Source organism: Sus scrofa, chromosome 15, assembly GCF_000003025.6.
Source record: "Sus scrofa isolate TJ Tabasco breed Duroc chromosome 15, Sscrofa11.1, whole genome shotgun sequence".
Classification (NCBI taxonomy): domain Eukaryota; kingdom Metazoa; phylum Chordata; class Mammalia; order Artiodactyla; family Suidae; genus Sus; species Sus scrofa.
This window is the reverse complement of record NC_010457.5, coordinates 82,204,464-82,276,552: the sequence shown is the minus strand read 5'-3', so window position 1 is coordinate 82,276,552 and position 72,089 is coordinate 82,204,464. Positions and strand designations below refer to the sequence as shown.

The following is a 72,089-nucleotide window of genomic DNA, read 5'->3' as shown; positions in this document are numbered from 1 at the left end:
GAGGACCAGGATAAGGGCTGAGAAATACAGATCTTTAATAATGGGGCGCTGAGTCCATGCTCGCTCTTTGGGGGAAATTCTGGGTAGGAATAACCCTCCAGCATCCATTGTCACCAGCTCCTGAGTGACTTGCTATAGGATGGAAACATCACCGGCCCTCAAGTCCCCAAACTGTGCCCACAAAAACAGGTCCCAGAGGCTCTGCTCCCTCCAAGGTAAGGTGCCTTAAGAAGGCTTAGGCGGAAACTGCAGGTGTGCTGAAAACTGAACAGCTGAATCCTGGGTCATTAAATCTTCATTTAACCCCGCTAATCATATACATGAGCCAAGAGCCACCTTCAGATAATCTTGCTCAACAGACATTGCTGTGGAAAAGCAATTGATCTATCGTCAGCTGTCCCAAGCCTGAGGTGCTAATTCTTTTGCCAAACACTCATCTATTGTATATCATCAATGAAACCACACTTGAGTCAATAAGAACAAATCCAAGAGCGTGTGTTGTGGGGATGCCTAACAAGGTCAGGCGAAACCTCCCCTTTAAGGTGGGTCCTTCGGTGAGGCTCTAATCACCTCCATTCCTGACGAGGCTGGGGTTCCTTCATTACCTTTTCCTGTGAATTATTAATACCAGAAACCCCGAGCCTTGAGGCAAGGGTTGGAGAAAACTCCACGCAGGGAGGAAATGAACCCCACCTATTGTCAAGTGTTCTCTTTTCTTCCGCTGGAATTTCCTCTCGTTTTTCTCCCAGCTTCTTAAGTGTTTGTGCATTTGAAATAGCTGGTGTTTGGGTCATTAGTGGCCCTTGTGCCTTTGCTTGGGTTTGTTTGTTCTTTTATAAATATATTTTGGAAGGGAAAAAAAAAAAAAAAAACAAGCCAGTTCCTGTAACTTTTTCACAGCGCATGTGCCAATTCCCAAGCAACCTGTGGGGACATGAGTTCTAAGGACAGTCTCTGCCCAATTTTTCCTTTGGTATGAGAATAAACTGGTAGGTGAAAAATTACTTCCATCAGTCAATACTTCCTGTTACCACAATGACTGGTAATCTCAGAAGGTTCAGGCTGCCAGACCCTGCTCTCACCACAAAGCACAGATGTGCCTTACTAGATTTCATCTCTGATGTTTCTTCCCAACCCTGGTGCCCCCCTAGTACGCCCCCTCCCCCTCTCCCCTCCTCCCCCCACACCCAGGAGCGCACTTGGTCTCAGGGCCTCTAACTTGCCCTCCTGTGCTCGCACCTGCTCAGTAGCCACGGACACACTCCCTTAACTATCCAGATGTCATGCAAGGCGCTCCTTCTAAATTAATGTTACCATATTCCACATTCCCCAAGGACCCATCTCAGCACTGGGCCTGCAGGAGATACTAAGGAAATCTTTGTTGGGTGATTGAAATGAGAAAGATTAAGTCAAGAGAAAATCTTGCCACGCATGTACAGTTTCTTTTTTTTTTTTTTTTTTTTTTTGGTCTTTTTGCTATTTCTTGGGCCGCTCCCGCGGCATATGGAGGTTCCCAGGCTAGGGGTTGAATCGGAGCCACAGCCACCGGCCTACGCCAGAGCCACAGCAACGCGGGATCCGAGCCGAGTCTGCAACCTACACCACAGCTCACGGCAACGCCGGATCGTTAACCCACTGAGCAAGGGCAGGGACCGAACCTGCAACGTCATGGTTCCTAGTCGATTCCTTAACCACTGCGCCACGACGGGAACTCCATGTACAGTTTCTAACACCCTAAATCCATAGACCAAAGAAGACTGGGAGAATTGGAGATTGGAAGAGAACTGTGGACACTTTTCGACCATCATTTCTGAAGTAGACATATACTAGGAGAAAACGTCCATGATTCCAGTTACTGACCCTTGGTCAGAGTGGTCTTGTGAGTCTGAGAAAGATGAGTTTGACTGGGGGAGGGGGGGAGGGAGTTTTCATGAGGCTTCCGGAACCTTGACCACATCTCAGAAAATAATCTCTTGAGGAATTAGGGATACATGAAATCAGAAACATGTGGACTATATTTCCCGTTAAATACATCTGAGGCTAGAAATTAATGGGAAGTGTTCAGCTAAAGTTATTTAGGGTTTGGCTTTACCCACAACATCTGAAAAACAGTTCAAGATGTTAGATGAACCCGAAGCGCACCCACATTCACCTTCTCCTACTGAAAATACAGTGTGTGGAGCAGCTGACGGGAGACATGTTTAGTGTCAAGCTAATGAAAGGAGAAAAAGGTATGTTGGAACCGAAAGGAGGAGAGAGCATTCAAACACACAGAACACAGAGACATGCAGCTCCCTGGGGCATGTGGTTCACTTAACAAACAAAACTTATTTGGCATTTTTTTTTTTTTTTTTTTTTTTTTTTTTTTTTTTTTAGGGCCGCACCTGCAGCATATGGAGGTTCCCAGGCTAGGGGGCGAATCAGAGCTGCAGATGCCAGCCTACACCACAGCCCCAGCAATGCAGGATCCAAGCCGCATCTGTGACCTACACCATAGCTCACAGTAACGTCGGATCCTGAGCAAGGCCAGGGATTGAACCCACATCATCATGAATACTAGTCAGGCTCGTTACTGCTGAGCCACAATGGGAACGGCCACAAATGACACTTTTTACAAGACTCTTTGGTCACCAGACTGTCCCTCAAAACTCTAAGCTGGGCAGCTTGATTATAAGTGTCTTCTAGGCCGCAAAGACAGGTTTGAAGTGTGACTAGCTTTTAGCTAGATGTTTTTTTGTTGTTGCTTATTCGTTTGTTTTTGTCTTTTTGCCATTTCTTGGGCTGCTCCTATGGCATATGGAGGTTCCCAGGCTAGGAGTCCAATAGGAGCTGTAGCCACCGGCCTACACCAGAGCCACAGCAACGCGGGATCCGAGCCGCGTCTGCAACCTACACCACAGCTCACGGCAACGCCAGATCCTTAACCCGCTGAGAAGGCCAGGGATCGAACCCGCAGCCTCATGGTTCCTAGTCGGATTCGTTAACCACTGAGCCACGACGGGAACTCCAGCACTAGATGTTTTAACAGAAAGGGTGGATCTTTATGCCTGGTACTTGAACTCCTGGAGGCCCAGGGAGAACCCAATGATCATCTCTCTAGGACAGACTCTTTCTTGGGCTGCTGGGCAGCTGTTGTCCCTGCTGGAATCCAGCAAACAGTAGAGCTGTCCCTCCACTGGCCAGACACCAAGGGACCAGTTTTCTTCAGAAGCCACAGGCTGTACCTCTCCCACCCTTCCCACTGTGCACACTCTGCCTGGATTGATGGGAACCACGACCCTGAAGGCCCCTTTTGACTAGAGAGCATCCTTTCTTTTTTCACTGGACCTCAAGACGGGAGACGGCAATAAGGTTGAGGTGTGTTATCAACACTTGTGGCATCTGGGACTCACTCTCTGTAAAGGGAAAAAAGCCTCTTTTTGCCCTATATGCAGAAAACGGGACTTTAATCAGAATAAAACACTCAGTGTAAGGCTTTGAGATGGAAAAATAGGAGCAAAAGACCCTGTCTCATAGGAAGCCCTTGGGATTGGGAGACCTTAACTAAACTAATTCTCTGAACATATTATTATCTCAGTTTCCCCACCTATGAAATTCAGGATAACAGCATCTGCTTTGCTGACTTTATACAGGGATTTTTATGTGATTAAAGGAGCTAGAAATTGATAGTGCTTTGAAAGGCATAAAATGCCCTGAAATAGTGGTCTCTAGCCCTCATACCTTTCTTCTGAGCCCAGGGTGGTCTATTTGACATTTCTACCTGAATGTCCTACTGACACCTCACACAAGTTCAAAACTGACCTCTTGAATTTATAGCAATTTCAACCTACTCCAACTCTCCCATTTCTGCACATGGCTCCACCACTCAACCAGATGTTTAAGCCAGAAACCTACAAGTTTCCCTCAATACCTCTCTCTCCCTCACTCCTACTACTGGGAGGTCAATTTATCACCAGGCCCTAGTGATTCAACTCCATTTTTCTGGAATCTGGGCCTTTCTCTAGCCTAGGTTCGCTCACTCCAACCACTCCAAGAACCAACTATTAGTCTCCTGCTTCCTCTCCACCCTGCACTCCCCCTCCCTTTCCCCCATCTCTCCCCACCCCTGCAAAAGTCCTCTCCTCACTGCAGCCAGAATGGTGTTTGAAATCTGATCATGTCACTCTCCTGCTCAAAATGCCTTGGGAGCATTTCTGTCTCCCAGGGACTTGAAGAAAAATTCAAGAGCATAGGAGTTGAGAGAAGGCTCCACTATGCTGGGACCTAAGACGGGTGACTTATCAACTGTGGGACACACGTGAAGAGCTAATATATCTCCCAACACTTCCCTTTCTACAGTAGCTCTGGCAGAACTGACAGTTGGGTCCTCCTTGCCAGGAGTCCTCATTGGACACCCCGATAAACAGGTTCCCCGCACTAAGAGCATGCATATGTGAGTGTATGTGTGTGTGTGTGTGTGCTTATTTGTGCAACTGTTGGGCCAGCCATCTGTCTACCAGCTGTAATTTCAAGAAGAGAAGAGGGGAGGGAAATCAAGTAGAATGAAATGAATAACAAGATGAATCCCCTTCCATTTGTATGTCTTACTGATAATAAGTATTTTTCATAGTCTGAAAATATCTCTCTAAATTTTGAGTATGAATGCCCTAAAAATTGCTAGATCTGGAAAAGAATCAAACTATTTTACTAAGCACCTGAAAAGTTTCTGGACAGCAAATATGTTTCACATTTGGAATACAAACAACTCTTGTAACATCTATGTGAAAGTCTTGGCTCCATGGATTGTCTAAAACAAATATTTAATTCAAAACTGACCTCCTCTACCAGCCACTATTAGTGCTGATTTGCACTCAGGACAGAAAAACTAATTTTAACATTTTCCTTTTAAAGTAGATTTAGGAAAGATAAATCCATTACCAGAAATATTCTGTAGAGTTTTACAAAGCTAAACATAAATGCTTTCTGAATTATCTCCTGTGCTAGATTATTAGTTTGGAATTGTCATGCTCTTGGCCAAGAGCCATTTCAAAACTTTCAGAGTAAAAACCAATTATAATGTAATTTTGAGAATAAGTTATAGATTATAATCAGAACAGAGCTAAAATATTTCTAAGCATTCAAAATTTGGGTTTTCCCCCAATTATCTACATTTTCATTCGAATTCAGTGTCAACCAACTATATTAAATTTTCGATGGCACCTTTTCTTAATGATCTTTGAAAATTTCATAGAGAGGATCTGATGCCAAATATAACTAACCTCAGATGCAGAGGACTTGAGTGATTTGGTAAAGTTGGATAAGCATGGTATAGGGAGAACTGTGTGGGGTGTCGTAAGTCTTAGAATCTTCTCTGTCCTCCTACCTGACGTCTCCCAGACAATCAGCTGTGTCGTCCATTTCTTAGGTGTTCAACTGCAAAATAAAAAAATGCAAAGGCAGATGGTCTCTCGAAAGTGCTTTCCAACTTCCAAAACCTGAGATTCTAGGATTTCATATACAGCATAACTTAGAAAATCTTCTTCAAGTGACTCCATTTAAAGCCAAAATGAAAAATTCAGAGGAAATAGTCAAAGCCTGCAGGCAAGGGGTGAATGAAACTTCACTTTGAAAAACAAAACTAAAACTTATTAAAGGAGGTTTAGTTTATCATATTTTTTGAAATCTACAGCTTTATTTTTTAAAGTGTAGTTGACTTGTAATATTGTGTTTGGTTCAGGTCACAGTGAAATGATTCAGTTATATACACGCTTTTTTCTTTTTGATTCTTTTCCATTATAGGTATTACAAGATATTGAGTATAGTTCCCTGTGCTATATAGTACATCCTTGCTGGGTATCTATTTTATATATAGTCGTGTCTATATGTTAATCCCAAACTCCTAATTCATCTCTTCCCCCCCCCCATCTTTCCCCTTTGGTAACCATAAGTTTATTTTCTATGTCTGTGAGTCTATACTTTACCGTATTCTAAATTGGGGGTTATTATTGCAACCATAAATTACTTTTTAGAACCAAGACGGAAACGAATAGATTTTTTCATGTAATTGTTCTACCAAAATTTCTGATAGCATAATACCACATAATGACATCCCTTTCATTAAAATAGTAAAACATTTCAGGACTTCATCATTTTCTCAAGGGCCCTCTTAATCAATTGATTTTCAAACATTTCTGATGAATTACTATTCCATCATCATTCTCCTTGCTTTTTTCCCTTTTATGTATTGCTGTTGTCTAAGTCTTTCATCCCATCTGTCAGCAGCTTTCCACATGATTCAAACAATTGTCAACATCACTTTTACCAACTTCACGAAAACCTGCATCTTTTGCAAGATTTGTAACTTCACTTTGCAGTAGATTTATATTATTTTTTCAGAGCAATTAGCAAGTCTAGCATTAAGTAGAGGAGGGATTTTTAAGTGGGGATTCATTTTATAAATGAAGGTTTCGCCTTAGGGTTACCTTTGCTCCTGGGCACATTTTATGATAGGACTCAGGTAATAAGACAGCCTTTTATTTGTGGTTCTGAAATCAAATTCTCTTATTATCTATACAACCCCATCTTATACAAAAACAAATGATGTTTCCCTGATTCCTAAGAAAGTTCCTATGGGAAAATACTATATTTTAGCAATATAAAACTAACATTATTGGAATTCTCATTTGAATAATGAATAAATAAAAGACTTGACAAAATCATGCGGTATCACCTCCAGAACCACCTTTTGTTGTGACAGCTTATAGAAGAATTGTGATAACTGCCTTCACAGGATATTCCCCAGTGAGAAAGATTTCTTTTTAAAAATATTCTTGGCGGCAGAATCCATGATATCTTTATGTGAAAGGCCATTTATCAGGCACTAAGGCAGTAGATCACCTCACAAGGATTCTCAGCTTGAGGTCATTTGATTCTGAAAAAATGTGGTCTCACTGGGACCTGTGTCCATATTATGGAAAAAAGAAATGGATTGACCTATTGACGCTGGAAGGTAACTCTTAGAATATCTAGTGAAAACAAATCCTTTTACAGAAGGTGTCTGACCAGCCATTCTGATGATTTTGCTTTCCCTGTCCTGCTTTTTTTTCTGTATTTTGCCTGCCAATGTGTAATTTCGCTCCAAGATGGAGCCTTAATGTCCACAATTTAACAGTGCTAAGCTTGGGTTTCTGAGCCAGGATTCCCCCTCAACCCTTTACCCCAAACTGTCACTTCCAAGCAGAGAGTCTAAGACAGTGGGTTGCATACGGTGGGAAGGCAAACCCAGGAAACGGGAGTACAACACTGAGGACAATAAAACAGGAGAGAAACGTGTGCCATCCAGTTGGTCAGCACTCAGCCCCACCAGGACTTTGGGAGCAACAGTGAGACTGGGAGCAACTCAGAAGCACCTGCCTGTAGCTTCTCCAGCAACTATTCCCATCCCTCACAGGAAATGCAAGTTCCCACCTTTCCAGGTTGCATGGGATAGTGGGTTTCTACAGCCATCTCTCTCATTCTTTATGTCGGAAGGCTGGGAAGCCAGAGGTCCGTGGTGTACCTGAGGTGAGGCGCAGTCAAAATTGGCCGGCGTGAGGCTAATTACACAAGCAGCAGCCAGGTAAAGGTGGGCCAAGAGCAGGAGGCGATGCAGGTGAAACCATTGAGGAGAAGGCTGACAAGTGGACTCTAAGCAGGGTGCCCAGCAGTCATGTCAATTCTAAATGCTGCTGGGGATGCCAACAAGATTGGTATCTTTTTGGTACTTGCATATGGTGACACATGGGCACAGGTAATAGACCCTCACCCCTTTGCTCCATTTTCCAGATTTTTTTCTCAAATGCCATTTTCATCATATTTGCTACCTCTGCCGGTTCAGGAGTTGGGATGAGTTCCTGGAAGCACATCACTTCCAAAGCACCCTCAGCTGGACTTCAGGGGGCCCCATCAATCTCTGGTCTAGTCTCTGATTCTTATTTAAGATCCTAGTAGAGGGTATGGCTCAGAGTAGGCACTCTATAAATAGCAACTTTTAATTTTTATTTCATGACTGCTTTAGCCAACTCTTCATTTCTTTTGCCTATACTGTTTTTTTCTTTTTGTTTACTTAAACCCTGCATTACTCTAAAAACTGCCTCAGGTATTAATGCTTATCTTCTAAACTTAAATCCCAGCACTGCTTTTGTACATCTATGTCCCTATACAAGGAAAGCCTAATCTGGGGCTATTCCTTGGGGAGCTAGATGTTCAAGGTCAAACCCAGTTTAGGAATGTATTCACCTATGACACATATTTATTGAGAACTTCTTGTGTGTCAAGCATCGGTTAAAAAACAAATAAACAAAACACACTCGTACCCTCCAGGAGCTCACAGACCAGTGTGGGGAAGGAAAGCATCAGTACAAAGACAGTTCTAACACAGAGGGATGGAGATAAGCACAGGGAAAAAGAGCCAACTCAGATTTGGATGAAGAGGGGAGCTAATGGAGGCCTTACTGGGTGGTACTTGGAAGGAAGTAGCGAGGGCCCCAAGAGAGCAACTTGGGCAAAGCCCTTCGTGCACCAGAGGATACAGTGTAGGCAGATCATGAGGAACCTTGTGTAATATGCTGAGTAGCTGGCATTTGCTCTGGAAAAGCCAGAGACCCATTCAAAAGATCCATTTCTCACCACCACCATCTCTTGCCTGGATGGTTGCAATGGCCTCCTAACTGTTCTCAGCCTCTACTCCTGCCCCACCACAATCTTTTCTCCACACCCCATCCAGAGTGCTCCTGTTAACTGCAACTCAGATCATGTTGCTCCTCGGCTCAAAAGCCCCCCAATCCCACCCCACCCCCCACCTCCAGCTGGGGCTGTTTTGTCCTCCTCGCTGTTCCAGGACAGAAATCTGTTCCTTCCCACTCTTCCCCTTGTGCATGTCCACGTAGCTTGCCACCTTCACTTCATTCAAATCTATGCACAGATGTCCCCTCAGCAGTGAGCCCTCCCCCAAACAAGCTACATATAAAATAGCAAACTCCCTCTCCCCTGCCTCTGGTTTTCCCTATCTCCTTACTCTCCTCTGTCTCCCTTCTTAGCATTTATCACTCTCTGGCATATACATTTTTGTTCTTATTTTATATACACACAATACACTTAAATATTAACCTACTTATGTTGTTTATTGTCCCCTCCTCCACCCCCTACTCCTCACACACATGCTAGAATGTGAGCTCCCAGAGGCGGGAACTTTGCTTTGATCGCGGCTGTACCCTCAATGCCAAGGTTAAAAATAGCACTTCGGTAAGGATTTGTTAGATGGATGAATGAATGATTTGAACAGTTTTAAACAGGAGGGTAACAAGATCCGGGTAATGTTCAGATGGCAGCTTAGTAGAGAACAGAAAAGACTAAGACCAAGGGGGCCAGAAAGGGTGAGGGTCTGAGCTTGTGTCAGAGAGAGGTGAATGGAAGAGGGATCCAGGGTGAGAAGTAAGTGGAGCAGAAGCCTACAAGTCTTGGTTCTGATTGGCTGAAGCGAGGGAGTGGGCGGAGTCGGGAGGATCCTTGGCTGGCGGGCGGCAGGGAAGCTGAGGGGCGTTACTCACTGAGATGGACAGGACAAGGGATGGGCGCGTAGAGGGCAAAGGGAGCGCAGAGGAAGGAGAGGGGTTGACAAAATGCTCACCTGATGGCCTCCACATGCCATGTAAGAGGAAAGATGACACCAACAAAGATATTTGCTGAACCCGAGGGGAGAGCCATTGACTTAAGGAAGAAATACTGTGAAGACTAAGAGAAAGGTCATGAGGGAAACGAGAAAGACACCAAAGGCAGCCTGGAGCGAGAAGTCACACAGGAGCAGCGTGCACCAGGGTGTGAATCCAGGCCGGCACTTACCAGCTCACCTCCATGAAGTGCTTTAACCTCTCTGAGTCTCAGTTTGCTCTTTAGGAAAAGGGATGAACATGTTCCCCCATGTCCAGATACCATGCACCTTAAATAAGATTAACAAGCCTGAAAGTGGTACAGAATTGGGGCCTTGATGGATCCAGAATCTTTGCAATTTGGAGAGCACTCTTTAAGGACTAGAATTCAAAATAAGAGTGAATGTGTACTCAGAATGAGAAATCACTACAGATTACATACTTTTAAACTGCCAAATGCTACATGTATCACAAAACCTAGGAAAAAAATCACACAATATTTTAATTAATTTATTGCCTGGCATACTTCTATAATGTTTTTCTGGCTGCACAATTTTGATCACTTCTTCATAAATGACTTTGTAATATTTTTATAGAGAGGATAAAAAGATGATTCAGTCTTTGTTCTAGCTTAGTTGAACTAAATTTGTTTTGTTTGTTTTTCATCTTTTTTAGGGCCACACCCACAGGGCAGATGGAGGTTCCCAGGCTAAGAGTTGAATCAGAGCTGTAGCCACCAGTCTACACCACAGCCACAGCAATGAGGGATCCGAGCAGCATCTGCAACCTACACCACAGTTCACGGCAATGCTGGATCCTCAACCCACTGAGCAAGGCCATGGCTCAAACCAGCATCCTCATGGATACTAGTCAGATTTGTTTCCTCTGAGCCAAACAGGAACTCCAAATTTGTTATTGATGATTGAGTGCAATAAGCAATATACACAGACATATCTCTGTTTATAATATGGCTGTAAGTTTGTATCCTACAAATATAAGAATTGTGAGTAGTTCTATTTCACACATTCCTATCAAAAAAATAAAAAAATTAAGTATGGTGGGTGTCTTGGTCCATTCTAGCTACTATAACAAAAACACCATATACCAAGTGGCTTAAAAAACAAAAATTTATTTCTCACAGTTCTGGAGACTGGGAAGTCCAAGATCAAGGCTCTGGCAGATTCAGTGTCAGGTGAGAGCTCACTTCCTCACAGATGACTGTCTTCTCAAGGTAACCTCACATGGCAGGAGGGGCAAGGTGCCCTCTGGGGTTTCTTTAATGATGGCACTAGTTGCATTCATGAGGGGTCCACTCTCACGACCTAATCACCTCTCAAAGGCCTTCCCCCCAATACCACTGCCTTGAGCTTAAGATCTTCAACATGTGAATTTGGGGAGGGGAATAAACACTCATTCTGCAGCAGTGATAGATGGTTCATTATTGAATCTATTTCTGAGAGAAAAGAACTTCCATTTTCACAGGTCATTGGTGGGACTAGCTTCTAGCTCTGCACATTTCAAACCTCACACCTCCTTCACCAGTCACTTATTTCTAATGCCAGCCCCTGGAAAGCATATCGATGCTGGGAGATGATTTCTGGGCTCTGCTTCTTGTGTCCTGATGCTGAGTGAGCCAACACAGTGGGCAGGAGAAGTGTCCTGGGGGCATTGTTTCTATACTGGGTTGGTTAACAGTAACCTGCTGGACGTGGAAGTGACTGATAAGCCACCTAAATACAGTTCAGGAAACCCAAACTGAATGCCATCCCAACCCAATTTCCCTCAACTGGATCTCCAGAATACTGGTGGCCATTCCAAACACACCTGTCACCAACTAGGGGAAGTATGAAGAGGGGAAGTTGGAGTGCTCCTAACCAATTGCATTTATTTTTGAATTTTTTTTCCAATTGCATTTAAATATTGAAATATATTTCCAAATTTTACAAAACATGTAGCCATGTGAATATATTATCTGAGTTTTACCCAGGGTCTTGGAAGGGACCTATACAAATACAGAACCTCGTTTAAGTTTAAGGTTCATTAGCATCATGGTAAACTGAGTCTAGCTGGAATAATCATGGTTCATTATTGGTTCATCATCATGGTCCTTTGCTTCCTCCCCCATAAGCTCTTCTAGGCCAGTGCCTCCTAGGATTCCTATGCCCAGCACCCAGTACGCAGCTGCACTTACACGATATACTCAACCAATGCTAAACAAACACTACATTACATTTACCAAACTCAGCTTGACTTAACCACATTTTGGATGGGTTTTGAAGTTGGTCCAATTTTTTTCAATAGAAAAATAACCTTGATATGTATAATACTCTGACAGGATTTCTTAAAATGTAGTCTATAATAACCATACTTCTAAGAATAAAAGAGCTAGAGGTTGGCTTTTGAAACCAGATAAATTACATAGGAACAATGCTCTCATAATAAATTCAACCAACACTTCATTTACATCAATACTGTACAGATGGACACAAGAAAATTTATTATGTATCTTGGCCCCAATCCACACTCTTTACTAAAGTGTATTGGATTGGGATTATTTTTTCCTCCATCCAGAAAAAAAGAAACGAATAAAGACAAAAAGCCTCCCCACAGTAATTTATTATATTTACTTTTTAAACAATTATTTTTTCTCAAAAGATAAAATATGTTTCCATCGTTTTTCCTACCTAGAGAACAGAAGTAGAAGGAGTCTTTTCCAGGGGCTTGAACACTCTTTGTTCTGAGCAAGATTCTAATAAATGCACACAATTTATAAGTGATAGTTTGAGGACTATCTCACAGAATTTAAAGCAATCCAGGATTTAATAGCAATCAACAGAATCAAGGCAAAGTGAAACTATTACAGCTGAACACACTGGAAAAGTGGAGTTTGAATTGATGCGGCATATTATTCATCTTGACAAGTGCAAACTCACACTGAAGATAGCAGGAGTAGAGACGGGGACTGCAAGGAAAGGTAATACAAATGTATTATTAACACAGAAACAAATCTGACTTTAAACCTGGCATGTCTCCTGGTTAGCAAGAATAATAATAAGGCCTTGAATTCTCATTGTACTTTGCATCCAAAGTAATCAAAGAAGTTCCAAATTTTCATGGGAGGTATGACAGTCTGTCTACATCAGTTCTATCTTTCAACGGAAATCTACCGCCAAATTGAATGTGTGCATACTGGGGATGGCTGCAGATGGGCAACATCAAAGTGCACTCAGACACTGAGAAATATGGAAAGTAGAATTGCAGTGCTCCCACCCCAAGCCAACCTGCAATTAATCAGATCGACCCAATTCATACAGTTCCTTGAGGCACTGAGGACACTGGCATTGCCGGAACTCCAGCAAGTCTCTGAGCTTCTACTGCGGACTAGTGGGGACATCCCTGACAGAACACCCCAGAAAATTGCCTGTGATTGCTGGGGTCCAGTGGACTTTCACCAAGTAGAATTGAGAGTGCAAAGATACAGTTGTGCGTGGTGCATGCTGAGCCCTGGAACATGTACAGAGTCCGCCTACCAAGCACTCATGCAAGCACCATGTGTTGCATTGGTCTCACTTACTCTCATAGTAATCTTATGAGGCAAGTCTTATCATTATCCCCATTTTACTTATAAGGAAACTGAAGCACAAAGAGGTTGGGAAATTTGGGATGATCATAAGCAGGTGATGCAACACAACGCAGAAAAGGAAGAAACTGAATTTAGTGGACATGAAATCCATCCTTTACAAACATGTGGGGGTTTTGGTTTGCTTGTTAGATCCTCACACTGTCTCAAGATTTGCAGATACAGTCACACATCCTGGGTTCTGATTTCCCACACAGCTCATCTTCTGTCTCTTCACTTTGTCCCAGTGATGTGAGAAAATTAGAAATACACATGCTAACCTAATGCCTAAAATGGAACCCCCAAAAAGATAGAGAATGAGGTTGGAATGCATCCACCAGAGAAACGCCTCCTGGCAGGGAATTACCCGTTGTGTCTGCTCTACACAGGAACATCCGTAGCCCAATAAAGAGTTAAAGTCACACTTGTGGCTGCCACAGGTAGCCATTATTCTAATACCACTGCTTCTCCTGAATTAGTGTCAAGTATGTAAACCCAAATTTATATTAGCATAAATATTGAGGAATGTTTAACGCTGTGCTGTATTCTTGATTTATAGGAGGACAAAACAAAACAGATAAATCATTTTCCTTAAGTGCCATGGCAATACATCTTTAAATAACCAGCCCCTCAACTCCAAAGGCACTAGTTTCTCCTTTACCCACATTTGTAATTCTCATTAGTATCCAATGAGGGCTGTATCCACCAGGGAGAAATAAATCTGAATGGATACTTTGCACTCCAGATTTTCCAGAGAACAAAGCAGATCTCTTGACTTAATCATGGTCAAGTAGTGCCACTAAGGCAAGGAATATCAGAACATCAGAAATTCAGAATTAAACATTCATTAACATTGAGCTACATTAAATTCAGCAGTGGTGGAGATATTAAATGAATTCATTCTGTGCAGAAATGTTGCAGACTATGAGGAAAGAAAGACTATTTAAATGAAAGCCCATCTTTCTTGTCTGTCCTAGAAGTCTGATATTCAGATCCACCAGGAGTACATTGTTCTTTAAGAATTAAAAAGGAGAAGTAATTATCAATAATGTAGTCAACTTGTGTATGTCAGACAGATAAAGTCAAGCCACTTTTAAAAAATCAATGAGATACAGAATATGAATCTGTATTCTAATGGACAGGAACAAATAAAGAAGAGAAGCAGGCATAACCACAGTACTAGGCTCAAGGTTTTCAAGTCAGGTCCAAAATGTTCCTGCAAGATGCTTCTTAGCATCAAATATAAGGGTGGAAAAGGCTAAAAAGCCAGGTGCCAAAGTGGGTAAGCTTTTTACCAGCTAGGAGCCTTTTGTTAAATAAATATTCAGGAATTTCCTGAACAAGACATTAAACTTTGATAGCTTAAAACTGGCTGTGGTGGGAGTACTAACACAATGGAAATCAGCAATGCTGCAAAACAGACTTCCCACCCACCCACCTATACCTCCCAGCCTTCAGCCCTGTCCCCAGGGCCATTTTACAGCACACCACTGGGCAACTCCTAGGATGTGTCCAAAGATCTCTCAAGCCTGATTCCAAAGCCATAGACTTCTGCTCTCACACACTAATATGGAGTCAAAATAGTGCATTCGTTGTCAATTCGGTGAATAGGAGACTTCCCACTTGGTTTTAAAATGCATTGGGCAATGAAGATGCTGCCCAGTAAAAAAGATTCGGTAAAGAACTCTTGTCTGGTAAGAAGGACCCTGGCCTGGGAATCAGAAAAGTCATTTGACTCCCAGCTCAACCACTCACCAGCTGGGCAATTCACTACACTTTTCTGAGCGTTCCTTTCCTTCCTTGTCTGCATAATGGGAATAATAATACTTTCCCTGCCTATTTCACAAGATTGGGGGGGGGGGCGCGGGAGACAATGCGCATGAGACCATATTCTAAACTGGGAGGCACTGAAAAAAGATCAGGAAATCCACAAAATTAGCTGCATACTATATCTTGTCTTATTTTCTACCCCTTCCTCATAATTTACCCTCCATCATCAAAGACGACTCTATTCTTTGTGTGCTGGACCTGTGCTGTGATTCCCTAACTATCCTGTTAGTCTTGTGGGCAGGGATCACATCACCAGTCATCATCATCAATGATGTTACATCATCAATGCCTAGTACAGCCATACACACATGGCAGTCCCCCAAACTCACTTCTCAAGGGCCTCTTACTACCAGGAATGAATAACCAAGAGCTCTGCAGAACCACACAGAAATTAAAATTTCCACGGATTTTATTTATTTTATATCATTTTAGTCTCAGCATCTTTTTGGATTCCTCTGATTAAAAGTTTCCTTGGATTTGATCTTTGAACCATCTACAGACAGCTTCTATCTCAAATGACTCCTCTAAATTCACTGTTTCTTGAATTTCCCATGGCCCAAAATGCACCGATGCTTCCCAGTGTACCCTGAATATAGGTCTTATTCTAGTAAGCAGCAGAATAAAGATGCTACAGGTAATCAGGTTGATATTGATCTTGATACACTAATCCCTAGTCACTTTAGTTCCTGCAGTATTTCTTTGCACTTTTCATATTTTTATTTAAATTTTTACAACCCACAAAAAGGATCCTCTATGTTCTCCCTGTAGAATGGCACTGAGTAGTGAAGAACAAGTGTAGGATTTTGGACTCAACAGATCAAGGTTCAGAATCCCAACTTTACAGGTTAATAGTTTTGATGCTGGCAAGACGTTACCAGAATTCAGGTTCTTGTTCACACAGCCAAAGAATGAACTTTGCAAGCACACAGGCAGCAGGCAAGCAAAGTCTTTATTACAGGAAAGCAAATAGCTCCCAGTTATTATTCTGCTGCTGGGAGAGGGGAGAAGAGCCCCCCTCTTTATTGTCCTATAGGGGTTTTTTTCCCCTTAAAGATGGGGGTTACCAACATGGGGTCCAGAAAGATGTGGTTTTCTCCCATTGGCCTTGCCCAGTTACTGATATCAGTCCTTGTCCATTAGGAGTCTTAGGGGTGGAAATGTCCTGTAAGTCTCATGGTTTCTTTGCCCTTCTCTTCCCATAGACTGAGTCACAGGGGATTAGAGACTAATGTCCATCTGGGCGTAGGTACACTCCCCATAGTAAACAAGGCCTGTGGGGATGTTACTCCCTGGAGCCCTTAAGCCACAAATGTTAATCAATAGCCCTTTCAAAGAATGCATCAAAGCCCATGCTCCTACACTGACTACCTGAGTTATTACTCTGCCTCGGTTTTATGACCCAGTACAATTATTTCACCTCTTCGACCTTCAGATTTCTACTCTATGAAATGGGAACAATAAATTAGGTGAGATAAGGAATGTAAAAGAACCTAGCACAGTGCCAAGCGCAACACTCTCCCACACTCACCTCCCTCTCCTACCCCCCGAGATGCTTTGAACCCGTACTGCAAACACTCAGAATACTCTAAGAAGAGACACAGTCTCATCTGCTTTTTAGCTTTCAGTTGGCAAGTGAGAACTAAGCTTTAACTGGCTGGATTAATTGAGGTGAAGCATTGTCTGGTGCTGTTTGTGAACAGTTTAGAAACACTGCCTCTGACTGATCAAGTTTGAATTTGATCTTCCCAGTTGGGTTTTCTTCCTTCCTTCTTTCCTTCCTTCCAACCTTCCTTCCTTCCTTTCTTCTTCTTTTTTTATTTTTTTGGTTACTCATTAGGTCTACAAATATTTCTTGCATGCCTACAGGAGACAGGTATAGGTTTTGTGGGGCCCAAATTTGTAGGAGTTGAGAGATCCTCTTACGAAAAAAGAATATATAAGACTGCAAATACAAAGAGTCAAGTACAAAAGCAAATCTTTTTAGAATGCAAAGAGAAGGGACCCTGAAGCTTAAGCTTTATTTACTTGACAGTAAAACTGAGTCTGAAACCCACCGCATGCCCGGCACTGTGTGAGGCTCTGGGGACACAGAGATGAATGCAATAGACAGAGTCCCTCACGTAGACCCAGCCGTCGTAATTTTCCACCAAGGCAGAGACTTTTCTTGCCTCCTCGGAGAGCTACCTGGTCCATGCCCTTCTCACAATTCAGTGTCCTTGAACACCAGCCCCCTTTCCTGTTTCTTCCCTGCATTGCACGAGAAAGAACTCAGGTTCTTCTATACCCAGGGGCTATCTGATCTCTCAGAAGACCCCCAGCTTCCCGTGGCTGTCGGTGGAGAGATTCCCAGAAAATTCTGCAGAATTTGAAGCCTCATTTACATCTGAAGGCCTGGGGTCCAAAAAGTGAAGCAATGTTCTCAAGGTAGAAAGACAGTTGTCACTGCCCAGGAGTAAAGCCAGGAGCCTGCTTTGGGCTTCAGCAGCACTTCGGTTTTGCCACATTGTCTCTCCCAGATTTGCTGTCCACGTGGGGAATAAGAAAAGGCAAAGAAACTTTATCCTTTGCTGGAGAGGAATTTCACTAAGCCAGTCCTCAATTCAGATTGCGGATAGTTGGTTTTCTTTGTTACCTTCTTGGCACAATAACTAATCAGCCTTTAAACTTCTGCAGTTGTCATTTGGGGTTGTGATGGTCATTTATGTCAGCTCTATCTAAAAAATACACTGAGGTCTAGGAAAGAGTTGCATCTTTATAGGTATTAGAAATAAATAAAAACTAGAACATAGCACCTGTGTTCTTTTTATTTTCAACTTTATTTTCTCTTTCTCGCTGAAGAACATGGTCCTGTGCATCTAAAGAGCTGGATTCGGTCTTACCAAATAATCATCCTTTTCTGGTCTGGGTTTAGGAGTTTGGCTGTGTGTAACTGCTGAATCTTTTATCTTAAAGTGACAAGGATTAGCCACTAGATACTCCTTGAAATATTCATCAATGTCCAACGCATGCAGAATATTGTTAAACATTTAGGACGATATAATCTTGCCTTTTCTTGAATTCCATCTTTTGATTAAATGGCACTGGTATTCAAGCAATAGAAACAATGATCCCTGAAAAAAGCATATACATAAGATAGGTATCGATTCTATTTTAGAGTTGTAGCAACCCACAACACTGCTGTGAAATGATCAAATTTAGTTTAGGAAGCCTTAAAGAATGAAGGCTGGGGAATTTATTGTACAATCACGTATTGCATCTTTGCAACAGCAGAGAAAAAGCATGTAGCAATTGCAGCTGAAAACATCAATGTAAATGTTATTATGCCTTCTCGGTTCTCAGTCATATTGGCTGCTGACATCTCTCAGTGTCGCTTGATTGTCAGCAGCAGAGACGGTCTGGTGTCTATTGGCTGGCCAGTGTCACCTGACCCCGCTGCCTGCACCCACGTAAATCACCCAGTGAACTGTTGTGTGAAATCATTCCTGCACCCTTTGGTGAATTTGTAGTGTGACAGCTCACACCAGAAATAGATCGGACGTCTCCAGGTCACACCTGCACTTCTGACAATCTATCCAGGAATCTGAGGTTCCTCTGTACCTCAGGACTCACATTCTTATTGTCTCTGATTCACACACCGGGTTACATGGCCTTTGCTCCGGCGCAGGCACATCATCTGCATCTTTCTTCAGGGAGCCTCTCTTTACATTTGCGCTATGTCTCTTCCCGAGCTTTCATGATGAACATTCTACAGCAGTGAGGACTGCCTGTCCGGTTGTTATTTACCCAGATCTGATAAAGAGCTTAGCAATGCTCTTCAGTCTTTGTGTTTGGATAATTTATGTGGTGAAGATGTAACAACATCAGAATTGGACCGACATTGAGACATCTTCTTACCTGCAAGAGAAAGATATTACAAACTGCATCCCCAAATCTCAATGTGAACAGCATTTTGCTTCACAGATTTCTTATTTTCTCAGTATATAATAACCTTTTCATATACTGATAGTGAGGGTGAAAAATAGTATAACCTTTACCAGGGACAATTTGGCACGATCCTAGAGGAAATAGTTGCGATGTATACCAAAATGCAGTTATACCAATGTTGAACCAGAGATGTTATAATAACAAAATAGCGACTTATAATTCTATGTATTTATAATAGTTATGTTATAGATATTTATACATTTTAATATGATAAAATTAAAATAATGGATAAAGGATAGATATGAAAATAACCTAGACGTCTGTTTAAACATGAACTACTCTGCTATAATTATTGAAATTTTTTGAGATTATGTTTATAAGTTTAACATACCTAGGTAAGCAAAATACCAAGCACAGAAAACAATGATTTTTGCTACCACCAATTTAAAATATATTTAGGGTAACAAACAAACACAAAAATAAATCAGGGTAAAAAAAGTCAAATGCTTGTGACACAAATATTGGAAAAAAAGTATTCGAAGAGCTTTTATCAATTGATTTAAGAAGATGGAGAAGACGAAGAAGATGCCAATAGAAAAACAGACAGGGAGCATAAACAGAAAATTCTTAGAAATCCAGGGGCCAATAGACAAATGAAAAGGTGCCCAGCTTCACCAATAATCAATGGAAAGCAAATGAATGCCATAATTAGATATTTTTCAGCAATTAGACTGGGGGAAAGACCAATAATATTCACTCGTGGCAAAGAAGTAAGGAAACTGGTAGTGAGAGTACAGATCCATACAGCACTTTTTGAGTGCATTTGGAAACATCTCAATAATACATATATGTATTATAACAGTATAATTATGCTTGCATTTATTATGTGCTTAGTGTGTGCTTGGGCTAAGGGCTTGTACAGTTATGTATATTAACTATTTCATCCTCACAACAGTCCGACAAGCAGTGCTGTGCACTCTGCCTTTCCAGAAGGCATGGTCTGCAGACTCCCGTGCTAAGGAGCCTCCCAGAGCTGGCAAAGCAGGCTCCCTTACTATGAGGCAGGACGTCAACTGTCCCCAGCTACACACGAGAAAACTAAGCCCTGGAGAGGTTATGTAACTTTCCTATGGTCAGCAGACAACAATCTCAAAAAGGGGCGGGGGGAGAAAAGAAAAGGAACAAAGCAAAAGCCTTGATTTGTAGTATTTGCCAATGTCTGTGGTGTAAATGCTTCCGCCATGACAAATTTCAAGCTACCAACATGAGGTCATGGAACTCAGAACCGGGAAGAGATGTGTGGTAAGTGCCAGCCTTAGAAAAAACAAGAGAGAAAGACATCCAGTGAACTCCATACCCAAAATCACCTCCGCACTGGAAATCACTGTCAGGTTCAAATGAATTCACACACTTTACACATATTCTTCTGCTTCCACTTATAATGCCAAAGGTCAGTCTATGCTTTTCATTCATGCAAATATGACGTGTTCTAACCATTGTAATTCTTAGAAAAATACAATGCACAACTGCACACCAGAAAAACAACCACCCAGCAAGGGGAAAAAAATTCAATAGCATTAGGATTGCTCAACAAACCCACAAAAGCCAGGAAATTCAAAGTGAAGTTTTACACTCCCTGCTTAACTCCACACTATTGTGAAAGAGAAATAAAAGGCACAATGGCGTGTGTTAGGGGTGCAATGTCAGCAGTAACAGCACTTCCAGGCTTTTATTGACTTGTGTCATAACCTTAGCGTTCTATAAACAGGGATTTGGCTTAACACCTGGGACCTTTAAAAGAGAAATATCTTCTGGAAGCCTAGACTAGGGAAACCCAACGAGGGTTCCCAGTCTCTTCGGTATACACAGTAAATCATTACAGAGAGAGGAAACAGATAAAATTGTTGTTAAGATTACAGCCTTTCTGGCCTCTCGGGGAAATAAATAATTACAACAAAGAAATCCTATTTACTTATGAGACCAGAAGAGACTCCTGAGTAATCTGGTCTACCAGCTAATTATTAGACATCCTCGTGCAAAGCTGTGCATTTAGGGAATAAAAATCTTGCTCAGTGATACTTAAACATGTTAACAGTTTAATGTCTCTTTTCGTACCATTTGCCAGATACAGCAAGCTTCGCTTTGACTGTTCATTGTCTGAATAAATTGAAATTCCAGCCAATTCAAGGAGGACAGAAATATTTTGAGAGGTTTCAAAATAAGCACAATCTCATTGCCAGGTATGCAACCTGGACCTGTTTTTTTTTTAACCTTAGTCTTAAAAAAGGAAAAAGTTTATTAAGGAAGTTTAAAAAATGAGTCTCAATTCATTTCCAAGATGATGGAGCCAAGAAGTTCCTTCCTCTGAGGAAGCCCCAAGCCTCAGGTGGGGGATGTAGAAAAACCTAAGGCTTCACCCCACCCACCCTGAAGGAAAGCCACCTATGCTTAAAATCATGATGCAAGCCTGAGACTCTTTGGGGACCCTTAAGATTTGGCTGCTATATCTAAAGTCAAGCCAAGGGGTAATTTTAGGATCAAAGATTCTAGCAACAGAGAATAAAGTTCAGTGGAATAAACTATTTTCCTATCTTTGAAATCTGCACGTTAGTAAACTTCACTACTCAAAACTGCTCTTAAGTGATTAAATAATAAGCTACTCTAAGGCAAGTTCTTGCTGTGATCATTGGCTCTCAAAAGATATGTCATGAACAGAATAACAGTTACTAATTAAATTAAAGGGATTTTATTCTATTTTGAGGCTACTTTTTAAAAAATCAGATAATGGGTGTGGAATGGTATCAAAGCTTTGGGGCATCTTTGAAAAAGATCATACATATTTCCTTCTTGTAATTTATTAATAGATGAATAACGTAGTAGATTTTATGTTAAACCATACATGTATTTCTGGAGTAAACATCAACCCACTCCCATGCCATTGGCCAGAACTTAGTAACATAACCATATAAAATGTAAAGGGGAGTTCCCATCATGGCACAGTGGTAAACAAATCCAACTAGGAACCATGAGGTTGTGAGTTCAATCCCTGGCCTTGCTCAGTGGGTTAAGGATCCAGTGTTTCCGTGAGCTGTGGTGTAGGTCACAGACGCGGCTCGGATCCTTCGTTGCTGTGGCTCTGGCGTAGGCCGGTGGCTACAGCTCCAATTTGACCCCTAACCTGGGAACCTCCATATGCTGCAGGAGCAGCCCTAGAAAAGGCAAAAAGACAAAAAATAAAAATAAATAAATAAAATGAAAAGGAGGCAGAGAAAGGTAGATATTTCACGTACTGAAAAAGAAAGGGAAATGGGTTTGGTGAATAGCTACCAGCCTCTGCCAACTCTGACCTATAAGAACACAGGTTGCCACGGGAGGGGTTCCCAAATGAAAGGGACAGTTGCTTCCCTTCTTCTCCATTACATCCACAACTGAAAATAACCAAGAAATAGCAATAATCCAGAGTGAGTGAGTGGGGCTTAGTCAAACTTTCTTACTTCATAGAATAAGATTATTCTTAGGCTGACATCTCAAGACTCTGTAATAGTATCAAGAAAGAAGGTCTATGCTTTTAATTCCTCTACAAACTGGGTAGGTATAAAGCATTACTTAGATGTATTATTATTGTTAGTTTTGTAATTGTAAAATGGTACCGATTTTTGCACATTTTTATGTCTGATAAATCAAGTATATAACCAGTACAGAAACCAAATGATGCCTTTTATTTTGAAATTGGAAAAAAGAGGCAAAGGTAAAGTAGCAAAACACTTAGCTGAAAAAGTGAGTAACCTATTTTTTAGACTTTGTAAAATTGCTACCATGAACTCAATGGATATTGGGTCCAAAGGTAAGTTCCATCTGGACGGGACTATGGTAGGATGGGATCTGGTGACTCTGCTCTGCCCAGGAACAATCGTGTGTTTGTCTTCTTCGGACAACAGAGGCTACTCAGTCAAGGAAAAAGGTCTTTCAATATAGAATGGTTGGTAACTTGCCTTGCCTTTCATGCATCAGCCTTAATCAGGTTGATCCACTAGATCTTACAGAGAGACATGACAAGGTCTAGTGACCCTGTACAAGGTAAGACTGAAACCGTTGATTGTTACAGTCCCTAAACCATGGATACACTTCCAGCCAATTTATTTAGATCAAAACATATGACTGTGATATGGCTCAGGATTGCCAAAAAAAAAGTCAAGGTCATCTTATATTTTTGAATGAAGTATTTAAAGATTTTTGCATTTTTTAGAAGGCTGAAGGAAAGAAATATTCAAAAGTATGAAAAATATGAATGGCAAGTGAGTCACAAAGATGACTCTCAGCCAAGCATTTAGAGGCCTTCTTTGCCACTAAATCCCTCTCAAACTTTTCCTTCTCTTCTCAGTGTCCAAGGAAATCACCATAATGTCTGGACTCTCCCTGGTAGCTCCTCAACAACACTCCTAGTAGAGTTAGGAACTAAATAAGAATTGGGGTGTAGAGACCTTAACCCTTACGGCCAAAGTTGCCCACCCCGACAGTGAGGGAGCAGGTGCCGATCTCAAGCATTCTGACAGACCCCACAGCCATCCTCACCCAAACACAAGTGCCATCAGGCACTTGACCCTGGGATAGACCCCACCAAAAAGAGGCTCACGGGCTCATCATCTTCCCACCCTTAGTACAAATCCTAAGGCTCAGGCAGTCTTTCATTTCCTCCAGGACAACAATGGAATCTTTGTCTTATGAAGACCCTGGAAATCCTACGCTTCTTACATGAGCTCTTCAGATTCTAGGATTCCACCACTTCTCACCACTTTTACTGCCACCTCCCACCACCTGAATCACTGCAGTGACTTCCTAACTGATTCCCCCTGCCCTGCTCCCTCCCTTCTCTCCCCTACCATCTATTCTTAGCCAGACAGATTCATTTAAAACCAAAGCCAGATTGTGGCACCTCAATGCTCAAAGCTCTCCAGGTTAGCTAGCCATCAAACCCAAACCACACTGAGAACCACTTCACACCCACAAGGATGGCTATAAGCAAAAAAAAAAAAAAAAAAAAAAAAAAAAAAAAAAAAAAACAAAACAAAACAAAACAAAACAAAAAAAACAGACAATAATACATGTAGGTCAGGATGTGGAGAAATCAGAGCCTTCATACACTGCTGGTAGGAAGGTAAAATGGTGCAGCCACTTGGGAAGACCATCTGGCAGTTCCTCAAAAGGTAAAACATAAGACTCAGCAACTTCAGGCCTAAGTGAGAAATACAGAAGAAACATTTCCACACCAAGACTGGCCCATGAATTTTCCTAGCAGCATTATTCATCATGTCTAAAAAGTAGAAACAACACAAATGTGTTCAACTAATGAATGGATAAATAAAAGTGATCTACACATACCATGGACCATTATTCAGCAGTAAAAAATAATGAATCCCTGGCCTCGCTCAGTGGGTTAAGGATCTGGCGTTGCCATGAGCTGTGGTGTATGTCACAGATGTGGCTCGGATCCCACACTGCTGTGGCTGCGGTGTAGGCTGGCAGCTGCAGCTCCAATTCGACCCCTAGCCTGGGAACTTGCATATGCCTCGGGTGCGACCCTAAGAAGAAAAAAAAAGTCATGAGGTACTGATTCAGACTACAACACTGATGAACCTTAAAAACATGATCAATAAAAGACGTTAGGCACAAAAGATCACATTTTATGTGATTCCATTTATACGAAATGTCCAGCACAGGCAAATCCACAGATGAATGAAGTAGATTAGTGGACATCTAGTGCAGAGGGGTTAAGGGGACGAGGAATGGCTGCTGGTGGCTATGGGATTTCTCGATGGGGAGACAAACATGTTCTAAACTCGATTATGGTGATAGTGCCACAACTCCAACATGCTAAAAGCCACTGAATTACATACTTTAAGTGGATGAACTCTATGATATGTGAATTATATCTCAATAATGCTGTTATTTCTTGAAACTCTCCAGGGCCAAGCACAGAACCTGGCACAGAATGGGTGCTTAATACATACTAGTTGAATGAATGGATTGAATGAATGAATGAATGAGAGTTTTTCATTTGTCAGTTAAATTAATACTATGGAGTGAGCAAGCAGAGTGCAGACAAGGAACTTAGGTCTTGCCTCAATAAACCATTCCTTGAGAGGCCTTCACTGAACCTCAGAATCTGGTCACTCCCCTTGGTCCAGGCTCCTCCAGTGCCTGCTCTTCTTCCTTGTCCCATTCATGTCACACGAATTACCTGTTCTGCATGAGGACAGAGGATGTAGCTGCATCCCAACACCCCCTGCACAGATATTGATGCCCAGTGAACACTTGGGAATCTTAGTGCCTGTATGTAAAATCAGACAATATTTATTTACACCCACTTCATGTCAGACAGCAGAGTAGATGCTATGGGGACTATAAAAAGATTAACGGGCTTCTGAATTGTTTGACTTTTTATCCCCACATATATTACTGTTGTAATGCTAAAATAAAATAATGTTTAGAAGTCTTTTAACGTTCTAAATCCTGTTTCTTTTGAATATTTGGAAGAAAAAAACAGGATAACTAACTCAGAGGGTCTGCCATGGATACCTGATCACCATGGATATGAACATAAATAATTTGGGGACAAGCCATGGTGTGCTAAGTGGCAGAATGGGGTGTATTAGACATGAACTCACTTCCTGGTTTGATCCTTGGTTCAGCCACAAGTCATTCGTGTGTGTTCAGATGGGCAGCTGGCTGCTCAGAGCCTCAGTTTCCTCATCTGTCACTTGGGGATCTTGACACTATTCCTACTTCACAGGGCAGCTGTGAGGATAAAATGAGATAGATACCCGATGTAAATACTCTGCTACTTAGCAGGTGCAATATTAACGGTGGCACAAAGAAGGAGAGGTGGTCTCTACAGAGACGGGGCAAGGAGGTGACCCTTGCTCTGGGGCCTGCAGGAGGTTTGGTTAACCCCAAGGTCTCTGGAGTCAGACTGCCCAGGGTTCTAATCCTAGAGTGATGGGGAATTTGGGTGACTGACTTCTCAGCAGCCTTATTTTCTTTACCTGTTAAATGGAGAGATTAAAAGTCCCTGCCTTTGGAATGTGATGAGAATTCAGGAAAAAAACTGGTATGTTATCTGTCTTCAGACAGTGGGTCTCCCATCAATGGTGGCTGTTACTCAAATTCTGGCCAGTAAGAGGAAACTGTGCCTGTGCTGAGCACTTTGCAAAATTGGTGAAAAGATAAGGTGCAAAACCACCTTCCAACCAGAGAGAGGCACACACATCATGATACCCTGTGAAAAAAGCACTAGGCTCCTAATAATAGTTCATTGTGGTCACATCGCACAACTGTCTTCTTTTTTTTTGGTCTTTTTGCTATTTCTTTGGGCCGCTTCTGCGGCATATGGAGGTTCCCAGGCTAGGGGTCTAATCGGAGCTGTAGCCACTGGCCTACGCCAGAGCCACAGCAACGCGGATCCGAGCCGCGTCTGCAACCTACACCACAGCTCACGGCAACGCCGGATCGTTAACCCACTGAGCAAGGCCAGGGATCGAACCCGCAACCTCATGGTTCCTAGTCGGATTTGTTAACCACTGCGCCACGACAGGAACTCCCCCACACAACTGTCTTCTAAGGGCTGTCACAGTTACTGAAGCCAAAGGCTTCCTTTCTGGAGCTGGTTGGAAAAGCCTTACAGAGAGCGTTAAAAATTGCTCTCTAACAATTTGGCTTTCCCCACGTCTCCCTACGGTGGACTCTCAGAAACTCCACTAAAACATTCATCATTAAACAAATTATAGTTTTCCATGACAATAGTATCAAAGCTGCAGGCACTATTCACCAGGACACTGAAGATGTGCTTTAGGTTCCGGAAGGAGGGGAAACCAATAGTCTCTGCGATCAAGAACTTGCCTTTGACCTCATCTTAGTTGGAGGGTTTGGGTGCCACTTGATCAGCTTCTTATCTTTCCCATTATATATCCCCATATTAATTAAAGTATGACCTCCTCAGCTACCATGGTTCTCAAACATCTGCATGATGCAGAATGATCCAGAGAGCTTGTGAAAGCCCTGACTGCTGGGTCTTACCCCAGAATTTCTTGCTCAGGAGGTCCGGCATGAGGCACTAGCAATCACATTTTCATCAATTTCCAGGTGAAGTAATGCTGCTGGCTAGAGACACACTTCGAGAACCAGTTACCTGCCCCAACGCACAGGCATTTGGAAAAAGAAATTGTTTAAGGCTGCCTTTCTTTTTAAAAGAATTCCGACAGTAGTAGAGCTACTTTCGGATAAAGTTCAATGCACACAGCTTAGGAAGTTTCTAAAGGGTGGACCTTCTGAGAGGCACTGAGTCAAGAGCTGATCGGTTGCAGCTGCTCTGATGAAATGTCCTATAATCAGCGGCTGCTTGTCTCCGCAGACCTCCCTTAGCACAAAGGGTTCCCAGCCCAGCTGCCTGCTCCCAGCTTCCTGGAGCAGACTGCAGCTGGCCCCACTTCCCTCTGCGAAGGGGACCCGTGGGTGTGGCGAGGATCTGAGCCCAGCGGACTTCCCCCCCCCCCGCCCCCACTTCCTCCCACCTCCTGATGTCAGCTCGCCTTGCCGGCCCTTGAGAGCAACTGCTGGAGGTTTGGTTGTCATGGTAACTGATCCTCCATCCACAGCGTGGTAGAGGAACCCGGGTGGAGGATTGATGGGTGGGCTACACCACTCCCCTTTCCCCAAATGATAAAAATGTTCACCACTGGGAAACCCTTCCTTTGGATTAAGCACTTTTCCATCCAAGAATCCCATCTTACCATGCAAACAGTCCTCAGGAGGAGCAGAGATTCCTTTATCACATGGAGACAGGTACCAGTCTCAGAGGAGAGATTACAGACCTCACCCATGAAGGGATGCTGATTTCAGCACTTTGCCTCCCATACAACTCTTCTGAAGTCCCACTGAGGTACTCTCTGAGGTTGGGGAGGAGACTGACCCTGCCTGCAACAGACTGAGGTTGGGATCAGGAGCTCTCGCTACACATGGCAATGTTTTTAAAACGTTACGACCAAAAGCTGAAGACTAGGAATGGTCACCAAGCAACTTATCAGTCTGCCTGTGGTGGAACTATGGAGAAATGAAGAAATGTCCTTTGCAATTGGAATCCTACTGAACAGCACAATCTGTTGATGTTCCAGGACAAATGCACCTTCATGTTTTTGTATTTTACTTTATATTTTATTTTACTATCATCTATTTTAAGATCTTGAATCAGGTTTTACATAAAAGGACTGAAGCCAGGATGTTTGGGAAATTAACAGATGATATTTAGCAAACATTTTGACGGGTCATAAAGAAACATCTGCAGCGGGTCTGGGACTAAGAGTTGTGTGTTGGGGAAAGGAGGCCTCTCTCCTGCAGCTGCATTAGGTTACTGGGTTGAGGGGAGCTGAGTTCAGAGCAGATGGTGGTGCAATTCAGGGACTTACCAGCAGGGGGAAACCTTTTGCAGTAAACTCTGTCCTTTTTTATAGCTTTGCTCCCTAGCAGCAGACTTCACAGATGATTGGCGTTTTGATTTCCCTAACCCTCTGCTTCCTCCTTCACAGCAGACACTCCCCTCTAGGAAGCTTTCCTCCCAGCTCTTATGAAAATGGACATTTTGATGAGAGGTGCCTCTTGTGGTGAGGATTAAAAGCAAAATCTGAAGAAGGAAGACAGTCAATGAAATTAAATAGATTACAAAGAAGGTTGACTATATACTCACAAAAGTTTAAAGATGGTCTCACTTGATTTTCACGCCTGACCCAAAGAGCATGAGGAATTCCTAGATTGTCTCATAAAAGTCAGAGTCAGTAGTGCACGTGGGCATCAGTGTAACACTGGCCTCCTGGTATTTCATCTCTCAAGGCTCAACTGTATTACTTGACAGACAGCCTGTGTTTGTGTAGAAAGCACCTCGTGTTCTCCCGGCAGTGCATAAATAATCACAATAAATAGTCCACTCATGAGCCAAAACAATTAGCCCTTTTATAAACAATCTTAAAACATCTTGGAAGTAACTAATACAGAAGTAGACCTCAGTGTCCTGCTCTCAAAACCAGGCTCCAGTATTGCCAGCCATTACTATTTAAACATTCTGAATAACGGATTTCTTTGTCACTTGAATAAAATTAGAAGGCTTAGTTCATTACACTCACACTTCACAGTTCTGGAGACACATTTGGGCAATATTCTCATTTTAAACTTGTTATGGATTTTGTATTTGATAGGTGCTTTTTCATTTTTCTTTTAAAGATTTTCTTGCTGGAGTCACTGTCTAGAAAGATTTCGCTGTTCACACTGGCTTTCTTCTGGGCCACATTTCAAAAGCCAGTTCACTCTGGAAGTTTTAAGTCATTTAAGTGGTAGCTGAGGTAGCGGGTCTGTCACACAGGGTAAACAGAGGCACAGAGAAATTTAATAACTTGTCAGAATCCTGGCAAATAACCCAGACAGGATTCAAACCCAAGAGGTGAGGAGCCAAATTCCAAGTATTTAACCACCATGCTATGTAATGTTAATAAGGAAGAATCCTTAGCTGTGTACAAACTCGGCTAGTAAATGGCTCTGTAATTAAATGTGCTAACCTACATAAGGTATCCAGTCCTAGCCATGGCTCATAGTAGATGCTCAGTAAAAATCAGGGGTGGAGGAGAGATGTATACATGTAGACTGACCCTCAGTATTCATGGAGTGAAGTGGTTGAGAGCACTGAGTTAACAGAACTAGAATATTTCCAGCTCGTTCAATCACTATCTGGGTAGGCTTACTCAACCAACCTAATCACACTAAACTCAGTTTCCCCACCTGGAGATGATGCTCAAATCTCCCTCATAGAGTCGTGGTCAGGATAAATGAAAGAATACCCCTAAAACCTTATTACAGTGCCTGGCACAGGAGAAAAGTTTGCAATTCTTCCTTTCAGTTTCATTTATTTGTTTTTTGGTTTTGGGGTGGGTTTTTTTGTTTGTTTGTTTGTTTGTTTTGTTGGCTTTTTAGGGTTACACATGTGGCATATGGAAGTTCCCAGGCTAGGGGTCAAATCAGAGCTACAGCTGCCAGCCTAGGCCACAGCCGCAGCAACGTGGGATCCAAGCAGCGTCTGCAAACTACACCACAGCTCACAGCAGTGCTGGATCCCTAACCCACTGAGCAAGGCCAGGATTGAACCCACATCCTCATGGATTCTAGTCAGATGCATTTCCACTGAGCCACCTCGGGAACTCCTCAGTTTCATTTAGATTCAGTTTTATTTAAGGATTTAATCAGTCTATATTTTCATATAAGGGCAAATGTTTACCCAAATGTTGCCACAAAAAAAAAAAAAAAGGCCAATCAGGGAGCAAGTTCAAGCCTTTCGGGGGAGACACAGAAGTATTAGGTCATCAATATTGATTGAGGGTTTTGAAAGGAAAAAAGATTAAGAGAACTATTAGAAAATCAGTTAGGGACTGAAATTTGGCAAGGTTTACAGAGCTTCGAGTTCAATACTGCGCTGTAGCCAATACTCTTTAATGTGCAAAAGAAGGCCGAAAACTCTGCCCTTAACAGGCCCAGAGGATAAAGAAACCAGAGAGAGGAGAAGCTCGGATGAGCCACACTCAGGGCCACAGAGAGAAAAGTAGGTCTTCTCCCACCTGCCCTCTCGTGGTCCAGCTCCTCCTCTCATTCCCAACTTCTCCTGGCCTGACTCCTCCTCACCACACCTCCTGGAGCAGCAGCTGAATGGTGAAAGAGCATCCTGAGTTGCATTTGCTGTCCAGGGGCTATGACAGGAGCCAGTGTCCTTGGTGAATGACCGGGGGGGGATCAAGGCCTGAGGTGGAAGGAGAGTGGTTCCCCTAAAACTACCATAGATGTATAAGGGCCATAGGAGCGTGGCAGAATGGTTATCTTTGCTATAAGAAAAGGAGAATGATATTCAGACCTAAGTGCTGTATTGGAGGCCACTGCATGACCCATGACTGGTGATGCAGCACAGTCTAGGGTGTCATTCTAGTGGTCACATGACTTGCTGGGAAGTAGCACTTGCAAGATGTCTTCCTGAGAATCTCATGGATTCATAGGAAACTTTTAAGATAAGATTCTTTTTTTTTTTTTTTGGTCTTTTTAGGGCCACGCCTGAGGCACACAGAAGTTCCCAGGCTAGGGTCAAATCAGCCACAGCGACAGCAACGCCAGATCCGAGCTGCATCTGCTACCTACACCACAGCTCATGGCAGTGCCAGATCCTTAACCCACTGATAGAGGCCAGGGATGAAACCCACATCCTCATGGATACTAGTCAGGTTCCTTATGGCTGAGCCATAGCGGGAACTCCCAAAGTAAGATTTTAATGTTGCTATTTCTTTGCCATTTCTTGATGGTTTCTTTCTCATGCAAACTAATGAGGATCACATCATTCCAAAATACATGTGTGAAGGAAAAGAAAAATTGCAAGACATCCTGGTACTGGCAGAAATTAGAATTAGTGAAAAACACCAGAACCCCCTAATAGCCTACACTCAATTCTGGAGACTCTGCTCTGTGACATGTGTCCCCACATTTCTACATCCTAGGAGACCCAAAGGATAGTTGGGGAGCTTTTAGCAAAAACCCTTAAGAAATGAATCCCAAAAGGATTTCACTATATAATGTATTTGTGCTAAACAGCTCCCATTATGTGCTCAACACTGGGAGCTACAGAGAGGAATGAGGCATGGTTCTTGCCTCAGGAACTCGTGGTCTAGTTCCCACCCTCCACCCCCCGCCCCATGGGGGTTGGGGAGCCAAGGAGACCAGGTTTCCACAGTGTGAAGAAAGGAATAATGGAGGCTCAACAAGGGTGCTGTGGGGACCAGAGGGGAGCTCAGAGAGGGGGACCTCACTTAATCGAGGCTGCCCCAGAAGAAAGCTTTGCAAGGCCTCTGACCCTTAACAAACCCAGCACCCCCACAGCAGGAAAGGAAGGGGGGATTCTAGGCATCAGGGACTGGCCACAGCATGCAGCTCCAGGGTCAGGTGCAAACTGCAAGGAACAGAGCTTATTCATGGATAGACCATGAGAGATGACCCTAGAAGGTAAGAAGGGTCAGCGTGGGAAAGGTCCCACAGGCCATGCTAAGGAATGAGAATTCGGGAGTTCCCTGGTGGCCTAGTGGTTAAGGATTTGGTATTGTCACTGCTGTGGCACAGGTCAGTCCCTGGCCAGGGAACTTCTGCATGCTGCTGGATAGCCAAAGAAAAAAAAGAATGAGAATTTTTCAATCTTGGCAAAAGGAAACTAGTAAGGAATAAGTTGGAGATTGGTAGAATCACATTTAAAACTTAGAAAAATGTTTCCTGGGGGAGTAGAGTATTGTCAAGGGTTGGTCTATGAAAAGGTCATGACCTGGGCTTGCTCTCTGAGTCCTTTCCAAAAGTGAGTACTCATTGTACATTAAGCAGAAGTCCTGACAGTTCAAGCTGGGAGAAGCCCATAGCTCCAACCCTAACCCCTCCTATCCCTGGTAGATTAAGCAGGGCAACAGATTACCTGTGACTCCTCCCACTAGGAACTGGAGTCCTTTTCCTACCCCTTGAATCAAGACTAGCCTTGTGATTCACTTTGACCAACAGCATGTGCAGAAGTGACTTAGGGAGAGGTCAAGCCCTGGCCTCAAGAGATTTTTGTAGCTTCTACCTTCACCTCTAGGGTGACCACTCTTGCCATATAAGAAAGCCCAGACGAGCCTCCTTGAGGTCGAGAGATCCAAATGGGGAGAGAGGCCCAAGAGCAAGCCATTCCAGCAATTCCCTCGTATGAATGAGACCGTCCCCAACCAGCCAGCCTCCAACCCACCACCAACCAACTGCAGCCACACAAGTGGCCCCAGGTAAGACAGGGAGAGGAACCATCCAGCTGAACCCAGTGCAAATTACAAAATCAAGTTCATGGCTGTTGTTTTACACGACCTTGTCTTAGGGTGGTTAGGTACAGAATGATAGATAACTGGGCCTCTTCTGTACTCTAATTCCTGAAAACTGGCACTGCCACCACTAGCTGTCCAGAGCTTGACTGGAATTAATACTGTCTGATGGGTAAATATACTTCACATACCTTATAGAGAAAAGGTTTCTGCTGGGATTGTCTGAGCATCCTTCCCTCCAGAGTGCCAATTAGGCTGCTTGACTTTCACTAACTTATATCTAACTATAAATGCACTGCTCTGATTGATGAGACATCAATATTAATTAATAATTCATAGTACGGTCAGACTTTTTCATATGTAATTGCAACTTTAAATCTCAAGAAATGCTCCTATAGATAGCTGCAAAAGCAACTTTTCCTCCAAATTCTGACTTAGGAAAAAAAAAAGTTATCATAGTCTATCAGGACAGAATTTGGGGAAAGTGCGTGGAAAAGTCAAAGTGGGTCAGAGATGCCATTTTTCTCCTCACGGCAGGATGCCCCGCCTGCGGAATATAGCTTTTATGTGGACAGACCCCACCATGGGGACAGACAAGGAGAAAACGAAATGACAGGCATTCAGGGACACTCGGATTCCATATGGTGGGAGTGGGGGAAGGGCATTGGACTAGGCCCTTGAAACCATATTGATGTTATAAAATTCACAGCATCTAAATTCCTGCATGTACATCAAAAGGGAAAGAGCCTTGTTGCCACACACTTGAACTCATTTTGAACCTGCAGGAATTCTCCGTAGCGGACTACCATGCCTCATCTTTGTTCCATAAATCTAAAGTTACATTTCTATCTCTCAGCTGTCACCACATTATACCAAAACAGCCAGACAGATTTTTTACCAAATTTAGAGGATATGTTTGGGATGCCCAGACTTGCAAAAAAGTCGGGCTGGGATTTGCAAGCGTGAAAGTCACTTCGGAAGCCCCCCCACCCCCGGAAGGCCCCCCACACCCCATGACTTCAGAGGCTCATTTTATCTGCAGGTAAAAGTGAAACATGAAAGAAGCTTGTAACTACCAATCAGAGACAGGGCGAGGAACCAGAATGCTCAGGCCAGAAAAAAACAAAACAAGAGTTTCAAATGTGAGCCTCAGCTATGACTCATTAAGGCTCCCAACTGCAGGCATCAGCTTCTCAAGAAGCTACATAGCAGTGAGGATTTATTTATTTAGAAAGCCTTCAGGATTCTTCCCAGCCACACAGGGGAGGCCAATGAGTGTCATAAATACATGCAGGCAGTACCCTGAGGAGAGACATTTGAAGCTGCGTTCAGACCTAAGAGATGGTGTCTTGTGTTCTTTTGAGTAAGACTTTTTCTCACAATGGGGTAGTTCATGGCTTTCCCTGTGAACAAGCCTAACTGTTCAGTGTAAACAGTTCTGCCAAAACCTGCCGAGAACCTTCCTGAAATCACTTGCATGTTTTCATTGTGGTATTAAGTTGTCTGGATATTTGCATACATGCTCACAGAGGCATTGAATAAATGGTAGTTGGATGAGGGAAGGAAGGAAGGAAGGAAGGAAGGAAGAAGTGGGGTCTGAAGAGCTGTGAGAGGAAGAAAAGTGAAACGAAGCATCTGACAGGCCCTTTACAGGAAGTCAACCTTGTTAGCTGAGCTTTCAATTGATTGGCATATTTACTTTCCAGACCTAAGAGAGTGCTGAGATTTCTCAAACTCCATTTAAAGGATCTAAAACACACAACTGGAGTTCCCGTCGTGGCTCAGTGGTTAACGAATCTAAGACCCATGAGGTCGCAGGTTCGATCCCTGGCCTTGCTCAGTGGGTTAAGGATCGGGCATTGCCGTGAGCTGTGGTGTAGGTCGAGACGTGGCTCGGATCCCGTGTTGCTGTGGCTCTGGTGTAGGCCAGAGGCTACAGCTCCGATTCGACCCCTAGCCTGGGAACCTCCATATGCCACAGAAGTGGCCCTAGAAATGGCAAAAAAACAAAAAATAAAAAAATAAATAAAACACACAACTATGGCTTGGAAGGGCAAAGATTACAGTGCTTCCCTAAAATTTTTCCTAAGAACTGTTTACCTCATGTTTAATATTGGCACTGCCACTGTTCCTGCAATGAATTGACAAGGCAGTTCAATACCCCTCATTTAGAGCCATTATGGGGCATTTCATCAAAGATCTGGTTATGCATGTCTCCAAAGAAAGGATCAATGAGGTTTTTATTATGGTCGGGAGGGATTTCTTTAAGAAAAAAAAAAATCCCTATAAAATGAAGGTGACTGAAATAAAGGGTGACCTGGGCAAGGGACATGTGCTATGGAAGGTAAACCTAATTTTTATTTTTACAATAGGCTAGTCCCACATATATTATCCAAGTAACTGTTTATGTTTCAAAACCTACTTGGCAGTTTTAAGCAGCATAGACAGACTATCCTCAGGAGTTTGTGTTCAGGGACTGCCTTTAAGAGAAAACTGCCTTATAATTAGCATGTTTGGTGCATTAGCAGCAAAGCACACCCCTTGGAGTGCGAAATGAGCCTGCAGCTCACCAAACCCCTCCCTCTCTCTCGGAAGAGTGTCCCAGCCAGGTTCTAGTGTTTCCCATACCCCCTACTATTGGGTTAAGGTTCTCACTATGGTCTTAGAGAGCCTGTGAAACACGGTGTATTTAAGCATTTATTTGTGTATCTTCTCTATGCAAAATGCATTAATTTGGCCTTAGTGTGGTTCTACTTAGCCCCAGACAGCTTTATAATTTGATAAGAAAAACATTTCCAACTGGCTTTAATATTTTTTCCTTAGTTTGTACCAAGTCAGTAATTTAAAGCTGAATAAAATTTTCCAAAATGTTCTGTTTTATATTATTTTCCCAGTTTTGTTCAGCCTTATTAATAAACGCTTAGGCTTTTTACCCTTTAGAAAATCTCAGAAATGTCACACAATTGCTTGAGAAAAGCAAACACTGTTTTCCTGTAGGTATTCATCAAAGTTCTTTGGGTACAAGGCATAGAACCAGACTGGCTAATGCAGGTGGAGAGGTGGATGGTGGGGAAGGAGACAGAGCAGGGTGAGGAAGGAGGGGCTAAAGTGAGTCATAGGTCATGCTGGAGGGTGCTCCATGAGAGCCCCAGCCTAGGCTCTGCCAACTCTCAGGACAGGCAATCTGATTGGCCCAGCGGGATCTAGAATCTCCACCCCTGAACCAATCAGATGTGGTCAGGAAGGGGGTGTGGGGGGGGTGGTAGGGGGTGACCACAATGAGCAGCCATCTTTCCTTATGTCCATTACACCCTAGACTTCTATCTTGTAAACATGTCCTAAGTGACTTGGTTGCATTATGTCTGCCAGTGGTAAATGCCTATATTTTTTCAGAATACATTCAACAGCAATAATAACACCTAGTATCTGTGCTGAGTTTTATCATTTCAAAACACTTGGCATACATTATTATTATTATTACTATTATTAAATAGCATGTTATTATTAAGAATAAAAATCTGTCATTTATTGAACACTAACTTTCTGATGGTAAATTATCACTTACGGTGTGCTAGCAATGTGCTAGGCAGGTGCCAAGCCCTTGGCACAGATTATCTCTAATCCTCACCAAGAACTGCAGGTTTATATTATCAAATCTGTCAGATCATTTCTGGAATAAGACAGAATATAAATAAAGTAAAATAATAAATATAAAACTAAAGTGATATCTCACATATGGACATATTTGACCTTCCCAAGGCTGTAATGAAATCATAATTATTCACAGACAAGGATGCCAGGGCTCAGAGAGTGTCTGCCATGTACCTATAAATGGTAGAATTCTCTTCTGCCTGCCTGCCCAGTGCTCTTTAGAATATTAGGCCAATGGAACTTGAGTGAATCTATTGATAACAATGTTTCTGGAACTTTCCCTATCTTAGACAAACTCAGTTTATGAACATGGGATCAGGAATAATTGTAGAGATAAATCCTTGCTGAATTCAGTGTATTTTTTGTTTATTTCCTGACAGAGATGATGGAGAAATGAATGAATTAAAATATAGTCTAAACTGTCATATGAAGAGACTCAAAAGTTAAGTGACTAATTTCTCATGTACCTAAGAGTCTGGAGTGGGCAGGCCAGGAAAGGCAGGGCAGTGCTACCAGCTGCTCATCACCACTTGTCAGCCACTGAGAAAGAAGAAGAGGAAAGATTAAAGCAAGCAGCTTAGGCTTTAAGACCTAGAATTCCTATTCTCACTTCAGCTTACCTCCTATTGGCCCAAATTTAGTCATGTGGCCACACCTCCTGCAAGGGAAGATGGGAAATATACCCTCTAGCTGAGAGGGCAGGCGCTCACCTAAAACTCAGGGGGTTGGAATTCCCATCCTGGCTCAGTGGAAAGGAATATGACTACCATCCATGAGGACACAGGTTCCATCTCTGGCCTCGCTCATTGTGTCAAGAATCTGGTGTTGCCGTGAGCTGTGGTGTAGGTCGCAGATGTGGCTCAGATCCAGCATTGCTATGGCTGTGGCTATGGCGTAGGCTGGCAGCAACAGCTCCGATTTAATCCCTAGCCTGGGAACCTCCATATGCCACAGGTGTGGCCCTAAAAAGATGGAATAAATAAAGCTTAAGGGGTACTGTTACTAAAAGGGGGAGGGGGAATGGAAACCAGGGGGAAATTTCTGATACAAGGAGTTATTTTTACATTCTTAAGTGATCAGAATTTGAAAAAAATAATTACCCATAATCAAGGGCAGATCTAGGTCTTCTGGGGCCTGAAGCTTATACAATCTGGAGGTAGTGGTATGTGGAGATCTTTTTCAATAAAAATCATGCAAGAATATCTAACTTTTGGAAGTGTTACAAAAACATATGATCTTAGGAACACATTGCTGGCCTCTCCCAGGGCCCTGGAGTCCTAAGCAAGAGGCCTAGAAGCTTAAGCCTCATTAGCTTCAGTGTAAACCAGTTTATGCCTGTAACAGCTGCATTTCTTTTCTTTTTTGCTTTTTAGAGCCTCACTCACAGCATATGGAGGTTCCGAGGCTAGGGGTCAAATCAGAACTGTAGCTGCTGGCCTACGCCATAGCCCCAACAAAGGCAGGATCCCAGCTGTGTCTGCGACCCACACCACAGCTCATAGCAATGCCAGATCCTTAACCCACTGAGTGAGGCCAGGGATCAACCCTGTGTCTTCATGGATGCTAGTCAGATTCGTTAACTGCTGAGCCACAACAGGAACTCACAGCTGCATTTTGAACTCCTTGTCCCTGCAAACTCTGAACATATAAAAGCCGTGACTTTGTATCTTAAATAAATGGCTGAGTCAGTGACAGAGACAGTCAGTGGGGTTTTTATAGTAGCCAAGTCAGTCTGAAGCCTAGCAGTCCAGCTGGTAGTTGGGAGGGCCTCAGTGAGTTCTACTGACCAGTTAGCCTCTGCTGGCCATAAATAAACATGATGGAGCAATGACTCATAAAAAGCAAATGTCATGTTTGTTGGTTTGGTTTAGACTGAACTGGAAGAGCTGGGGCTCTTTTCTGACCATCCTGACCAGCACTGTGGCCCGAGCAGCATGGAGGAGGTATCCTCTGCTGGCCTCGGGTCCCAAAGCCATCAAATGAGGGGCAGAGTTGGGCCCTGCTCAGGCTTCTTACACTGGAGGGAAGGTTCTGGTGGAATCTTAGGGAACTGTGCTCTGGCTTACTTCATCTCATGGGCCTGAGCTCAGAGAAAAATGAGCTATTTGCTCAGAGAAAAATCACAAAATAATGACAAACGCAATTCTCCTAAAAATATATATGAATGGGGAAGAGAAGACTGGTCGGAGGGGTCTAGCCCTCCTGGAATACACACCTCTCCATGAGATATTTCCAAATGTGCATAGTTCTCAGCACAGCTCAAATGTTCATTCATTCTTTCATTCATTCCTTCCAGGAACATTCATTTTCTACTTGTGCTATACATGTGGGCCTGAGGATACAGGAATGGATGAGGGAAGGGCATTGACATCAACAGAGTACGTACACAGCACACGCAGGCGCGTACGTGCATGCGCACGCGTGCGCACTGTGGGATGAGAAGGGCTGTGCCTGTTATGAGTGGAGCCCATGGGAGCACAAGCCTAATCCTAAATGGGGAGGGAGGTGGAGGAGCCCCACGACGGAGGACAAGAGGACCTTAGATATTAGTCACCACGAAGATCGTTTCTCTCCTGGGCTCACCAGGCTGAGTCCTAGGTACACAAGACACCAGCCACATGTCCCTGCATGGCGCCCAGTATCATCCGTCTCTCTCCCACTGTAACGTCAACCACGAAGAATGATAGGATGGAATATGAGCAGGTAGGAATCTGGAAAGGACACCGATGTTTTAAGTCAGGCACCTATTTTTACGGCAGGCAGTTTACATATTCAGCTTCACTTAAATGAAATTTTTAGAAACTCAATGAGGAATATCCCTATTTTGCCTTTAAGAAAACATAGGCTTGAAAAAAAAAAAAAGAAAAAAAAAGACAAAAGCTTAGGGAATTTGTCCAGCTCATACACCAGTAGCGCCGAAGTGAGGATTTGAGTCTTCTTGTCTCCGACTGCAAAACCTAATAGACTTTCTAGACATCAGACTTACGCATTTTTCTTTTACCTCACAGTCTATAGGACACGAGTACTATTTGTTGATAAGGGAATCTTACTGCTGAAACATCAGCCTCACTGGGACCTTCTTCTTGGGTCTTATTTAGATGGATTAGTAACAAGGAACCTGATACGACCTGGTTTCTGCCCATATAGACATCCATGGGTTCAGGCTGAACATGTAGAATACGAAGTGCCTGAGCAGCAGGTATTAAATAATCATCACTAGGTAACAAATCTGAACTGAGCCACGTTTTAAAAAGAAGATTGGAAATTAAACAGTTCAGAATATTATGTCACTATATTGTCAATACAAAGCCCAAGCCCAAGCCAGCCTACTGGTAAACCTGTGCTCAGCACTTTCAGTTCTTAAGAAAAAAATCCACCCCCTCAAGAAACAAAATACAAGGCTATGATTATTGGAAATGCTGGGTGTTTTTTTCCCCCACACATAAACTGATTTCTGTGTTGACTGGCAGCTATGTGATTTAGTTTGGCTACTTGTGGTCATACCAAAAGCAAATTTTCTTTTTACCAAATCCTATTATATGCCTTATTACTGGAGCATGGGAAAATATTACCTAGTATTTCCCATTTAGTGTTGTTAGATGAGAATCATCTATCTTCCATTCTAAGCAAAAGTAACTAGATATGTTTTTTAGTTAGTATTAATATTCCAGCCACTAAGTTCCATTATGGAAATCATATATAATAGATTATTGAGAATAAAATAAACCTTGGCCATAACCCACGTGATATATACTCTTCCCAGCACTGATGTTAGACCAGCGTGATCACTCTTGGCTGATTTAGGAATTTGTGTCTGTGCACAAACACCCAGCGGTCTGTCTTTGATGCTCTTTCTAAACTCTTACCTCAGCCAACTTTGCATTAAATATTTGAAATAATTTATGGCAATTGTCAGACTTTTATTGGAATCCTGCTCATTTTAAAAAATAAAACCTTTCCCACTCTCCAAAAGAAGATTCAAGACCCTTCAAATGATACAACCGAAAACTAACGTAAACTGATAGAAATTATTCTCAGAAATGGTAACAGATATATGGAGATGCGGCCATTACTAGCAGACCAGAAATAGCAGCATGATTCGAAGGAGCCAGCTGGGGAGAGAGAACAGATAACCCAGTAATAATTTGGAGGGAAAAACAGGTCGTTATTTCCTATTTCAATGTAAATAGAACCTTTTAACTCCAACTCTAATATACTTGAAGCCTTGCTCAGATTTCCTGATGAGCAGAATCAGCCCATTTTTTTCTCAGGCATGGACATTTTTATTTACCTTCTTTAATGAACCCAGAATCATAGAGTTCATGTAGCTCTGCAACCGGCTTTACAGTTAAAGACCCTGAGGCCAAGAGAAGCAAAGTGACATGCCCATGTTCCTTGCCCTTTGGAAAAGCCAAGCCAAGAAACCAGTCCTCTAGACCAAGTGTCTCAACCTGAGCACTACAAACATTCCAGACCACAGAATTCTTTGTGGGGGTGGGGGAGCTTTGCTGTATCTTGTTATTGACTCTACAGTACTAACTCATTCTGAGCCTATTAATTGAATAACCCAATTCCAAATGCTAAAGTCTATTCTACTTTTCTTTATAGCACCAGTGTGTGTGTGTTGTAGGATATTTATCAGCATCCCTCATCTCTACCCACTTGAGACCAGTAGCAAGAATTTCCCCCTGTTCTGTACAGCGGGAAAAATAAAATATAAAATTAAAAAAAAAAAGAATTCCTCAGTTGTGATAACCAAAAACGTCTCTAGATTTTACCAGATCCCTTTGACCCACATCACTCCAATTGAGATCCACTGCTCTAGACCTACCTCGAGGGGCCTGAGGATTCCTCAGCCCAAAACCAATCCCAGATATGCCCAGCCTTGCCTTAGCAGTGTCTGTTTCTGACAGGTCCATGCTTTTTCTTGGGAGAAATTGTGATGTGATAGAAAGAACACATAGGATGGAGTAGCTGGCAAATTTAGAATGCCTTTTTAAAGAATTTTCAGATAATCTCTGAAATTCATTTTTCTTTGTGTTTTCCTTTTCTTCTTCTTTTTCTTTTTTTCTTTTTTTCATTTTTCTTTGGTGGTGCCCATGGCATGTGGATGTTCCTGGACCAGGGACTGAACCCAAGCCACAGCAGTAACCCACACCATGGCAGCAACAACACTGCCAGTAGAGAGTCCTCTACCACTAGACCACTAGGGAACGCCCCAAAATTACATTTAAATTCTGGTTTTGCCACTCACTTGGATGATAGTTTTAATTTCTCTGCACCCCCCCCCATTTATTGAATTGTAAACAGGAGTGAGAATATCCACACCCAAGATTAAATGTTAAATAAGTAGCTGTGAAAACCATGACTCAATGCCTGGCACCCAAGAAAAGCATAATAATGTTAACTCCCTCCTACTTTGATCCTTCCCACTAGTTATAGCACCAAAACTATTAGAAAAGAGGAAGCATTTACCAAGGGAAATACAGTGGTGCTGTAGTATAGATCTTAAAGACTCAGGTTGGAAAATCTGGTTGTCTTGAAGGATTTTATGACCAAACTTTGCTAGGAAATCTCAGGCCTCCTCAGAGAACAGAATTTACCTGCATTCTAGCTACTGGTGAAACTAAACCAAGAGAAGGACAATCAAATAGCTGGGATCCAATTGGGAGCCCCAGGGCAAACACACACAGGCAGGTAAGATTCAGGCCTTGAGTAGGAGGCCCAGTAAATGAGATCTAGGTGAGTCTGTCAGGGTCGGGGAGGAGATTAGGGGTCAAGGGATTTCCCCATATTATACAGATTTTATTTCTCAAGCAAGTAATTCCAAAACAGAAGTTTCTTCCTTTTAGATGCCTGTGGCAGTCACTGTTAAAACTTGAAAACATGAGTACCAATTATCTTCCATGGAAAAATATCTGGAAAAACTTTACCACATGTAGCCAGGCAACATGGTTCTCAAACAAACTCATTGGAAAAAGAATTAACATTTAGTTAAACTTACAATTCTAAAAATTTATTTTGTCCATGATGCTTTATTAACTATTGGACACTGTTCATCTCATTCTGAGTCTATTATTTATGAACAAACTGATTCCAAGCTCTGTTCTCTATTCTACATCTCTTTACAGTATCAATCAAAAACATGTGAAAATGGAACATAGGAATCAATTCGTTAAGATTAAATTTTTTTACTTCCAATCCCTTCATATTGCTTTTAAATTTTAGCATGGTTCAGCAGAAACAAAACGACTAGTATCCATTAGGATGCAGATTCAATCCCTGGCCTCGCTCAGTGGGTTAAGGATCCAGCCTTGTGGTGTAGGTCGCAGACTGGATTTGATCTGGCGTTGCTGTGGCTGTGGTGTGGGCTGGCTGCTATAGCTCTGATTCAACTCTAGCCTGGGAACCTCCATATGCTGTGGGTGGCAGCCCTAAAAAAAAGACAAAAAAAATTTTTTTAGCGTTCTACTTTAATATAATTAAATTTCTTTGTTCTTAAAGATATCTGTAGCAGCTTTTTCTAATAGTACCACCACTGTCACCAACACCACCATCAATAACACAAACCTGGAAACAACCCAAATACCTATTATGGACTGAATTGTATTCCCTCCAAAAGATATGTTGAAGTCCTAACCCACAGTGCCTCCTCAAAGTATGATCTTATTTAAAATCTTTGCAGATGTAGTCAAGATGGGGTCCTTTTTTTTTTTTTTTTTTTTTGGTCTTTTTGCCTTTTCTAGGGCCGCATCTGCAGCATATGGAGGTTCCCAGGCTAGGGGTCTAATCAGAGCTGTCGCTGCCAGCTTATACCAGAGCCACAGCAACACGGGATCCGAGCCGCGTCTTCGACCTACACCACAGCTCACGGAAACACCAGATCCTTAACTCACTGAACGAGGCCAGGAATCGAACCCGCAACCTCATGGTTCCTAGTCGGATTCGTTTCTGCTGCACCACGATGGGAACTCTGAGATGGGGTCTTAATCCATGATGACTGCTTTCTTTATAAAAAAGGGGAAGTTCGGGCCTAAACACAGATATGCACAGAGGGAAGACTATGTGAAGAGACACAGGGAGAATGTCACGTGAAGATGAAGGACTGGAACGAGAGCTACAAGCCCAGGAATGCCAAAAGACTGCCAGCAAACTACCAGAAGCTAGGAAGGTGAAGGATGCTCCCACAGGTTTCGGGGGGAGCCTGGGCCTGCTGATACCTTGATTTTAGACATCTAGCCTCCAGAACTGTGAAATAATACATTTCTTTTTTTTTAAGCCACCCAGTTTGTGGTACTTTATTCTGGCCACCCCAGGAAACGTACACAATGTCTAACAAGAGAGGAACGCTTGAGTTCCTTCGTGGCTCAGTGGCTGACGAACCCAACTGGGAACCACGAGGGTGCTGGTTCAAGCCCTGGCCTCCCTCAGTGGGTTGGGGATCTGGCATTGCTGTGAGCTGTGGTATGGGTCATGGACTCGGATCCCAGGTTGCTGTGGCCGGTAGCCATGGCTCTGATTTGAGCCCTGGCCTGGGAGCTTCCATGTGCTGGGAGTGCAGCCCTAGAAAGTTAAAAAAAAAAAGAAGAATTGGAGATACAGAATGTTGATTTTTTAAAAAACGAGAGGAATGCTTAATTAATATATGCTACATCAAACCCATGAAACAGTTTATAACCACTAAAAATGATGATTTTAAATGATTTTGGGGTAAATATTGATTATAATACAATGGATAAATATTATAAGTAATGAACAACATATTATAAATGGTTTATAAACTCAATGTAATAATATAAAATATCTGTTACTGGGATGATGCAAATATTAAACCCATATTATTTGTATATCCCAGTTTAAATCACATCTACTTGCAGCCTTTTACTTGCGGGGCTAACCCAGCAGGGTTATTGTTCGAAGCAGGATGAAGTGTAAAGCAGTGTTGGGGGGTAGGGGTATAATCAGAGAGGAAAAAAAAAAAAAACCAAGGCTGCAGTTTAACTTCAAACCTCAGAACCCCTTTTCTTTTTGCTTTAATGAGACATAGGTCTTGAAAGCCAGACTTGGTTGAAGGAAAGGAGATGCTTTAAATCACCAAACGCTCTTGTTAAAACATCGCAAGTGAGGCCTTGCCAGTAGCCTACGGCTATTTTTGTTTGTTTTTTGAGGGGGGTCGCCTTTTTTTTTTAGGGCTGCACCCACAGCATATGGAGGTTCCCAATCTAAGGGTGGAATTGGAGCTGCAGCCGCTGGCCTACACCACAGCCTCAGCAACGCAGGATCTGAGCCGTGTCTGTGACCTACACCACAGCTCATGGCAACGCCGGATCCTTAACCCACTGAGTGAGGCCAGGGATCAAACTGGCATCCTCATGGATACTAGGTAGGTTCATAACCTGCTGAGCCGCAACAGGAACTTCCTAGACCATATTTTTATGTGAGGAAGGTTCCTACCCCACTAAGAAGCAGATGGAAAGCTTGTGGGACAGGTGAGGAGGAAAGCTGAGGGGACAAAGGCTTTAGCCTTACCTCATGGCTGGACTCCGGAGGGAGGTTGGCCCACAGTGAACCAGAGGCTGCCACATTTTTTTTTTTTTTTTTTTTTCCTGTCTCTTTGCCTGTTCTAGGGCCACTCCCATGGCATATGGAGGTTCCCAGGCTAGGGGTCTAATCGGAGCTGTAGCCACCAGCCTACACCACAGCCACAGCAATGTGGGATCCAAACCACGTCTGTGACCTCCACCACAACTCACAGCAATGCCGGATCCCCAACCCACTGAGCGAGGCCAGGGATTGAACCTGCAACCTCATGGTTCCTAGTCGGATTTGCCAACCACTGCGCCACTACAGGAACTCCAAGGCTGCCACATCAAATAGACTCTGGAGTATATCACAGGTTGTGAGAGGGCTTTCCTGAGTCATCCTGGAGTCCGTGTGCTTGGATAAGACCCAGAAGCCCTTGCATGTCCCTGAGGGCAGACACAGATCATAGCAACTGAGACCCAACTGGGGGCCCACCAGATGAGAAACAAAATGGAAGGACCAGCCCCTGGACCAGATGTAACAGGAAGCACAGACTCAAAGGGCCTGTAGCACCATGAGAGTCATGGGGAGGGACACCCAAGTTCCTAGGGGAGACTTCCAGGCTTGCCCAGGCAGCCCAAAGACTAGGCCAGCAGGGGCTCAACCTCAGCTGCCTGCCAAGACTCACCATGAGCCTGTCCCACCCAGGTAGTCTTCCCACAGGAAGCCATCAGACCAACGGTTTTACAGCAGGGACATATCAGGATCCCAAGGGACTCTCTAAAGATCTAAAGATTCAAGGATCCCCTTTCACTCTACCTCCTCTCTCACAGCCCAGACCTTTCTGTAAGGAAGAGGGAGGAAAGCAGCCTTGAGCAGAGCCCATTTTATCTAAAGCATCTGAACATCTATAAAGACTGTTTAAATGAAAAGAAACGCATGGACTTGGAGAACAGACTTGTGGTGACCAAGGGGGAGGGGGAAGGAGTGGGATGGACTGGGAAATTGCGGTTAGCAGATGCAAACTCTTGCATTTGGAGTGGATAGGCAATGAGATCCTGCTGTATGGCACAGGGAACTATATCCAATCACTTGTGATGGAACATGATGGAGGATAATGTGAGAAAAAGAATGTATATGTATGTATAACTGGGTCACCCTGCTGTACAGCAGACATTGACAGAACACTGTAAACCAACTATAATGGAAAAAATAAAAATCATTAAAAAAAGAAAGACTGTTTAAGTGACTGCATCAAGCAAATTTACCAGTTAGCAAAAATTTTTTAGCATTTTTTTTCCTGCTACCAAGATATAAATGGGGACTCATGAGCAAGATGAAACTGGTCTTATGTAAACAAAACGCTGTTTTTTGCACATCTAAATATATTATGAGGAAAATTTGTGACCCTACTACATAGGTATGCAGACAAAGATTAAAAGGAAATACCCCAAATGAGAAGAATTTATATTTTCATTTTTAACCTTATTTTTAAAAAGGAACATCTTGCCTAGTCCCCGTCTCTAAAGAAGGTTCTACAGCTGCTGCTTAACAGCATAGTTACAAAAAGACTGTCTCAATTTTTGGAAAGTAAACATCTTTCCAGCCAAGGCCTGGTTCCCATACAAAGGTTTCAATAAAATTAAAGATGCAGAAAATCTTTCCTTTTTAGTCCTCCAGCTTTGTGGAATGACTGAGAGTTAAAAAGAGAGAAATAGAAATGGCTCAGAAAGTCTTCACACATCATTCATTCCATTCACCGGCCAATAATCTGCAGATATGACTTGTGGACAGCAGCCTTTCTCGGCTCCAAACCAAACGTGCTCCAAGAGCTAGTGGGCCAGCTGCCACCCAGGTCCCCTCCACATCTATGACTACTTTCCCCTTCACGTGGTGTCTCCCCAAATAATTCAGGAACTTAATACAAAGGAATCATCTGTGTGTTTTTGTTTTCTCACCTCTCTCATTGAGAAGGAAGGCCAGCTGTCCCATGCAGGTTGCCTGAAAGCAGGGCCAGATTCATGACTGGGAGGACCCAAGGCATGCGGTTTGAAGGTGCCATCACAGGGCGGCCTCACCCCTGAGAACATCTGCTCCCTCTGTGCACCCGGTGCCGGGAATCCTAACATCGGGGATTCATCCCACTAGTCTTCAAGATGCCTCTGCTTTCAAGAATTGCCTGTTAAAAGGCATCCACTGAAGTTTCCATTGTGGCTCAGCAGAAATGAATCTGACTAGTATCCATGAGGACACAAGTTCAATCCCTGGCCTCGCTCAGTGGGTGAAGGATCCGATGTTGCTGTGAGCTGTGGTGTAGGCTGTAGAGGTGGCTCAGATCTGGTGTTGCTATGGCTGTAGCTGTGGCAGGCAGCTGCAGCTCTGATTCAGCCCCTTGCCTGGGAATCTCCCTATGCAGCAGTGTGGACCTAAAAACAAAAGGCATCCACTGGCTGGCAGAAATAACACCTTCAGCATCATTAGTTACCACTCACCTAGGATGTATCAACCAGTTCTGTGATCAACCAGCAAAACCCTGAGGACAGGAGCCAGGGTGAGGACCAGAAAGAGAGCAGAATCATCCAGTCGGATGGGGAAGAGTAGGAAAAAGAAATATGCTTCCTGAAATAACTACTTCCTGAGAGTGTCATCAGCTATAAGGACAATAGTTACCACTTTAAGTGACCTCTCTATGCTTGGTACTTTAATACTGTACCTCATTTAATTTTCATAACACTGCTTCCAGGTAAGCATTATTATCTCCAGGTTACAGATGGTTAAAATGATGCTCAGAGAGTGTAACCAAGTTGCTCAAGGACAAACTAGTTGTGGAACTGTGAGCTGGAACTCAAACCTACTGATCTAAAACCCACACTCTCTCCTCTCTTCTGAGTGTGTGTGTGTGTGTGTGTGTGTGTGTGTGTGTGTGTGTGCAGGTACACAGACACTACAGACACTACTGGTAGAGGATAATTTGAAGGTACTTGTTAAAAGCAGTAAAAATAATAACTCTGGTGCTTCTGAATTTCAGTAAGTTATCTTGAGAAATAAATCATAGATATGTATTTAGCTAGAAGAGTTGTCTAGAAAACAATCTAATATTCAACAGTAGGGGATTATTTTTAAAAACAGTATGCTATTTCCATGCAATAAAACTGCTATGCCACCATTAAAATGATGCATAAGGAAATGGAATGAACCTAAAGAGTTCACAGTATGCTGCTAAGTCTGTTTGTTTGTTTGTTTTAAGCATGTGTTCTGGCTGCTATTGCTATATAACAAGTACCCAATTGCTCCATTTTGTTTTCTCAAAAATTTGCAGGACAGGAATTTGAGATAGGCTCAGGGTCTCTCAAGCGATTGCAGTAGGACTGAAAGGGATAGAGGAGGATAATTAAATAGTTACTTGAGAAATCCCACTAGGGGATTAAACACAGAAAGGGAATTTTAAAGGAGTTTGGGAGACTGCTGTAAGCTAACGACCACTCAAGGAAAGAATCCAGTAACCTAGCAACTATCTACACTACCTTGAAGGAAGACCAGGTGCACTGGAGTGCCAGGCACACTCAAGCCACAAATCCTGATAGTTAAAACATAAGACAGTAGATGTGGGGTCTCCATCTTGTTACATGAAGTCAGTGAATGGCTCTTGAAGAGCAGCATTTCTGCATGTAGCCAAGACAGGAATATAGGTGAAAGGGGAAAAAAACTAGACGAAACGGGGCATTATACCAAAACCTGAAATGAAATGCCATATTTTAGTATATGTTCCCACCCTCTTGCTAACATGCATTTTATTTCAATAGTGCCATGAGTCTCAGCGAGCTTGCATAGAGTTAAAGGAGAAACTAATGCTGTGAGCCTTGCTGACTACCCAAAAATGAGGAATAGGTGGTCTTCTCCTCTCCCCACTTTTTTAATTATAAAAATGTAGCCTCGGAGTTCACATCGTGGAGAAGCAGAAATGAATCTGACTAGGAACCATGAGGTTGCAGGTTCGATCCCTGACCTTGCTCAGTGGGTTAAGGATCTGGCATTGTGGTGAGCCGTGGTGTAGGTGGCAGACATGGCTCGGATCTGGCATTGCTGTGGCTGTGGTGTAGGCTGGCAGCTACAGCTCCAATTCGACCCTAGCCTGGGAACCTCCATGCCACAGGTGTGACCCTAAAAAGCAAAATTAATTAATTTAAAATAAAAAAAATATGTAGCCCTCTTGTTCTTGGTGCCATGCTACCTTTTGGCTGTCCAGGTGTATCTCTCACAAGTGTCCAATGTTAATAAACTCACCCTTTATTTGTCCTCACACTAAATTCTTTCTGTGACAAAAGAGCCTGAGCTTCAGTAATTCCCAACCCTAGATAAGCTGTTTCAGTGAAAAGACAGTGGGTCCTCTCCTAAATTGTCAGGGATAGTGGGCTCAAGTCTCAATATGAGTTGAGGCTGGGTTCAAGTCCCAGATGAGGAGGAGTGCAGTTTCAGAATGAAAGCTCCATCATCTGAAGGCTCACCAAGGCAGGATGGCTGTGCTGGGCAATGAGCTTGGGCTGCTGGCCACAGTGTCTGCACATGGCCTCTTCATATGGCTTGAGCTCCCTGATAGCATGGGGGGCTTTAGGCAAATGAAGTTCCTGCATGGTGGCGCCAGCACAAGTGTTAGAGGAATAAGGTGGAAGAAGAAAAATCCCCTTTTCTGGCTTAGCCTTGAAAGTCACCTAGAGCTACTTCAGCCACATTCTACTGGTTATAAGTGAGTCAAAATCCTGCTTGGGTGGATACAAGGTAGAAAACAATGAAAGGAGTATCAAAAATTTTGCAACTGTTATTTTTTTTAAGCGGCCATAGAGCACATTATTCAAGAGTTTATCTCATACAGTTGCATTTTTGTTAAGTTGACTTGTGGCTAGGAAAATAAGAACATAAACAAAATATTGAAAGTGATTTTCTCTAGCATTTAGATGAGTTTTATATTCATCTTTTTTACCTAAATTTTCATACAGAATCTCTACTAATTTTGTGATCAGAAACAAATCAAAGTATTTGATTTTTGAATGAACATTTAAGTAATATTTTACCTCCATATTCTTCACTAGCTAGGAACTTTTCCCCACATATCCATCTTCAGAAAATCACCACAGAGCAATCTATCATACATAAAACCCCTGGGTACAAATTACATATGAATTCAAACATTCATGTCAATAAATCTCCTCTGTGTCTTAGACAAGTGGCTACCTGCCATGCCTAGCAATCCGTAATGACCTGGGAACACAATCTGTGCAGGACACCATCGAGGAAGTGATCACAGCCATGTCCTCCTTGTGCAACACCTTTGGAAAAACTCACTAGAGCCTCAGCCACACTCTCCTGAATACAGGACATTTTTGGCAGCTTCAGTAATTTTTTTCTCATGGAAAGGAAAAATGACATCTCAGTTCAATCAGTCACATCAGCTTTTGCTAAAGAAAAGAAAAAAGTCAGCTCAATTGGCACGCTCCACCAAAAGTGCTAAGTACCACCGTTCACTCCAATGGATAGACCATGACTGGGATGAGCCATTCGTCTAGGCTACCTTCAGTGCCAGTACCAACTGCTGCAGACACCATGAACAGATGTCTTTCACTCAGCGAGTAGAGGCATGTATTAGACCAAAATATTCGCAAAAGTCTCAGAGGTTAGACTACATTAATGACCCTCTCTTTTTCTTTCCTCCTCCCCTGAAAACACTATTTAAAAAGCTAAGGTCACCAGCTGTTGCGTGCCATCAAAAACCAAAGAATTTATGGCAAGAGTCCTATTTAATTACAGCTCATGAAACTGATCCTATGGTATTGCAGACCTTATATATAAATATTATTTATATCCCCAACTTTCAGGAAAGCAAGGTCTATTTCACAACCTTGCCAAAGGTCAGGGAACTGCCCCTGATGTTAAACATAAAAGGTGTTGTATAACATAGCTAAACAGATTACAGGCTGGTTTGCAGACATGGTTTTCTTCTCCACACAACTATAGCTCTCCCTGTCTGACAATGGAGAAAGAGCTCCATTCATGACACATCTCCTTACAGCCAAGAGTACCTGTCTGAAGCGTGTGTACTTAATTCAGAGGACCGGGGGAGCTATTGAGGGCTTACCAAGAAGGGAATGACGTGATCTAAACTATACCTTAGGGGGATTAAAGCTGAAATGAGCAAAATAAAAAACCATACTACATAACTCGAAAATGGTTTTTGGAAAAGACAAATGGAATCGATAGACTCCTCCCAAGTTGGATTAAGAAAAAAGAGCAAAACAGTAAAATTAGGAATGTGAACGAAAGAGGGTAAAATCTTAAGTTCTAAAGAGATGGAAAAGGAATATTACATAAAACATAGTGACACACTTGAAAACCTAAAAACAGATGATTTTCCAGAAAAATATGACTTTTCCTAGTGGATTCAAGAAGTCCTAAACGTGAATAAACCATAGACACAGAGAAATAATGACCAGTCACGTACTGGATGAATCCAAGAGATACTTTTGGATTAGAAATTGTTCATAAGGAGTAAGAAAGAGGTGGATGAAGGTAATTCATACCAACCTGGCCTGAGTGAAAAGAATACTTTCATGCCCAGAGAAACCAGGAGGAGGAGCTGGATTTAGAGGAAACATTGTAAGGTAGAACCAATGACAATGTGCATCCATGTGGCATAGTGTAATGGCGACCAAGAGTGTACACTCACAGACAATCCAGATGATACACGGCTATGCAAGAAAAAAATGGGCTGTATTTTTATCTCATCTTAACTTTAGATGCATATGTCATTTTATTGTGTGTAAAATATATTATTACTATCATACACATATACTGAATATATGTAGAGCATGGTGGATGCTCAAAATTTTTTTAGTAATATGGATGAGTACTCAAAAACATTTAGAGGTATATCCAGACAACAGAACACTACTCAGCAACAAAAAGCCTAGAAAACCAACAGTCCCAATCAGAGCACATCAGAAGGCTTGTTTTCTTCAAGAGGATGCCATTTATGCTTCACCTGTTTGAGCCTATCGAAAAAAGATTTGTGCAATTTCAAGAAAGATTGGATTGAATCCAGTATAAGTACGTAGATATTAAATAACAACAATAAGTTTAGCCAAACAATTACTAACTCTAAGATAAACAAAATATTATACAAGACAGAAAGGTTATTAAATTACACTACATAGTTCAAAACACAAATAGCATTTACATAGTCATTATTTAAACATAGCATAAATGTTGACATAAATAAAATTACCACGTAACTACATTGTGTGGGTGAGGTCCTTAAGGTCTTTTACCTTAGGAGAAGGTAAAAGAGTTACAGCTCCATCTTCCAAGTGAGAAGTCAACATGATAATGTCTGATGTGGAAAAATAGAAGTAGGTAGTATATATATAAGTGTGAAACAAAAAAGTAAATCCAAGAAGAAAACGTTATGCTTGACTTCAAAGAGCAGAGACTCAAGGGAGAGAAAAATGTGCAAAAAAAATATCTACCATCAATACAGGACCCAGAGACAGAGGAACAAATTCTGCCTAAGGACCTCAGGAAAGACCTTGCAGAGAAACTGGGGCGGATAATGGGGAAACCTCCCATCCATTCTCTCCTCCTTTATATAATAGAATATTTTTCCTCTACCCTATCTCCACTTTGGGTCAAAGTCAGTACAGATTCAATTTCCAGCCTCCCTTCCTTACCATTAGGACCATGTTAAATTCTGGGGGGAGCAGATATGATATGTGTAGCTTCTGGATTATATCCTTAAAAAGAAGGATATAGTTCTTCTTTATTGCCTATCTTAGCCCTCCCTGAGGGCTGAAATACAGGTGTTGGCAGTCTGTCTGCGCCATGTGGACAAGAACAAAACCCGAAGAGATGGCAGAGCAACAAAGTAGAAGGTACCTGGACTCTGAATGAGCACTGCCTACCCCCAGCCTATCCAGCAGCTCAGACTTCCATAGAAATAAACCTTCCCCTTGTTTCAGTCACTATTAAACCATCTCTGTTAAAATATCCAAACCAATATTGTAAGTAAGGAACCCCATCTGGAGGGAGTTCATAGACAAATGCAAAAGGGAAGGGGGGGGCAGGAATAATGAATGTGGAGACTGGAGGAGGGATGCTGGAGGAGGCTGAAGGGAAGCTGGACTCGATGGTGAAGCCACGCAAGAGTGTTTTCACTTTATCTAATAAGAAGTTGGGGGCTATCAAGGTTTCCTCCACATGGGAGTTCCCATCGTGGCTCTGTGGTTAACGAATCCGACTAGCATCCATGAGGACGCAGGTTCGATCCCTGGCCTCTCTCAGTGGGTTAAGGATCCGGCATTGCCGTGAGCTGTGGTGTAGGTCACAGAAACAGCTCAGATCCCGCGTTGCTGTGTCTCTGGTGTAAGCTGGCAGCTACAGCTCCGATTCAACCCCTAGCCTGGGAACCTCCATATGCCTCCAGCGAGGCCCTAAAAAAGACAAAACAAGATACAGACACGCCAAAAAAGTTTCCTCCACGTGGACAATGCAAACTCTGTCACTAAAATGACCTTGTAATTATCTGAAAATAATCTATAACCTAACTCATGCATTTTTTTTTTTTTTTGTCTTTTGTCTTTTTGTTGTTGTTGTTGTTGCTATTTCTTGGGCCGCTCCCGCGGCATATGGAGGTTCCCAGGCTAGGGGTTGAATCGGAGCTGTAGCCACCGGCCTACGCCAGAGCCACAGCAACCCGGGATCTGAGCCGCGTCTGCAACCTACACCACAGCTCACGGCAACGCCGGATCGTTAACCCACTGAGCAAGGCCAGGGACCGAACCCGAACCTCATGGTTCCTAGTCAGATTCATTAACCACTGCGCCACGACGGGAACTCCTAACTCATGCATTTTTAAAACTCCATACAAACAGGTTACAGGCAGACTACACGCAAGAGATCATATGCAATACTTGCTATCTCTGAGAATATCCTGGTTGAAACTAGAATCTGTTCTACTGTATTCAAACTGATCTTCCTCCATTCAAATTACACTTCAGAGTTTTGGGAAACAAATTATTTTATTTCAAAAATATAGGCATTTCTAATGATTAAAGGTATCTTCTCACTATTAAAAAACCTCTTATGAAAATGCTCTTGCCGTATTAAGCAATGTTTCTAAATAGTCTATGGTACTGAATAGAAAGTTCAACTAAGATTAATAAGTTGACTGGAAAGAAATAAATATTTAATAACTGCTGATGGAAATAGGAGCTGGATATCTGCATGGAGAAAGAAAGTCAGTCCACTTTACATATAAAACAATATGGAAATAAAAATTAAAAAGTACCAATTCTTATCCCAATTGTGACCAAAGGAACTTTATAACAATTGAAAAACATTGACAAGGTAGATGAGATCAACTAAAGAAAAAATGAAAAATGTACCCAAAGTAGGAAGAAGACAAAAGAAGAAATGTAATAAGTAAAATTACTTGCATTACACATGAATAAAATATTTAATTTTTTAAAGCGTAGCTAATCCATAATGCTTTCTACTTTTTACTAGGCACACTTATAAAAGGGAAACAGATGAGAAAATACAGATAAAAGTCCATGTTTAAAATAATCTTCATATTTCCACAGTTCCTGTTGTGACTCAGCAGGTTAAAAAGCCAACTAGTATCCATGAGGATGCAGGTTGGATCCCTGACCTCACGCAGTGGGTTAAGGATCCACTGTTGTCACAAGCTACAGCATAGGTCATAGATGTGGCTCAGATCTGGCATGGTGGTGGCTGTGGCATAGGCCAGCAACTGTAGCTCCAATTCGACCCCTAGCCTGGGAACTTCCACATGCTGTAGGTGAGGCCCTAAAAAAGAAAAATCTTCATATTTCCTAATATTAAGAATGCAAATTAGGAATTCCTCAGTGGTGCGGTGGGTTAAGGATTCAGTATTGTCACTGCTATGGCTTGGGTCACTGCTGTGACCCAGGTTCAATCCCTGGCCTGGGAACTTCCACATGCCATGGATGCAGTAAAAAAAAAAAAAAAAAAGAGAGGGAGAAAAGAAAAGGCAAATTAAAACAGCTGTGACCTAGTTCATGCTATTATAATATTACAATAGCAAAAACATTTTAATTACATATGTCTTCATACCAGTTCCATTGATTACTAGTCTTTTTACAGAGCTATTTAGAAGAATACAAGAGCTCTATGATAGATCTATCTTTTGACTTACTAACCCACTTTGAGCAGCATAGGCTTAAGAAAATATTTAAAAGAAAAAGCTACTTGTACAAAGATGTTCCTAATAATTCCATTAAAACAAGATTTTTTTTCAAGCCCCCAAATTAGAAAACGGATAAATTTTGGTGTGTTGTTACTGCTATCATAGATTTTATATTGTTCTTAAATATTGATATATGTAAAATTTATGCAGAAATGTTTGTGAGACCCCAGAATCTTAAGCAGAACATAAATCTGTTTACTGATGATATAAAAATTTAGGTCTCTACAGTGGGAAGTATTAGTGGAAGACATATACATAATTAACAGGAGTTTAACACTTTAAATGATTCTTTTCCTTTTTTCTTTAAAATGTTGAAGTGTGCAATAAAAAATAAAAAATTGGTAAAGTAAAAAATAAAAACTTTCTACCAGCTTGTAATCACCTTGAACCCCAGAGTAATAATCATTATAAGCACTATTTATTGTCTAATGAGTACCTGCAATTCTGCTAGCCTCCTTAAACACCATCTCTTGTTTAAGCATCACAGCAAACTTGAAAGCTGAAAGTTACCATCCCCATTTTATAGATGATAAATTGAGGCTCAGAGACATTAAACAATTTACCAAATACCCCTCAACTAGGACATGGTGGAGCCTCCATTAGAATCCGGTTCTGCCTCTGAAGTTTTTATTAAAACATTTCTTTCACGTGGATCAAAACAATCCCTGCTTGTTGGGGAAGAAATGGAAAGGTCCAAATATTATTCAGGGGAGAAGTCTATAATTCTATAACTCTACTTCTAGAGGCAATCACTCAGTATTTTCCCAAATTTCCTTCCAATGGATCTCCAGCCTATTTCCTTTCTTATAGTTGAATTCAGAGTCTATATATAATTACAGATCCTGCTTTTTTATTTAACATTATGATATACTTATAAGTTTTAATGTAGTATAATATACGGTTATAAAGATATTCCATCATTCCACATTCCATAGTTAACTATTCTACTAATGTATATTTGGATGCTGCCAGTTTTTCTCTATTACAAAAAGCACCACGGTAAACCTCTTTATATGTAAATCATGCTCGGCAAGAAAATCAATTAACAGACAAATAATTGGAAAAAAGGGAATAAGAATTTTTTTTTAAGACTCTTGTTACATTTTGCCAAGTTTCTTTCCAGGAAGTTTATATCAATCACATCAGCAGTGATTGAGAATATTTGCCTTACAACACCCTTATCATGACTGTTGTCACATTTAATCTTTGCTAATGGAGAGGTGAAAAATTAGGCATACCATTCTTGTTTGAATGAACAGATGGAAGCTGCTTTTTCATTTTTTTTAAAAAAAATGCAATATTCTTCTTCAGAAAGAATACACATTATATCAGTTTTAGACATGTCATGGAGCAATCACAAGCCCTTCAGCCGTTTTTGTTTGTTTGTTTGTTTTAGGGCTGCACCTGAGGCATATGAAAGTTCCCAGGCTAGGGGTCCAATTGGAGCTGTGGCTGCTGGCCTACACCACAGCTCACAGCCACACCTGATCCCTAAACCACTGAGCGGGGCCAGGGATCGAACCTGCATCCTCATGGATACTAGTTGGATTTGTGTGCTGCACCACCATGGGAATGCCCCCTTCGGCTTTGTATAAGAACTGCCACCTCCTGAAATAAAGTGCAGCTGCAATTTTTATTTCATTTATTCACCCCCCCCTTATTCATGCAGTTCTTAATCTTTTTGTCAAGTACCTTGACAAAAAGTATCAGCTCTTAAAATGTTCATATCTTTAACCCCGAACACTTTCTTCTAGTAAAATGCCTTTTGAGAACCAGTCACATCTGATTCCGTTTCCAAAGAAACTTGAGGAAAATAAACCCCAAGGCAATAGCCCCCATCTTTTGCTTTTCTTGCTCTTACCCCATTTCAGGAAACACATTACCAAGAACAGCTGTCTTGAAAACAGTGGAAACTAAGCAGGTGGTACCACCTGTAGCCATGTAATTACAAGCTCTGAAAGAGGCTACCCAGTGGGACGGATATCCGGCTAGTCTCAATTTTGTTGGGAACAATGCCAAGCCTGGACAAGATGTTCGTTCAGAATTCTTTCGATTGATCGATCAATAGATAGATTGATGGATAAGATAGATAATATAGATAGCCTCTGCAATAGCAATTAACAGTCATCTCACTTTCTAATTCTCCATGAAGCATGTGCTCTATTAAACAGCTGTCATATCAGTTACAGCATGTCCAGGGTTGATCTATCTGTAAACCTACTACCCACCTCAGGTCTCACTAACAACGGGTCCCTTGGAAAGAGAGAGCAGATTGGTGCAGATTCATTCTCCCACATCCATGATCATTTCCTCTGCAGCATCACAAAGCCTTTATTTATGACTTATGTGTGTATGTGGTGGTGGGGACAGGTGGGTTGATGAGTGTTCTGTAAGCCTTAAATTGCTACAAAGCAACAGGCCCTCCAGCCTCATACACTTAAGCATGTACGCATTTGTTTACTTAACAAACATATGGGGTGCTTACTATGCAATGCATTTTAGAGATAAAATAAAAAATAAGATGGATAAGGTCCTTGTGTGGCACTTTCACTCTAAAGGAGAAACACAACATAAGGAACAAAACAGAGAGATACAAGAAAATGTCAGATGGTGAGAACCTCAATAAGATCATATGGTAGAGTACCTGGGGCTTGGACAACTTAGAATTCCTGAGCACAGGAGGCCTCTGAGGAGACGGTATTTCAGCGAGATCTGCAGAGTGGCTAGCTCCCTCACTGCCAGTTTCATTGCTTAATTCCCACCTGCTCCATGAGACCACCTCCGACTGCTTATTTTTTTTATTTTAAATGATTTTTTTTTCCATTAGACTTGGTTGCCAGTGTTCTGTCAATTTTCTGCTGTACAGCAAGGTGACCCAGTCACATGCATATACTTATTCTTTTTCTCACCTTATCCTCCATCATGCTCCATCCCAAGTCACTAGATATAGTTCCTAGTACTACAGAGCAGGATCTCATTGCTTATCCATTCCAGAGGCAATAGTATTTAAAACTGTAGACACTAGCCCTCCTTTCCTACCGCTCTCCTCACACTCCTGATCCCTTGAACCTGCTCGACGTTTTCATTTCCCCAGACACATCACTTTCCAACACACCCTGTAATTTATGGATTTGCTGTATCTTTCTTTCATCGCCAGGCTCCCATGTGCATGGAAATTCCATACGAAAAGAGATATTTATTTGGTTCACTGACCTACCCCAAGAGCCCAGAACAGTAGCCAGCACATAGTAGGTCCTCAATCAACACACCGGTTAAGTGAACACGTTTACAGGAGGATAGTAATCTGAAGTAGTAAATAGCACAGTCGTGTTTTAAACCAGCTTTTTTCGCATAAAATGATCAGAGAAAACCACGCACTTATCCACAGCAATGGAAGAACTGAGATGGGACGTTTCAATACCTGCTGTCACCACTCTGTTCTAGTCACATCCACGTCATCTCCACAGCAATCTTCTTACCATGTTCATAGCCGGCTTCCTCCGGGGTGGAGAGCTGCTGTGTGTTTGTCTGTGGGTATTACCTGTGCGGGTGTGTCATTCCACCTGCACTGGCACAGGGGCATGAAGCAATGTATGCTTTATTGTTTGTGACTTCTTGTGCTTTACCACATAGACCTGCTGCCAGGAATATCAGGACCATAAGCCCATTCGTTTACTGGAATGGACTATTCTGCATTAAGCAGCTGAAGCCATCAATAGTGTTGCATAAATTCAGAGGTACCCCAGATAATTAGCTACTAGAGTTACTAAGGCTTCAAGCATGAGTGATAGAGACAGCTTGCAAAATTATTATATTTCTTATATAAACTATGCTAACAAGTTCTACTTTCGTACCTCAAGATTATACTTACATTCACCTGCTGGGCAGGATCACAAAACAGGACCAGGCTGACCAGGAGCAGTCAGGCTCAGGTACAAGCCCAAGATGGACACCTGACAGGTGTGGTCCAGACCCTCCTTGTGTGCATACCATTTTGTTCCACGGTGTCCACTGCTTTCATCTGCAAATAAACAGAGAACACTCTGGCTGTGTCTTGAGATTTCTGGTGCAGCCCCTCTTAATAAAATTATAATGCATTTTAGAATCCCAAAGAATGTCATGAATAGAAACTAGAAAATATCAGAAGAGTATCCTGAAGGTTCAAAGTTCCTAGTCCTGATAGCTGCAGCTGATTGGCTAGTCACAAGTGCTGCTCCCACCTTTCTGAGGATGCCTCAGATGCTGCTGGTTGCCTGAGAGCCACTTCCCCTGGGTCCTCCCTTTTAGAAACCCCCTGTTACTCAGGCCTCCACTCTCAATCAGCCACATGCTGCAGAGGCTGAAATGTGGTGTGCCACAATCCCAGCCAGTGAGACACAATCTTGTGAGGCTTTTGAGAAGATTTTCCTCCCTGGTGAAGAGATACTGAGAAGAAACAGCCTCTTTGCAGCCCTGGGTTGCTTTAGCTGGAGGCAGGTGCATCTGCACAGTGCCTGAGGATGCAGCCTTCTCACACCCAAAACCAAGAGACAGACTGACACATGGAAGATGGCTCAGCAGAAAGACATGAGAGTCTGGGTGCGTGATGATGTTGCACAGCTGCTACCCTCCTGGAGCCACTTTGCTTTTGGACGTCTTGAGATGGATGATAAAAAGCCCTTTATGGGTAGAATGATGTGGTGGGCTGGGTAACAGCCCCTCTGAGACATTCCTGGCTCCTGTGAATGTGTTAGGTTACAGGTCAAAGAGGAAGAAAAGTTGCAGAAGGAGTCAAGGCTGCTAATCAACTGACCACCTTAAACTAGGGCGATTACCCTGGATTATCCAGGTAGGCCCACTGTAATCACAAGGGCCCTTCAAAGTGAGAGAGGGAATCAGAGAGAGGACTAGAGAGATGGCAATGTGAGGATAATGCAGCAGGACATTGCTGGACCATGGGGCCACAAGCCAAGGAATGCAAGCAGCCCCTAGGAGCTGGAAAAAGCAAGGAAAGAAACAGATTCTCCCCTAGAGCCTCCAGAAGGAAGCTGCCAACACCTTGATTTTAGCCCCTACTGAACTGTAAGATAACAAATTTGTGTTGTTTTAGGACTCTTAAGTTTGTGGTGATGTGTTATAGCAGCCATTGAATGAATACAGAAGATCATATACTTTATCATCCACATCTGGGAGTTGCTGAGAGTGAAAGGGGTACAGCTACTTTTTTTTTTTTTTTTTTTTTTTTTTTGTCTCTTTAGGGCCACACCCATGGCGTAGGAGTGTTCCCAGGCTAGGGTCGAATTGGAGCTACAGCTGCCAGCCTACACCACAGCCACAGCAATGCCAGATCCAAGCCACATCTGTGACCTACACCACAGCTCATGGCAACACCAGATCCTTAACCCACTGAGTGAGGCCGGGGATTGAACCCATGTTCTCACGGATACTAGTCGGGTTTGTTACTGCTGAGCCACAAAGGGAACTCCGAAAGGGGTATTATTAATAATTAGAACAGAAAAACACAGGTAAATTGAAAATGTCCTGGCAACACCTCACTTCTTATTTATATCACTGTGAATTGAGTTTTCTGACATTTGTGGTCAAAATTATCCTAATCATAGGGAACACACCAACACATTCTGTATATTGGCATAAATCGATTTTTGAAATGCTTTAATTTTTAAGATGTTAATTTCAACATTAAAAACAAAGCCGACACCAGAGGAATTAGCAGCTACCTCAACCAGGGTTCCAGCTACACACATGGAGGCCTCCCTCATAATATGGACAGCCTAACAGCAAAAGTAGCTCAGAGCATGGAGGAGGAGGAAAAGAAAGGAACGAACAGTTCCCACTTGCACAAAGTTTATGATCAAGCTGGAAAAACAACTGTCATGGAAATTAAGGGCCTAATGAACTGATTTATAGAAGTAGCTGCTTCCTGACAATCCTCAGAATGTTCCTATGGCAATTTTTTTTTATTCCCCCAAAGACAAGGGAAATGCAAAACTAGTTATTTTCATTTCCTGGTTTAAGTATCCTTACCCCTAAAGGCTGTGAGAATCCTTTCCCCAAAGTGAGCTAAAAGAAATAGAAAGCAGAAGTTCATTAGGAAAAAGCTCAGTTAAAAAGGATTTGACATTATAAAGAATGACTTTAGACCTCTGAATACAGGAGAAAAGATATATGCATAGGAAACTCACTTAAGAAACTCTATCTTTAATGCAACTCTATCTTTAGGCAAGAAAACAAGAATCAGAAATGGAATGAGCTTAGGAAATTTGCCTTGGGTATTTAGGTGGGGAACAGCAGAATTAAGAGGCTAGGGCTAAATGCAAAAGAACCCTGAAGGAATTAACTCAGATTATCTATCTATGAAGTAATGCAAGAAGAAAGAGGTAAGTTCGGGGCTCTTGCTTGGGAAAGGAATTCCATTTCCTGGGATCACTGGAGCAGCGCAGAGTCCTGAGCACAGAGCCATCAGCCTGGGGGGATCAGAGGCCCCTGTTGCTGTGGCCAAGTCTGGGCTTTCCTGGGGGAGGGACTCCAACCACCAGAACAATTTCCTGCATTGGGAGGAAAGATGAAGGAGAGTGTGGATTTAGGATGTGTATAGGAAGAGATTCAGCCTCCCGTAAAGACGTAAAATCTGTCCAAACCGCAAGATGACTTTTTATTTTAATTGATTGGTTCAGGTGTATTAGGAAATGTTTGGAGAATAGTGAAAAGCCCTTTGAAGAGAGAAGGCAGATCTGCAAGAGACTCAAGCAGGTTAGGGGGGGAAAAACTGCTGAGGCTGTAAAGTGTTTGCAAATACTCAGGCATGCCATGCGAAATTACTTTTACACCAAAGCAATCGTGTCTGTGGGGATGAGGCACCTGGAATTCCGCTCCTGGTGTGTTTATTTCTGTGAGAGGGGAAGCAGGGAGCATTAAGGATATGAATATCGATTGGTGGGAAAGCTGAAGATCTGGCATAACCAGGGTATCTAATTGAGTCAAAAAGATCCATCCTCTCCAGCTTAACTTCCACCTGTGCCACCACAGAAAGAAACCACAGTTCTCATCTCATTAATGATTTCTTCACTTTCGTAAAGAAAAATGGCTTTACTCCATTCCGAACCTCCTTGAGCTCTCCACAGCTTCCAGCCTTTGATCAATAGCTATTATCTTGCTCCTGCTTCTGAAGCATCACCTGCCACCCCTGCCCTGTTTAATCAGCTTGCTTCCTTCCTTCCTTTCCTTCTCCTCCCCTCCTTCCACCCTATCTTCCCTCCCTCATTCATTCAATAAATATGTATCCACATCTCAGGGTGCCAGGCCCCAAGGGAAGAAGAAAATAACCCAGTCTGATTCACATCCTGAGGTGTAACACTCTCCTCTGGTGACAGAAAGGTCCCCCCCTTCTTTGGATTCATCCTTTCAATGTTTTCCCACTTGCCATTCTAAGCTCGGTCCTCCAACATCATCCCAGGGCTTTACCGACACCCTCACAATAGGCCTCCTTTCCCGACCTGCTCTTCATAAAAAAATAGGTAACCCTAGCTCCAACTCCAGTTCCCCTCACCCAACTCCAGAGACCCAGAAGAAAGTGACACCTCAGTCTGCCCACTGCATTGCCCCTGTTACCGAGCAAGGGATCACTGCCCGACAACACACCGAGAAGCCTTCGGCACCAGCTTTCAAGAAAAGAAAGGGCTTCGTTGGGAGGCCAACCAGCAGAGAAACAGAAAGCAAGGCCCCAATACCCGTCTCCTTGAGGCTTGGGGAGAAATTTAAGGGTTAGGGGAATGTCAAACTCGGAAGCTGATTGGCTAGTCTTCAATAGTCCAAATGAGCTACTCATGCTGCTAGATGCCAGGTTTTCCTTATTGAAGGACCTCTCACTTTGGGAAGGGCTCCAGTGACAACATTTCTACTCTTTAGGTTCTGTAGACGGAAGATTCTTGGTTCCAGGGTCATCCTGGAGACACGGGTTCCCATCTTGCACATGCACAGGGCTGTCTGTGTAAAATGACTCAAGGTTTGATTAATCAACAACCTACTTAAGGAGGCAAAACCAGTTGAAGGTGGTGCTGTTTCAATTTCATTAATCTACAACCTATTTAAGGAGGCAAAACCAGTTGAAGCTGGTGCTATTTCACTCCTAACCAAAGAGATCTTCCCCCACCTACTTCTACTGATCAGGTGAATTAGTTTAGCTTAAAACTTAATTGATCCATAAAGTTGCTTCTGGCCGCCGCATGTAACCCATTGTCGCTCCTGTCATCCATGATGTAGTCACGTATACATATACTTCTGTCTTTTTTTATTCATACGTTGTTTTTTTAATTGCTCCATGGTTCTGTGTGTTTTGACTTCCTCAAAAAAGTTCCCTTTTATTTTATATTCTCAAAAGTGCCTAGTTCAAACTGTACTCAGTACATTTAAAATGTTGTTTAACAAACATTTGCCTCGCTGTTAATTAAATGTAGAAAATAAAGAAATTTTCCTCTTTCTTCCCCAATTAACCACCCTGCTCCACCTACTCATTACCATAACAATGTGGCATTTCAGACCCCCACCCTCTGCCAAAAAAAAAAAAAAAGGCCAAGAGTCATATTGAGCCCACATTATCTTCTATGCATCCTCTACAACCACAGGGAAACTCTACTGCTCTGAATGCAATACCTTTGTCTCCATCTCCTTCCTCTGGGTGTCCACAACCAAAGCGTTAGTCCAGATCCTGTCCACTCTAACACCAGGAGCCCATCTCCAAGAACTGGAGATAACATCCACCATGTCATCCACTGGACTCAGCGAATAGGCGAGGTGTTGAGTGCTTTGAAGGTAGCACATCCCACTATACGTGCAGTGCCACCATGTGTAATTCCACTCCCCATGACCCCCACTTTCCACAATTCTTTCTGGAGCAGCCAGAACAGCAGAAAGTCACCAGTGGCTTCTGGAGTCACAAAGGTCCAGTTTTGAAAGCCTGATCAGCCACTTACAAAGAGTGTGAAATGGATGACAAAACTTACCCTCCCTGTGCCTCGTTTCCTCATCTGTAAACTAGAAATAATGCAATCTTTTTGCAAGATCACTAGGGGCATTAAAGGAGACAGTAAATGCCAACACTGAAGCTCTTCACCATTCATTCCCTTCCCTCTCACCCTGCTCTGCCACGACACTCACCCCACCCACCCCTTGCTTCTCTGAACGGTCACAGTAGCGTCTCTCTGCCACTGGATAATGTTTTTATTTTCATCAGATGATGATAAAAGAATTTTGTTTTCTGATAAAAATTGAAATGTCCAGTGGCAGAAAGAAGGACTCCTTTCTGAGGCAAGTGTCAGAAAGTCCAATCCAAGCTCTTTCACAGCTAAGTTCAGGGTCAGCTGAGAAGTTCAGGGTAAAACCTGAGCCAGACCCAGCTGGATGGGGGCTTTAGGATGTCCTCAGGACCCAGCCCTCTTCAGCTCTTACTCAGGCTCCATGTGGTTTACAATGGTGCAGCTGCTCTTGCTTCCCAGGTTCAAGTCCACAGGAAAAACCATCCTCCTTTCTCTTGGCTTAAAAACAAACAAACAACAACAACTGGAAAAAAAAAAAAAACTATTTAGATGAACTCTGGCCAAACTAGCTTGGGCCATGGACCCTTTTCTGAATTAATTACTAGTTCAGAATCTGAACTGGATTGGGCAGGCTAGCAAGCCAGCACCCTTGAGCAGCACAACCTCGGTGTACATGCTGAGTTGAGGAGGTGGTCACTTACGATGGCTGGCAGATCTCGTAAGAAGCAGAAGGAGGAATTTGGAGATCCCAGAATGACTTTTGAAGCCTTTACTCTTTTGCTCTGGCCCAATCTGGACCCTATTTAAGCTCATGGGTTCTAGACTGCATAGATCCTAGAATCTTGGCTCTGCTGCTCCCTAGCTTTGTGCTCCTGTATTTCAGTTTCCTCGTGTGTGAAAAAGAAATAATTATGAGTTTTGGCAAGTAAAGAGCTTGAAACAGGGCTTAGCCTTATGAGTGCTCCGTGAGCCTTCTCTATTAACAGGGATCTTGAGGAAAGAGCACCCACAATCCTGCAGCGTACACTTGGATGCAAGTGGATGAGTAAAGTTTGCCTGCAGAAACTTCTTCCGAGAAACAACGACCCAAACATGACATTCTGAGTTTCCAAATCCCCTGTGATGCGAGCACAAAACCTTTGTATTCTATATTTTTTTTAGGTGTAATTAAAATGTGGTTAAAATCAAAATTTTAAAAGAAGGACGGCTATTGAACTCTCTAGCTCCCAGGTGCTTTTGCTCAATGAGTTCTTACACAGCCAGGCATCTAACACTCGTTTCATTAAACCAGGGAAGCTAGAGGCTGGCTAATTGCATACCTGGTTAACAGTATTCATTACAGAGGCCCCTTAATCAGATGGTTAGCGTGAGTGATTCCCCTTGGAAGGTGACCTGACTAGTATCTAAAAACACTCAGATGTCCCCGCCTGGTTGATGGAGGGCAGGAAATGTAACCTTTGACCAGGCAAGTGGTAACAATGTTGCCCTTTCCGCAACCAAGAACCAAAGGAATTAAAATTGAGTCAGTCACCAAGTAGATTGCATTTAGGGGCGCCTATAAATCTCTCGGAGGCATTTACCAAAATGTTTACTTTTCTTAGTAATTTAAAACGAATGGGAACAAGCGCTGTACCAAACATTGGAAAAAGAAACTCGGTTCCTTCTTGGAGGTTCCATTCCAGCAACCTGGCTTGACTTCCTCGGAGAGTGAGTACACTTTCCTCCCCAGGAAAACGATCCGCAAATTACAGTGATTTCTTCCACTAATTAAATACACCCCTGTCCCTTCAGCTGAATTCGCTGAAATTATTCTTCAATGATGTACATATGAATTTCTCACGAACCCAAGCTGAGATGATGAAAATCGTTTCCTGTCATTTACATTTGAATGGCCTTTGTTGGCCACTTCCCCTTTAATAACATTCAGATTGTGTTTGGCAATGCCACCAAGAATCTGAGTGGGACACAAGGGACCCAGTTCTGTGGTTGTTCCTGTTTGTAGTTATGCCGTTTATCCTATGGATGGGGGAAGGACGCAGATGAGATGTTCTTTGAGGTTAGGTTCAAACCAAGCAAACATAAGTATAAAAGAAACTTGAACTTGATTTTCGGCTTTGTCCTATGTCATAAGATTTAGTTTGCAGCATGTAAAGATTTAGGTCCTATGGTAACTCTGCTTTAAAGACCTTCCTCTCACAGACCTTTCAGCACGGATCAGACTACTTAAGGATGATGCAAAGAAAATGTAGCTTTAAAAAGGCTTCCTACTGTGACACTACATCACGGTATCCTGCTCAGGCAATGCATTGATTTTAAAATTGGCTTCCTGACTTCTAAGTAATTGTCAATTCTTTTTTTAATGGAGTTCCTGTCTACTGAATATACATTCCCCTTTTTGTTTTTCTCCTTCTATAAGTGGAGGTCCATTCTGAATCTCTGAGAATCATTCCTGTGTTCTTAAGCCCAAAGAATCGAGGCAAATGAATGCAGTTCTGATTTACCTCCAGGAACCTTCTCTACTGTTTCATAAAGAGTCTCTCTCTATTTTCACACAATCCCTGAACTTTAACTTCAAAACCCCATGTAAGAGTGGTCTAGTTGTGAGAGGGATGATTTTGTTTTGCTATAGCCACGATTTCTATTTGTTTTATTAGGATGGTCCAGTTTGATGGACCTCTACCCCACAGACTCTGCTGGGTCACCTTGACACAGAAGGAATTCACCTCGCCTTTCAATTTCACTAGTAATCTGAACTTTACACATATTGTCAGGCATGAGGTAGAAACGCCATGTGGATTTAGAAATTACTGACAGAAAAGCAAAGAACCTGAGGGCTCAGGCCATTTCTCAGGAATCCGGCTTCTATTGGTTTGAGGCATTTCTGAGAAGGCCTGAGATTATCTCTTTATTAGACACCCAAGTAGATGGAACTTTCTCTGCAATGAATGCCCTTAGAGGTTATAGAAAAGTAATGAAAAATAACAGCAAGAGTACAATAAACTACAGTGCATTCCACCCAGGGCTACTGTAGCCCCTCAGCCTGCCCTCTCTCCTAGAGACACCCAAATACCTGCACGGCTTCCTGCTGTTCAGGCTCCCAGAGGTCAGCCTAATGTTATCCCTCTGTGGCTCTGCTCTAGCATATTAATTGTTAATCATTCACTCAACAGTGTTTCTTGAGTGTTGGCAATGTCCCCATGGACCCTGGCAACCACTACCCCTGCCCTGGGCCCCACAGTCCAGAGAGCTGATGGCCCATTCCTCCCTTTCTAAGCCAGGCTCCAGGTACCCAAGAGCCCAGAATTCCCTGTCAAACAACCCTGAGCAGGAGGCAAAGGACCAACTCTAGAGTTAAGGCTGGGGTATTCAGGGCAGACGAGAAAAGGGAGCGGATGAAGGCACAGGGGCTCCATTTGCAGCTTTGCCTCAAGTCCTGCATCCAGTGCATTGGGTGGTAAAGGAGAGAGAGGGTCCCAGCATTCCTGGGGATCTCCAGCCCAGCCAGGAAGACAGATGGGGAAGAGTAATTAGAAGGGTAATGGGTTCTGCAAATGAGATGCACAGGGTGCACTGGGAGCTTCTGCTGGAGCAGGGGATGGCAAACCAGGCTTGGGGCGGGGGGGCATGGGAAGGAATGGAGGAAAGTAAGGAGGCCTTTTCTAAGGAAGTCCTGCCCACTATTTCCATGTACCCAAGCCAGAATTCGTATACTAGGACTCAAATGCATAACTTTATTATGCACAAGTCTGATGTGCTAAGGTAACTTTGTCTCCTCTGATTTCAGTGCTCTTTGCCAGTCTAACTCATTCTCTTTCAAGTTCTTTCATTGACAAACACATATTTTTCTTCCACCAGGAGCTGAGCGGTATCTTAACAGCAACATACGGCCCATTTTTTTAAAACAAAGAAAGTTGGTGTTTTTTTTGTGTGTTTCTGTTTTCTCTTAAACTGCAGAGTGTACAGTCCCCACTTTGCTACCCATTTCAGGTGTAGCTTGACTCCCAGCTCTATGACCTTGAGCTAGTCTCCTCATCTGTATGCTGGGGAGAACAAATTCCATTTCAGGGGCTGGCATGAGGGATAAAGAGATGAAACACAGCACACAGCTCAGAGCCTAGAACAGTGTAGGTTTCCGTAAATGTCTCCCTTTAACCTTAGAAACCCAGACTTTTTAAAAAAATTTTTTTGAATTAAAAAAAAAAAGAAAAAAGAAATGCTATCTATTCTTCACACTCAATAATATTCCGGTTCACTTTAATGCTAAGAAGCCATGATTATATTTTCTACAAGGACAGTATCTAATAATAAATACATGCACACATGTATGAGAGAGAGCCAGAAACACACACACACACAGAGAATGAGAAAGGTACCCCTTTAAGGTGAAAGGAAGTACATTTCATGCAAATAACACCATCCAGATTTCTTATTTGCAACTAAATGCATAGTTTAAAAATCAGACAAATGAATTCCTGACCTAAAATGGCATTTTGGGAAAGATACTAAACAGAAGTCACATGGTGTTACCTGGGCCAGGGGTGGCAAATGAGTGAACGATGTGGAGATGGAGGCGATGAGTATCTTGACACTTGGGATGCCTTTGAGCGTGAATGTTTCCCAGCTTTCTGTTGCAATTCAGGGTGTAGAGACCCCACACCCTCGCCTCATCTATCTTTGTTCCCCATCAGGCTCCTACCTTCTACACTCTACTTCTTAAAAAGCTTTCCAAAGATGAAGTTCTAAGATCAAGAATCAAATGCTGGAATTATCTAAACTCCAATAATGCCAAAGACATGAAAATCCCCAGAATCATAGCTCTCAGTGGGTTGATAAATAGCACTTTTATCCTCACCGTGGGTTTCTGGTGTGTGATGGTAACGTCACATGCCATCTTTCTCTATTTACCGTCTCTGCTTCCTTTATTTATAGGGACTGGCAAAAGCAGACATCTATATTTTTTTCTTTTGTGTGGTTGTGGGAGGAAGGTGGCTCGACAGGCATATAAATGCACTATTTTCTAAATAATGTAGGAAGTGCAACCTAATATTTTTCTAAAGGCAGTGCAACTAACTCCATAAAGCAAATTTAAAGATAAAAGCTGTTTGGAAGTCTGTTTTTAGTTGTTGGAAAAAATAATGGATGCAGTAAATTAAATGTTAGAAAAAATTTCTATGAAAAGCCACACCTGTATTTCTCCCACTCACACAGCTACTTTCACTGCTTTCTGGGCCGTCCTTGTCACATGCATGCATTTTACAAAGCAATCTTAATTTAAAATCTCATTGTGGATTTTTTGCTTTCTCATCTTATCAACACATCCCCAGTTTTCTACAGAATAAACACATTTAATTCATTCGCTCTGTGTCTGTATAATTACTATTAATGACTGCAGTCCCAGGGATTTATATTTTGATCATCACTGTCTTCTGAAGAACTCAAACTGTTTTAAAAGAGCATCTTGGGACTTCCCCTCATGGCTCAGTGGTTAAGAAATCCAACTCGCATCCATGAGGACACAGGTTCGATCCCTGGCCTTGCTCAGTGGGTTAAGGATCCGCATTGCCATGAGCTGTGGTGTAGGTCTCGGATTTGGCCGCTAGCCTGGGAATCTCCATATGCTGCAGGTGCAGCCCTAAAAAGCAAAAAAAAAAAAACAAAAAAAAACAAAAAACAAACAAAAAAAAAAAACTTAAAAGAGCACCTTGGAAACCACAGCATGGCTCAGAAATCTTCCTGGTACAATGTTCAGTTTTGTAAATGGGGAAACTGAGGTTCTAAAGAGGTTATGGAACCAGCTAGGATTCTTGGCAAATCCAGGACTGCAACCTGCGTTCCCAGAACCCCAGACCCAACCACAGCTGCCTCCTGTCAGCCCCCAGCATCTCCACCCCACCCTGATCGGACATAGGAGTGGAGGTGAGAGGGAGCACAGAAAGATAACATCCCACTTCTCAGGTTTTCCAATTTAAGTGGACCAGGTAGCTGCTACCTGCCTCTACACACAGCTTGTTTGAATTGCACAATCCTTACCTGCCTGTGGGACATGTGATTACCTTTCTGTCTTTGAAAAACTCTTCATTTCATGGGAAGCAGAATCCTGGATACAAACTAGGTCCCAACACAATTGCAGTCCTGAATATTGTGTCATAGAACTGGCAGCTTTGTGAACCTGATATGTACCTCTCTGCAAGCATTACTTGCAAACGAGCCAAATCAAAGGACTGCAAACCATGACTCTCCTGGATGTACCTTTGGGGTGGGATGGGGCCTGGAGGAAACCCAGGGCTACGTGACTTGTTCAAAGACATGGAGTCCAACCCGGAAGCCAAGTCTTCTATGCATCAGCACGATTTTGGGCAGCTGGAGTTATGCATGAAAGGGCCTCCTCCGGGCCGACGGCCACAGTGTGGTTCCCAGAGTCACAGGTCAGGCTCTCAGTCGGCACACATCCCAGAGCCCTGGGGAGGCGTTAAGAAGGCGGGTGGCAACCGGCTCAGCAGCCCGGGGGCGGTCTGGCGGGGTCGGGTTTCGGTGAGGGTCAGCTGAATCGGTGGTCCTCTCGCTGGGTTGCAGCTGCCCAGCTGTCTGCAAGGGAGCCCAGAGCACCGACCCGCTCCCCAGCTGGTCTCGGAAGCCATCCCGGCGGTGACTTTGTCGTGGCTGAGCACAGCTGCATTTGAACTGCTGACCTACTAATCTGCACTAGAAAGGTCCGTATCCTTTTACAAATCCCCGGAGCCTCACCATCTATTTGACTTGTTGCTCTTAAAGTTTCACATCATTTTCAACATGTTAAGCCGCCACTTCAAGAGTATTATTGAGTCTGAGCGAGAGCCGCCCCCGAGCATGACGTTTGGCACTTTTGCCCTCCGCCTTTTATTTCACAGTTCACACACCCGGAGCCGGCAAGCGTGCTGCTCTGGTTTAAAGATTCCTTGAGGCGCTGCTCCTTTGGAAGATCTGTCTACTGCTTATCGTAGAGAAACCAGCATCTGAAGAAATGCATTCGAGAACACCTCCACCGGGATGCAGACAGTCCTGTGTGACAAATAGCAACACAGTATCCTACATGATCTAGGAAACATACATTTGGCTTCTCCTGGACAATCGGCATGTGTCAGGAATGTTAGACACATTGAAAGAAAGTTTTTTGTTCACAACATTATTACTGCTGCCAGCAGTAATACAGAATTCGCTGGCCAAAAAAAAAAAAAAAAAAAAAAAGAAAAATCCTCTTATTTTTGCTTCGAGTAATTTTGCACTTTAGTGCATGGTCCTGGAAATGATAACTACAGTAATAATGTTTTAAAAGATGCATTTCCTCCTTAGTCTTTCACCCTACCAACATATAATCATAACTATGTAGTGAATCATGTGTGTTTAGTAAGCATATATTATCTACCCCAAATCACCAGAAATTGTATAATATCTGACACAATTACAACTCCTGGATCACTTCAGAATTCTTTAAAAAATATTCTTGTTTATACAGCTTCCTAGTACTTTATGGATTTAAAAAAAAAAAAAAAAAAAAAAAAAAAAAAAAAAAAAAAAAAAAAAAAAATATTTATGGATTTAAAGGTACCAACACTTATCTAAAATCCAACTCAATTAGAAATTCTGGAGCATGTTGGAATTGTGTTTTTCTATTCTTATTATGGTTGTCATTTT

General features: G+C 42.6%; 1 long non-coding RNA gene across 1 annotated transcript; it reads right to left on the bottom strand.

The window, feature by feature from the left end:
* LOC110257070 lies at positions 12,272-63,185 on the bottom strand. The gene is made up of 3 exons (XR_002339246.1): positions 63,025-63,185; positions 59,258-59,407; positions 12,272-12,627 (listed from the first exon to the last, which is right to left on the bottom strand). It is a non-coding gene; the product is annotated as an uncharacterized LOC110257070 (long non-coding RNA).